This window comes from Gordionus sp. m RMFG-2023, chromosome 2 (assembly GCF_954871325.1).
Source record: "Gordionus sp. m RMFG-2023 chromosome 2, tfGorSpeb1-WG-v2, whole genome shotgun sequence".
In the NCBI taxonomy this organism is placed as follows: Eukaryota; Metazoa; Nematomorpha; class Gordioida; order Chordodea; family Parachordodidae; genus Gordionus; species Gordionus sp. m RMFG-2023.
In genome coordinates this window covers 47,444,900-47,505,847 of record NC_088776.1, presented here as the reverse complement: position 1 = coordinate 47,505,847, position 60,948 = coordinate 47,444,900, and the positions used below count along the sequence as shown (strand labels likewise).

Below are 60,948 nucleotides of genomic sequence, written 5' to 3'. Positions count from 1 at the left end.
GCTACAGCGAGAGCTTAGAATATAATTGCCAGTTTCCAACTGAAAAAGAATTCAAAAAGATGGAGCTTGGATCTTTTCGAGAGGCAACTATAAATGGTGTATAATTACATGCTACTAAATGGCATGATAATAGGTCTGTAATTATTCTAAGTACGTATATAGGTATTTACCCTGTTGGAGTTGAAATTCCGTGTCCAGCAGCAATAAATGTTTAAAATAAAAATAGGTGGTGTAGATTTATGTAATCACATAAGATCACCTAAATGGTACCACCGTATAGTATTCCATATGCTTGATATGATGATCATAAATTTTTGGCTAATGTAAAGACTAGATTTTGTAACTAAAGTCACCGGAAAAAGAGCAGACGCCATTATTAACATATAAAATTTCAATAGCAGAGATAGTTCTATATATGTAACAAAAATATGAACGCTAGCGTAAAAAAACGAATATCAATTGACACCAAATATAAAGAAAAATCTCGCAGAGGGCCGACATGTTTTATTCCGCAGAAATAAATACGAGAGGATCTAAGAGCACATTGGCCAAAATATAGTAAAAAGGCGCGATGCAAGAACCCTGGGTGCAAATTGGTTACGAAAGTGATTTGTACCAAATGTGGGTTATCATTGTTTTACATCAAAAAACGATAGTTTTAAATTATTTCATGAAAATTAATATAAATTTGTTTTATTATATTATTTATCAAATAACAAAATTATATGTCTTTATTTTGTATTAGATTTGAAATTGAAGAAATACAATACTTTTTACACGCATTGTGTATTTAAATACATATACTGAAATTTTTTTTATAGTTTAAAAATTATTTTTACTTTATTAAGGGCTCATTAATTGCAAAAATAAGTTTTTTTAAAAATTATATCATTTGATGTCGCCCAATAGAGGGTTAAATTAACTCGTTCATAAAATGTATTGATTATTCTATTGTGGTAGATTTTCGTATATATTTTAAAAGTTATTACAAATTATGGAGATCAATAAATGTAAAGATTTTATTAAACACTGGATAAAACATAGCAAATTTTAACAACAAGGAATCCAAACTAAATAAAAGTACACGTCTTATAATCTGTTTTTTGTTAATTTAAATTTTATAATTCCAACCGGTGCCTGGTTTAATCATAGCCAGTAAATATTAGCATAAGAATGTATCGTTCCGCACTTCACGGACATGGCTTTAGGAACTGATGTATTTAATATTATCCTAAATTTATCGGAAATTATATCAGAGGGACCCTGAGTGGCAAAAACACCTCTCCACGCTAACGGTAAAAATTACTGATGAAAATTAAAAGGGTTTGTTTTATTATACAATTTTAAATAAATGTTTATAAATTTTAAATCTTATAATACCAAAATTATTAATAATTACATTGTTATGTTAAGTAAATTGGAATAAAAAAAGGGAAAACTGATATCTATAATTAAATTAAAAATTTTAGTATTAATTTATCACCATTTCACTCCGCATTAATTTGCCATAAGGTTCGGATTATATCATTGTTATTTACCGATTATTATTTTTTGTATAACATATTTTTTTTTGAAAAAAACTTTTCTACTTGAAATAACTGAATACTATTTTTACCTTGAAACTAACCTGGTCTAATGCTAAAAATTAAAATCGAATAGTTTTTTATAATTAGAAAAATTATGCATTTGTTATTTACATTTATTAGAAATAATAGATAATTCAAAAAAGATGCCCAATGTCCAATTCCAAAATTTTATTTTACAAAATCCATTTTGGTCGCGTAATGTATAAATGCGAGAATCATTTTTTTTAAAAAATTTATCTGGCTTTCGGTGCACCCAATTAGTATAATCGAAATCTAAGCCTGCATAAAACATGTAGTTAGTATATACTCTTCGCAAAAAATATAATAGGACATCTCACAATTATATATCTTAGAGAGACAAAAATATACTACCATATGTTAACACTATATATTTACTTTTAAAATTAAATTTCAAATTATCTAATAAAATATAAAATCATATATAAAAAAAATGTTATTTAATATCTTTACAATGATGATATATATTTATATTATATTTTTTTAATATTATTTAATGGGTTATTGATTTATGAAGATCTTAAAGAGGTAAATTTAATATTGCCACTAATTATTCAACCTAGGCATTTTTGTTGGCGGAGAAAAATATGTGTGAGATTCTTTATGTTTATCGCTGTTCATAGTATTAAAATTAGGGATGTTAAGCAAATGATTCGTATTTTCTTTTTCCAAGTAACGTCTTATTTGGGGATTAGAATTAGTAGAAATATATGGAATACTAGACCCTAATATATTAGAATTCTGAACGCATGGTGGAAATAGCATTCTGGAAGTCATGTTTTGTCTACCGCGAATATTGGAAGGATAATGAATCATGCTACTTACATTTGTGTTGTTATTGGTATCAATGTTATTATAATAAGAGGGGGTAGTATTGCTATATATTTGTGGAATGGAATTTTGGTGCAAATATGGAAGCCGGTTGTTAAAATTGCCAGTTCTTATCACATTGTTGTTATTAAAACTCGATGTGTTTGGATTACTCAAATTTTTATAATTATGAAAAATATTGTTCGGGTTAACAGGTGTAGCCACCACTTTATTCTTGTATTCGACACAATTCTCTTTATGAAGAGGCCAGTTATTACGTTGGCAGTGGACACTACAATACCATACTCCGATACAGCAATAAGAGAAGGCTTGCTTAAAACAACTTACGCACTATAAATAAGCAAAAAAATTGTATTTAATAAATAATCGAGGTTTGCAAAATGCGGATTTTTAGGGGAGAGCGGGATAAAAGTCAAAATTATTTTAACGAATGAGTGGGTTTAACATTTTCTTATTTTAAAAATATTGCAAATTTTATAAGTAATATATTAAGTATCAAATTATTTGCAAACACGAGGGCTGAAAATAAAATATTAGGTAGGCGGGATTTTTTTTTAGCAAGATCATGAATGGACAAGCTGAATATTTAAAACAATGGGCGGAAGGGTTAGTGGGATAAAATCCGCAAATTGTATCTAAAAGTATTATGTTGAAACTAGTGAACAAAAATAAATCTTAAACTTTAAAAAAAACTATAATTAACATTACCCATTGTTTTTTCTTGTTTTCAATTATTTGATTTTGAAGAGCACTTATTTGTTCCGTAAAAATACTCTTGAGGTCATCTTTTTCTAATTCGAAGTGTAATTTTAAGCTAGTATGCCGATAATCTAAAAAATTGCCCAATTAAATGTTTTTATATATCTGCTAGTATGCCGATAATCTAAAAAATTGCCCAATTAAATGTTTTTATATATCTTCATTTTCTTAGTTCCTATTTCTAAATAGGGCTGCAAACGATCGGCTTTTATTTTCATTAACCCGACATTTTTTAAAACGATCCGACTTCGATATTTAAATAAGTTATAAATTGTATCCTTTACTTATTTTAAAGACGAAAGGAATAATAGAAAAGGGATTAACTTTATATATTATTTGAATATTTTTTTTTGAATCATATGTAGTTATCTTGCTAAAGACCTTCAAAATCAAAATGTTTCGGTAAGGTCCCACCTGCAGCCAATATTTTATCTAGGTCCGCCCTGACCCGGGTTCTTAAGAAAAGTTCATAGGAAAGAAATCTGATCATATACAATAATATCTATGTGGTATAAAAATAATGTGTACATAGGAATTTAAAAAAAAGGTTAAAAAGATAGTTATTAAAAATATAGCGACGAGCTAACCTATACAAAGTTAACTATGACTCAAATTTTTTTAACATTGAATAATTTAGTTAATAATGAAGAGGTATGATAAACTTAGTAAATTATAATACCAGATGCAATGAAAATTCTATCATAAAAGGTAAAAAAAAATAATATACAGTTATAAATTCAAAAGCTTACATAAGTTAAAATAAAATTAGTAAGTAGAAATAATATAGAAAGTAATTGGCTAAAACAGCAAGGGGCCGATCGGTAAAAGTAAGGATCCCACTTATTTAACAACACTATCCATAAGATTTTTTTTTTTAAAAAAAGTTCAAAATATGAAATAATAATCAAAAAATCCCTTGAAATTTCCACAAAATTTCTTAGAAAAAATCTTCAAAAGGCTGACTAAAAAAATTTATGGGCCGGGGAAGAAGCAGCTCATTCAAAAATTTTTGGGACGTAATTTCTGAAATAAAACTTAAACTTGACGAATTCAATATTATGATATTTTCCTTTAAAAAATATTATAAAGGTCAGATAACCGTAATAAAATCTTGGCGGGAAAATGGTATTTTGCTTTATATATGTATTAAAAAATAAAATCAATCCAGACTAATATGGTCATTGCATCTTAGATTTAGTTTTTAAAAAATAAGCTAAAGACCGAACTATGGCTCTCACTAATCGTACGTAGGATACGATCACAATAAAAAGTAATTTATTTAAAAAGCCATTGCTTTCGGGCATAAAGTTTTCCTAATTTTTATTTTAGGGATATGCAATTTTTTAATATATAGGGAAATCTTATGGGAGAGAAAAATTAATCCTAACTTATCCCATTCTCTTGTGTAAATGTTGATTCCACACTAAAGTGAAAAATAGGCTCTCAAAAGATTGGAAGAGAACTATTAATTCCTCTAGTTCTAATTGCATAATATTATAATTTTAATTTATAAATGTTTTGCTTTAGTTTTAAATTTTTCTTAAAAATAGTACTATAACCGGCAAAAATATAAATATTTAATTATAGTATATAGTATAATGGCTTTAATTTAAAAAAAGATTAAAAGTAAATAAAATAATTATGAATATTAAGATTAAATAAAAATTATATTATAAAAGATTTATTAAATTAATTTTTATATATATTAATCAATTCTTAATTTTTTTATTATTTAAAAAAAAAATCAATACGAGGTTCGAGTTCCGAATTTTAAAGGTTAGAGTATATTAAACTGGGTTCCAAGTTAACATATTTGCAAAAATTCAAACTACCATAATAAATTCCTATCGGATTGATTTTGTGAAAATATCAGCTGTACTCACTTCAAGACCAATATCGACATGGGTCTATATTATGCAGCCCTATTTTTAATCATTAATAATGTTAACTTGCAACTAATGTTACAAAATCGAATGGATTCTGATTCGTCGGTTTCAATATTTTGGGGGAGTCGGTGTTTAAATTAGACGATTTTGCAACACTTGAAATTATTGGGCTGAAAAGGGTAAAAAAGTAAAGAGCTAACTAAATTCTTTATTTGCATCTTCCAATTGCGTCTTATAGTGCGAATGAATGTTAATCATAATTTCCTTTAGCGCTTTTTTATCTAAATATTTTTTTTTATCCCTTTTTCCATTAACCTTTATCATATTCATTGGATCATCTTCAGATGTTGATGGTATTTGGATACAATTTGCATTAATAATTGGTTCTGCGGGAATGACAATATCAAAATGATTTTCATTATTCATAGGTGTGACAATTGGATTCTTATGGCCAATATTATCTCTTAAAAGGTTTAAGTTAGGGATGGGAATAATAGATTTATCATCAGTTGCAGCTAGAACATCCTTGATTTTTAAATTGGCTATGGGAGTAATAGGTGTATCGCCAGTTGCAAGAAGACCATCTTTGTCTTTTAAATTCATCTGCTCTTTTATATAACCTTTAATCCTCAACTCAATCTTTAAGCGCGAGAAATATTTTTAAAAGAATAAATAATTTAATATTATAAGTAATATAGGCTTACGGTTTTCAAGAGAGACTCGAGATTTAATTGATTAGAAGCGGCTTCGCTATCGCTATGTTCGCTTTGCTTATCCATACTATTTTTCAGGTTGGATGGTAAATTCTAAAAAAAAAATAGCAATACAAAAAATTTAATTCTAGAAATGTTGATAATACGATGATCTCGAAGGGCATTAAAATTACAATTACAAAATCATTGTAAATAAAGCAGTTATAAATGCTTAAAATTGTAATAATTACTTGATTAAATAATTCTCCAGGAATATCTATAGCATCAATTGAACATTCCACATCATTATTTATTAGGTTTTGTTTGTTATATTTGATCAGTTGATCATCACTTAAAATTTCTTTCTTGGCTATGCATTTTGGTTTCCTTCGTAAAAGGTTTAATTCGTCCAAACCTGAGGAGGGACTTTTAGTAAGAAACGAACTTATATTATCTATAATCACATCCAGTATTTGAATATCGCTACTGTCTTCGCCATAATCATTTACCGTGTTATCATTACCACTAGTTATCCCGCTATTATAGACTAAAGAACTAGGAACAGTATATTGTGCTTGATTTAAACTGCTATCTGTCGCTGTTAAGGTATCATTTTTAATTATGTCTTGAGTTAAAAAATTATATGATTGCACAGTGTTTATCACAACAATATCCTCAATATTACTAACACCATCCATTAATATTTGATTGGTATTAGTTTGATAAGTATTAGCTTCAGAAGTTGGCGACAAACAAATTGTATCAATTTTGTTGTGGTTATCATCTATACAATTGTTTTTATCTAATGGACTATTAAGCAAGGAACGATCTTTGAAAATTAATGAGCTATTATTAATATTTAAAAACTGCTTGCAATAATTCAAAGGAGAAAGAATTAACGATTTTTCATTACCAGACTCTTCAGATATATCTGATTTAAAAAGTGTAAAAGGAGAAATTAGGTATATGTTTATATATTTTGAACCGTTAAAATAAAATATTGTTATATTTATTAATTGCACAAATTTACTAACATTTAAATACTAGCAGAATAAAAATTAAAACGATTTCATTTCAAAACCAGATTTATAGATATAATTCATGTTTAAAATAATTTAATATTTTAAGTGTATATTAGTGACATAACAATCATATGGAGGCAGAAGCAATGCATGATTTTCCTTAGGCTGGGTAATTATTACGTACATATAGTAAGATATATTATCTGGTACATGCATTTAGACTTTAACCTTAAGATAGTTGACATTCACGAATTTCGAAAATTAATATTAAATGTATTGATAATTATATTTAACAAATTATTCGGGCTTTTTTATAAACAAATGGGCAAAAATCAAAAAAGGCAGTTTGGGAAGTAAATATTTAATTTTCAAGTTTTTTATTGATCCGGGTAGTGTTTAAAATAATTTGGCAAATTTTAAATCAGTCAATTAATTTTACAGTTTTTTTTTATTTGGGAGTTTAATTTTTTTACACTATTTATTATTTATTTTAGATGAGAATTTAGTTTAAAAAAAGAAGAAAGCAATGTACTTACTGCAAGAATTTATCTTCTTTATATGATAATGTAACATTCTCGAAATTCTTAGTGATGTAATAAGAAATTTTTTAATGAGACTAAAGACAAAAAAATATGGACTTAAAGGTGTAAGCGAATTGGAAGAATGGCTTACTGAAAAAGCATTAATACCAATCTGAAAATTTTGAAATAAATGATGATAAAGCTTTATTTAGATTTTTTATATCTACAAAAGGATCCTTCAATCTAGCCAGTCTTTCAACTATTTATTTAGATTTTTTATATCTACAAAAGGATCCTTCAATCTAGCCAGTCTTTCAACTAAGATTCATGCGGATGCCATCTATAAAATGTGGCGGGGTGATGCAGAACATTTCTTTCCATCATTTGAGTTGAAGTGTGTTATAATGAAAAACAGAAGATTATTAATTTGTTTTTAAATCTTTAATTGAGAGGGTTAAACAGATATCTGGACATTGTAAAATAGAAGTATTAATATCAGATGCTGCAAAGCCATTGACAATGGCTTTACTTTGGGGTTTGGCAACAAATCAATTGCCATGTATTGGGCTCATGTTTATAGAAATGTATTATGCCTAGTACCAAAATTACAAGCAAAAACGATGAAGAGGTCAACCTTCAAAGGCTAAAAAGCTTTTGTTGTACAATGTTTTAAATAAATATTTTGATGAAAAATTATTTTCAATAAAATATAACTGGATAAAATATTGAGTCCGCCGTTTTTAAAAGTGAGCCGTTTAACAACACTAATTAAAAGTAATTTAATATGTTCAATTGAAGATGTGGAAATATGGTGTTTTTTCGTTGAAAAAAATAAATGTATTTTTTGATTTTTCTAGGAAAATTGTCTTAATTTGTAATAAGCAGCCGAAGCTTTATAAAAAAGAGGCCTATAAATAATTTGAAATCAGGCTTGGATAACGGCGATTACGCTTATTAGGGCATATAAATTATTAAAAACGTAATATTAAGATTTAAATGTAATATTACCGTAAGATTTTAATGTACTTGTTTGAATTATGCCTTCATCTTCATTATCCTTTGATACCTTAAAAAAGTAGAGAAAACATTAGTAAACTATAATAATAAATTTCCTTAAATTTTGATTTGTCTTGTAAATAAATTCTATAAATGAGTAGCAACCGAGATTAGCATAAAAATATACCATAAATTTGAGTATTTTTTTTAATCAATCTATTAAAATTTTGCTTTCCAGCTATTTTAGACTGGTTTTTTCACAAATAAAAAAAACAAATTAAAATGTTTATAAATTCAATCGTCCGATAAAGATATTTACCTTTTCATTATTTTCTGTTGCTAGTGATTCTCCCAAAATATTTGAATCTACTGAATTTAAAACATTAGATACATCTATGTTATAAATATCATTGGCAAGTGGATCCTTGAAAACGTTACAATTTATAATTACTTTAGTGCTGTAGTCTTCTATGAACTTGGGGGATAACCTTTCAATCTCTTCCACATCGATTATTTCGGTTAAGATACCCTCTTGCTCAATATAGTCAACCTTTGTGACGGAATCTTCCTTAAGTAAATTAAGGGTTTTATCATTAATTTCTCGTAGCAAATCGTTCCCTTTATTCCTATCACTAGTTTTGAAATTTAAGCCAGGAATAGATAATATAGTGATATCAGATGAAATATTAGATTGCAAATCTCGACAAACTTGAATATCATGATTTTTCGAAACAGATTCAATAAATATATCAGTCCCTTCACTTTCTTGATAAATAGCCTCTATAATCTTAGCACCAGTATCGTCTTTTCTGAGTTCCCCACTTTTTAAATTCGTGATATTTAATGGCCCTTCGGATCTTGGGAACAAATCCCTTTCGGCCTCGATCTTATCATAATTATCATTCCCCTTCACCTCTGATGTAAGCTCTTGGGATCTCGACAAAAAATCTGTTTCATATTGGTACTCGGTTAAACATTCTTGAATATCCTTTATGATCGTTTCCCTTTTGTGCTCTAACGCCTTCATTATATCTTCTTCGCTAAATCTTTCGTCATTATAGGTGCCTTCTTCTATACGATTGAATACCGAACTATCATCAATTTCTAAATGTGACTTTACTAAATCGTCTTTAGCTTCTTTTATAGCTTTTCCAGATTTTGATTCCCTAATTATCGTTGCGTCTAAATCATCGTCCGATATATCTTCCAATATTTCATTTTCTTTGCTATCATTTAAATTAAGCATTAGATCATTTGTGCCAGCGTTATTAGTTTCTATCAAATCATAAGCATATGCGTCAAAATCATCAATATTCTGAAAATTTTCAATTGCGCCTTCAAACAAAGGGCTATCATTATTCGTAAGAACTTGATCCTCTTTCGGGACAGCTATTTCAACATTTTGAGAATGCAAGTTATCACGATCTTCGTTGTAAATAACGTGAGATAAATCTTTATATTGGCTCATTTGCAATGGACTTAGTTGGATAACCAATCTTTTATTCAACTCGATGTTTGACATATCAATTTTTGCAAAACTTCCGATATGATCATCATATGAATTTGGAGAAACTTGAGGCTCGTTTAATAAATGGTCATTTGAATTTAGTCCATCTTCCGTGTCATTTAATATAACGCAATTGCTAGACGATAATGAGTTGATTTCAGGTGCAATATGGTTGGCATCCAAATTGTTACTAGAAAGACTCGTCTTTACAGATTTTATATTTTGTATCATTTGATCGATGATATTTGACAAACTATGTGCACATGGTTTGGCTATGGCTATAGAATTTCCTACCTCCTCCGGAATATCTTTGACGATTGCGGGATTTTCACTTTTGGCGCCAACATTTTTATCGCTCTCATTCTGACATGTAATTCCATTATTTTTGACATCTTCCTCTAAATTTAAAGCGATTTGTAAATCCTTGTTTATACAAGAATGTTGTGTTTCCTGCTTCGAATTCACTATATCTTTTTCTTTGGCTATTAAAGTATTTCGAGGTATATCAGCGCATTTATCCTTCGGACGACTCTTAATTTTGGAATAATCAGAAGTGGAAGATAATTCGTGGGTAGATGATTGAAGTGAATCTACCTTATATACCTTACTTTTAACATGTGTGGATGAAGCCGATTCGACTTTCGCAATTTTGAAATGAGATGATTTATAAACATCGGTTTTCGCGTGTTTAATAGATAATTTTTTATTATATTTTTGGGAATTACTATTAGAGTAAGGTGAGTCCGATGACTTTCGTTTTTTGTTATTATGAATGACGTTAAGAGAAGTTTTAAACTGGTAATATAAAAACTTTAGCGTTTGATTAATGTCATATTTCGATCTATTATTATTGGATACATTTGGATTCTCAATTGAAAAGAGGGTATTATCCTCAGCATAAGGAAAACAAACTCCGAATTTTTTTTCTAAATTAGTTATATGTGTATCTAGTTCATTTAGAGCCTCGTCGTATTCCTTTCTTAAACGAGATGGTATACCAGTATTCATCGGGCCGCTTGGTGGGCGTCGGCTCAAAATAAAACATGATTGGAGTGGTAGCCATGATCTAAAAGAAAATGAAACATTTACACTTTAAGTTAATGAATCACTAATAGGAGTAAGATTTAAAATTAGTGATTTGCATCGGGTCTAATTTTTCAAGCCCGGCCCGAAATTTTTTTAAATAAGTTTTGTCAGCCCGGCCCGAATTTATTTAAATATATATGCAAAATAAAAGATATATTATGTAATATGGCGTCTATTTTTTAAATTTAATTAATATTTTTATTTTTCTAAAAAATTCAACATAAAATTGATAAATTTAGATATATTTAAAAAAAATTCCAAGGCTCGACTCGACCCAAATTTTTTTTAAAAATATTAGGCCCGACCCGGCCCAAACGGGCTGGGTCTACTTTTGCAGATCTCTATTTAGAATATACTATGAAAAAATAATTATTTGATCAAAAGAATTTAAATTTGTTAAGCTAAATAAATGCAAAAAGTCAAAATATTATTTCTTGGTATAGTATAAAAATATTACTTATCGTGTTTTCCAAAAAATCTAACATCCAGTTTAATGTTGTTGGCATTAGGAATACTGGATAAAATAAAATAATTCTTTTTGATGATTTTATATAAAATATGAAATATTGCTAATTTAAGAAACGAGCAAAACATAGCCTTATAAAATTAAAGAAAAAATTAATTAATATGTGTATAATTGATAACATTTATGTGAATATTTTATTAATTGTGTTCCCAAACCTTATTGAAATTTTTACAGATTCCCTTGATACCTATATCGCTGGTAACGGCTGATGTCTTTATTTTGACACTAATGCCCAATACTAAATTACAGTTATTTAATGTTTTTTTAAATATAATTCACCCTTATTAAATTTTTTACTACCTCATTATATAATATCATAATAATATAAATATTTTGATTGACCCCTACTGTAAAATAAACATAATTATGTAGTAAAAAATATCCTTGCTGACAATATGAGAAATTGCTTTTTTTAAATACAGAATCATCAATTTTAAATATATTAATTAATTATATAGTAAAATGAATATTTTAAAAAATGATTATTCAATTATCATTTGACAAAATTTAATATTTTTAACCAAATGAAATTTGAATCTCCGGCCTTATATCATTATTGAATCTTTTGTGTAAGTTTTTTTTCTTTTTCTTCCGTAAACATCAAACAACTATATATTTAAGAATATGCTAAAGAAAAGTGGTCACGGATTCATCTCTTTTATATAATCCTTAGTAATTGCGTTAATTATAATAATATATGACCTACCTAGAAGGAAGGGTATTGCTTTCGGTATTTGAATTTGTAGAGTCATTACTATTCGCTTGATGAATTCTAACCACTTTGCCTGGCCAGAATGGATAACCTAAAGAAAAATAGCAAATGTTTTGTTAATATAAAGTTTAATAGTAAAAATTATAATCACGAATTATGGACATTATTAGTGAAATTACAATAGGATACATTAAGTAAAAATTTCAATATTCGACTTTCCAAATTATTTTTGTCATTCGATGAGTTTTTATTTAAATAATTTTATTTTGAAATTCAAAAAATAAGATATTCTAAAAATGTTAAAATCTTTCTCTCTCTCTCTCTATTCTTTCTTTACAATACAATTAGTTGTCATTGTGTTAGCTTAAAATTATTGCCATTTCTCATAAAATATTTTTGAGAAATAAATATTATAATATAATAATAATTTAAAATAAATATAATTTTGGTGTAAATATAAAATAAACGATATTGAGATGATATTTATTTGTAAATGAATGTTTTAGAATTTCGAAAAATTTTGAAGTTAAGATTTGACCCATTAATTTAATATTATTTTTCAAATTTAAAATATATATAAACAAAAGTTTGTGAACTGCTGGATGTTCACTATGTAAGTAGTGCAGACATGCTTGTTTAAATGAGTTTCTTTTAAGCGCAATATTTATTTTTTGATTTGTAACAATCGCGTAGTTATTTTATTTCCAGATTTTATTTAATGTTTAGTAATTGGCTTAATTTTTAGACGCATTGTGTGCCGCGCTTTCTTCGGCTGGAGATTCTTTTATTTATAATTCGAAATTTAAATTATTTTTGATCTTGTCATGAATAAAAGGTCAAGAAATTGTAGATTTATGATAGTTACCTTTATTTTTTTTAAAAAACCGCTGTTTATTACTTTTATGAGAGGGAAGTAAAAATAAAGAAAAAGAAAATAATTCGAAACTTCTAAAAAAAAGCTAAGGAGAAATTTAGAAATTTCCTCAGCAGCACATCTTACAATTCTACAATGTCCTGACCTTTATACATGTCGTCAATACAATCAAAAATAATCGAAAACCGAAGTAAGCGCGACTCACAATGAGTTTCGAAATTAAGCCAATTACTAAAGAATTAATAAAATCTGAAAATAAAATAATTAAAGCGATTGTTATAAACAATAAAAAAAATTGTGCGTTTAAAACGCTGAGATACATTTAAGATCCAATCAAATTTTTCAAATTAAAATATCGCTTTCAGTAAATGATTTAAAATTGAGAGATTTCGCATCTCTTCCAATGCAACGAGCACAGAGTAAAATAACACAAAATAATAATGGGATAGATTTTTCAAAGAATATCGGTTAGTGGATATTTAATATCGGAACAGCCATATTTTTTAGTATTATTAAACTGCTCAATTTATAAAAAACGCATAACCCAATATTTTAGACAAACAATGTTACGCAAGCCTCGAGATAGCGTTTAGATGTCCAGACCTTTCTGTCATCAATGAGCAAAATCTTCAGGGTTTCGTAGTATATTTGGCTTGGGTTTGCCATTTTTACAAATAGAGCCGTTTTTAACAATACTATCTATTTATGTCAAAAGATTTATTTTACTTAAATATATAAAATAATTACATAATTTTTTAAAAATATTATATTCGAATAATTAGGAAATTTGATCCGTAAAAATTAGAGCAATTATTAAGTTAACAAATAAAGAATACATTTTTTTTAAAAAAAAAGAATACTCAACAAAACCTTTCATTTTCCCCCAAACGAGGGTATGAAGGGATCCGCAAACAGCACTAAACCATTCTGAGAAAGGAAGTGTATGAGCGTTGTAATAACATTCAGAGCAAGCTTCTATCTCACTCACCTCTTCCTTACACACTTTTTCTACAAGTTTAAGGGTGGAAAGCATATTATTGATTTCGGGGGTACTGCGACTTTCCTTTTCTAAGATATTAATAAAAATAGTTCTATATTTTATAATTTTTTTATTTATCCATTCGAAATATAAAAAATTTAATGCGGAGTGAGCAAATAAATTATAATGTAATATTTATTAAAATAAATAGATTAATCATATTTTACTTCCATAAAATATAGCAGTGTTATGGTATAAATATTTGATATCACTTATCAAACTTTGCGGTGAGCTATAGCTTCTGAGCTGTATATTCTATTTATTTTTTAAAGAAAATGAATTAAGAATAAAATATTTATGGTAAAAAGACTTGGTCCTAATCCACTTCTATAACTCTGAAAGGTTTGCACTGTTAAAATAAAAGTGAGCCTATCTCCTAACATTGGAAGTGTTTTAAATGAAGTGTTAAAAAAAAGTAGACTAAGCCTAAAAGGATATATATTTCAAAATTTCTCCCACATTAAAAATTTTCGCATTCATTTTAACATTTAAATGATATATAATAATTTTTAGAAACAGTATTTGTTCAATTTTTTATTTTATAAATTAATTTTAAAAAAATTATCAATAAAAAATCTAGTGTGATTTAGTAAATAAAGAGCGAACTCAGATGAAGAAATTTCAGAACCTTCCTTCTTTCTATTGGAAGTTGGTTTTTAAATTATTAAAAGACAACTTTTTTAAATAGAAGGATTATAAGTAACAATATACTCTAATAAAAATATCTTTTTAGAAGGAGGAGGTAAAGAATCATAGATCATACAGGGTTTGCTGTTGTTTTCGCATAAAAATTCTCATTACGAGAGCACAAAATACGTAAACAACCATTTTAATATTTTATTGTCATTTAATTTGAACATATAAAAAAAAATTAAAAAAGTCTATACACCTATTTTTATCGTTCTTTCGAACAATCAAAACGAACATTTATAAAACAAATAATTTTCTTATATTAAGCTTATCATTTATTTTTAAAAAATTCTAGATAAATTTATTTGCATAAAATAATCTTGTGCATCAATGGTATTGCATAAAAGTATATTATAAATAATCGAAATAATCTTAAAAAATTTATATATTGTTATTTTAATAATTAATGGGCGCCAATGGCTAAGCAAGGATTTATATATTCCTTTACATGAGAAAAATATCTTTCACAATCTTGAACTGATATCTATAGGTTTAGAAGAGGGATAAAATAAATCAAAATGTTAACTTTTTTTTATATGATGTTCAAAATGAATAACAAAATATAAAAAATGTTGTTTACATATTTTGTGCTCTCATAAAAGTTTCTGTGCGAAAACAATGGTAAACCCTGTATACTTAGGCTAACATTTCAATGATCTAAATGTAACGATGAAAAAAGTCTTTTAAATTATTTAATAAGCTTGATAAAATTTACGGCAGAACACAAAACTTTTAACAATGAAGGGGTCTTATTAGGAAATATCTTATGACATCCATTTTATAATTACTTATAAATAAACATTCTTTATATAGTAAAAAAAACAATTTATTACTAGTCACCTTTAAGTTTAAATTCTTATAATGTTGTTTCCTTCCCATATCCCTTTTTTTATTCTAATTATGAGAAATGTGTCAATTTAAAAACAACTTTTCCATTTAAATTTAAAAATGAACGTAAAACACAAATTAATTGAAATAATATAAAAAAGCATATTGATTTGGGTCCAAAAATAATAAAACTTAAATTTGAAGCTGTATATTTTATTTATTTGCATTATATTACAAATTATAAATTCTACTATATTCAAAAATAAAAATATTCTTATCATGAATTATATTCATTTCACGATATTCAACTTATCAATGCTAGATATATTAATCATTTTTTAAAAATAAATTTAATAATTACTGATTCGATATTATTAAAATTCATTGGTTTCACAACGTAGTCTGGATCCATGGGGAAATATTCGATATATTTGGAGCCTTTGCCTGTTAACTATTTCATAAGTTATAATGTAGAATTAGCATGATTTAATCAAATATATTTAAATGAGAATTTAAATTTAAATCAAAACTTTTTTTGAATAAAAATCACGATTCAAATCAATATCTTTTTTTGTTTGTAACCAATAAATAAATAAAAATATTTTATATATATTATTTCACTATATTTTGCATTGAATATAGGAACTTCAGTAAAACATCATTTTAATTAATATTATGGACAGTGATTAAGGTGATAAATCTCTATAAATATTTCAATTTGCTCTTTAATTTAAATAACTACTGATATTCAATTTATTTAATATTAAGAAAATTTATTAATGCAGTTTAAATAATAATATTAATTCTAGTTTATATAAAAATAAAATAATAGTTTTTGTACTGAAAACATTAAAATTGTTTCCAATAATGTATTTAAAATTAGTATAAATGGGATAATATGATATATTGATAATTCATATTATAAGTTCTTTTATGTATATCCAATATAGCGTTAGTTAACAATATTTTCGTCATAAATTTTAAATAAAAAGTAATAAAATGATATGTGCTCAATTAATAACTTCTTAGATGGGGAGAGGGGGGGGGGGTTTATAGGATAAGTAATATAAAATACTTTTATATTATAAAACTTAATTTAAATCAAAAAAATCGTAATTTAATCTGATTTTTTAAAATAAAAATATACTGATTTTTTATCAACTTTATTATAATGTGAATATTAAAGGTTATCAATTATGATAATTAGTTATAATCATAAAATAAAATCATTTATTTATCAAAAAATTCTAAATCATAAAAAGTATCTTTGGTTGAACTTGAAAAGGAAAATTTACTTTATTTAATTATAAAAAAAATATTATTCATACAAAGATACGTCGGGTCCGATTGAAGGCATAATAAAGTAATTTATTAAGTCTTTCTCGAGAGAATTTCTGTTGGACTTTTTGTCGATTTTCCGCGCCTCGTGTGCTGCTTTCCGCTTCAGCGATTTTCTTGATATATAATAAAATTACAATTTTAAACAAATAGATAAGTAGCATGTAATATAAATTGCTTTAAATTAATAATTAATCAAAACATTATTTTCAAGTTTGACAATTATTATAAAAATATATAACTTGACATTCGGGGCACGCGAATGTTATAACGCATAATTGCGCATCAAAATGGCAGCTAGATTCCAGCGATAATATGTCGGCGGTATTTAAACACCTACGATGAAAGGATCGTTGGCATATATGGCAGTTTAAATTATCTTGAAGAGGGTCATTTTCCATAATGGTAGTAGCATTGTACGATGATAACAACATGTGACAAATCCAACAAAAAGGGTCCCAGTATTCGACCTTCGATTATATATATATTTAAAAAAAATATAATTAATCTTTGAGAATGTGCACTCTCAAGGGTCACATAGAAATCCAATAGCTTATAAAACATGAATCCATCATTGCGTAAAAGTTAATAGAGGAGGCATTTAAGGGCCTGCCCCAAGCCCGTCCTCGTCTTAAAAAACATATTGGATTTTAATTTTGGTTAAAATACAACGTGGAAGAAAAAGATAAAATAGTGCGAAAACACGCTGACCTTCTACGAACAAGGGAATAACTAGTTGAAATCGAATCAATAATAATAAATACAATATAAAGTTAGGAGAAGATAAAATAGAAAAAATTGAACCAAGTCAAGAAGGCCAACGAGGGAAGGAAAACAAACAAAAAGATTAATATACGAACTTGAACTTGGGGAAATGAAATATGTTATATTTTATAAGGTTATTCAACATTATTTTAATAACATATATGTCAAGCAATATTATAACGTATTATATTATTTAGGTCAATGTAATTTATTACATTTATGATTATTATTAATTTTTAAAACATAAAAATTTTATTGGACAATAAGGTTTTTGAGATATTTCATTCTTTTATAAAATCAATTTTTATAAGAATTCAGGCAATGGAATATAATTCAAAATTATCCGATGAAAGAAAATCATTAAATAGAAAAGTTCAGCTGCACAGCCTATCACTTTGCAGAGTTATAATTAGCAATCTAGCAGAGTATAGAGAGAGTACAAGAAGATATAGAAGGAAGCTGGAATTTGGGACAGTGATAATTATATTGATCCCCTACCTGGTGGAATAGAATTCTTTAAAATCTACCCAATTAATGTTGTAGCTATAGGATAATTTGAATTTAAGGAGTAATTAATCATTTAAGTTTTATATAATTTCGCGGATATTTCTTCAATTTTACTATATTTTTCAGGAGTATTTTTCCAATTTTCCCTTCATATCTTACATAAAATTCAGGACAATTAATATTACGATTTCTTAAATCAAGTTTATATAATATTCTTGTAAACTAGAGATCTGCAACCCGGCCATTACTCATTCGGGTTAGTAACTAAAAATTAAAAAAATTTGTGCCGAATTTAATTTTTTAAAATATATTATCATTCAATTATGTTTGCTATAAAAATATTTTATTTGTAGAATTTTTTTACACAATTAAAAAATATCAAATTTTATAAATTCGGGTCGGGCCAATAAATAACTTTTTGATAAATAAAATTTTTCAGGGCTTGAAAAATTATTCCCGATGCAGATCACTATTGTAAACTATTTAAAATCACAATGTCAGAATTAAATTTTGCCTTATCAAATTTATAAGTTTCATTTCAATTTTCGAGATGGAATTAGAAGAACTTCAAATAATAGACCTAAATAAATAATGTCATGATATATCTTCGAATTGTCCTAGATTAACTATAAAAATGACGGGACGTAATGGTAACTCAATTTTTATGGATATATTGGGGCTACTTTTATATCTTCAAAAACATTAGATATTTATCAACTTGAATTTAGAAGATGTCGAGTCTTCGGTATCTTTTATAACCTTCACATCCATGAATGCATTAACAAATTTATAAAAATGGCTATAAATTTAAATAAAAAGATTATTGATTTATAGCTTAATAGTGGGCAGAAATTGAATGTTTCATCGCAGTGTTTCAAAACGCAAATAATGCATTTTAAATTGGACAGCATTTTTACTTTGTTTTAAATTTAGATGTTTCATATTAAAAAATAAAAATTAACCGTTCAATTTGAACATACTTGCGTTTACGGTTTTTAATTGCGTTTGGAAACACTTCGTTGAAACGTTCAATTTGTGCGCACTATAAGGCATGCATCATTTGAGTATAAAATGAAATGCCAAAAAAAAGAATAAGTCGAACAAGGAGAAAGTAGAACGACGAAGGCCTACTATCAGAACATCTATAGAAATAATGTCTGATTGTGTACATTTGATTATTTAACAATATCATTGTTTTATAATAATCTATAACAATAAAATTATACAGCAATACATTTTGCTCACTTCAACTAAAAATTAAAGATTAGATACAAACTGTTCCTACCTCTACTGTTAACTCTTTGACGTTCTAAAAAGGTACCATCATCGAGTTCGAGGAACAAATGGAATGATTAGATACATTTTAATTATTTTTTTGTACTTATTATTTTATCGAAATTATTATAAAAGTTTATAGTATTATCATATTTTTATTGAAATAAAAAATGGATATAAAATAGATTACATGTAAGAAATTCAAAAAAATTTTTAAAAAGACTTTTTACATAAAAAGATTTAAAATTTTAGATTAAATTTATACTTGAGCATTCTCAAAGAAGATCAAAAAAAATTTTCATTTTTCATCACAAATGATATATTTTCTTTTTATTATTTAAACAAGACGTTTAATCTTAATTAATTGCTTGTCCATATTTAATATAATTAAAATAAAATCTTACTTTGTTTACCCTTTTTATTGTATATTTTATAATGACACTCGTCATTGTATTTTGTAAAAGAAATGTGGCGAAAATTAAACTAAAATTATAGCTCTAGGGATTAAACACAACAAAACTTGTTTTGTAAAATGGTAAAAAAATTTGACAATTAATTAACACATGTGACGTGTTAATGGGTAAATATTATATTAAAATTATTTTATAAAATATATATTAAACCAAATAATATATTTTTTATTAATTAAATTAAATATTGCGGTCTATTCACATTCATTAATCATATTTATTACTTTGCAAAAAAGTTTTAAAATCTATTTAACCACATGCCATATTCCTTAAAAAATGATTTATAAATTATACTAAAGATAACCAAAATATTTGTAATTAAATTCATTTTAAAAAAATTTTAATGCATAAGATTTATACCTACGCAACTAACCTTTTCAAAGCAAATTATCAATGTATTTTAAAGTTGGCACGTAAAATGTCCGGTGTATAATTCTCAGTGCTTCTTGGAAATAATTGTCCCAGAATATTCCATTATAAAAAAAAATCATATTTAAAAATTCTTCGAAATTAATAAACAATTAACGTATAACGTATTTACTAAAAAAAGTATTATCCTTTACCCAGGATAGGTGGAGAAAATGGCTTATATATTATAGCTGCTTTCTAGTAGGTTATTGCTTATAAAAAATACTAGTGATTAGTTCTTATAAAATGACGACGACTAATAGTAATAGCCATTAAATTGTTTTGGCTAATATTTTTCTTCTATCTCAAGGAGTAATTTTGCCATCACTGATTTAATAATTGGATTTTAAAAAGGTATAAGGTTTCTTTCAATAATTTGATCACTGGCAAATTTTTTAAAAGTTGAATTTAATTTTTTCACAAAACGCGAAATACAAATTGGACATTTTTTAATGTAGTGTTTGGTTAATGTGATATATTCTATTTTTTCAGAAAAATTGGAATCTCTCATAGAAGTCTGCAATGAAGTGAAATTTTAGCCAACAGGCCCGCACTTTGTTTTAAAAAAAATTTACCACCCCCTCCCCACCTCTCCAAAAAGTTATCATTTGATTTGTGTAGTATTATACTAATAAAAAAATTTGGAAATTTGTCCTTATTTTTCTATTTTCAGTTTATTTTGTCTAATTGGGATAAAAAAATATATATGAAACGATCGTTTTCAAAACAGTTGCAAATTAGCAGTCTCAAAATACTCCGAATTTTGAGTAGTTGAAAAATGATATTTATTTGGTCCATCTTTGAAAACTGATGGCTAGAACAATTTCAAGTGTATACCCCGAGCCAGGTATAGAATCCTGCCTGTTATTTCTAATATTTACCTAATAACCAGTCTTGGATGAGCGTTTCACCTTCTCTATCATCATTCTTGCTTTAATAATTCGTTAAAACTATTTCCTAAAAAACATTGAATTGATTTTTTGGAGCATTAATTTTTTTATTAAATCTATATCATATAATAAAATGTAATAAAGCCAACCCTATTTTAAAAAATAACCATTTCGGACACTTCTAAAATTATTGGAAAAAACAAAATATTTAAGAAAAAAAAATGTTAAAAAAATATATAGCTAAATTTAAATAGGCATGTGAATAACAATAAATATTGGATTAAAACATGATTATTTAATATAATAAAAATGGATCAAGAGCGAAAATTGTATCGTCTTTGTGATTGCGCCAATTTTCGAATTTTATTCTGTGCTTGGTATTAAATCTAGATGAATATTAAGAATAAACCATTTAGCCTTATTTCTCATGTGGTCCTATATAGGTTTTTATTATCCTTAATGACGAAAAGGTTCTTTAATTTGTGCTTGTTGGTAATGTTGCCAAAATATTAATCCTAAAGTAGTTTTAATATATTTGGGAAAAACTTTATTCAAACCATGCAATGCTTCCATTCCGTTTCTCGGAATATATTCTAGTTGAATTAATCTTTCGTACAAAGATCTAAATTCAGAAATCAATTGGCCTTCGGATATATTAATATCCGCTGAATAAAATTCTGCCAAATGTTTAATTTTTTAAAATCAAAATTTAATATTTCCCCTGATGGATCTATAGGCAATAAAATTTGTAAATTTCTAAGCGCCATTTAGTGAACCATAAATCTTTTATGATTAGAGTCAAGAATGTGTCCATAAGTGATAATAATCCTTAATTGATTCAACATTTATAGGAATTATTCGTTTGTCTTGGTGCAAGTCGAGGCTCGCGGATGTCAATCCGCATTCATCTCTTTACATATACTTCATTTTGTTCATTAATTTCATTTGGAATTATTAACGATGTCTCAGATTGTAATAAGGAATAATCAGTTATTAGTTGGGAGTTATATAATTTTTATATAAAATAATATTGGCCTTTTTGGTAAGCTAAATTTTATTATATCCATCAGTATTTAAAAAAATATAAGAAATTATACCTTACATTTTAGAGGGATAAATTAATACACAAGGGAAAAATATTAATACTCTTATACATTTCATGAAAGCTTTTATATTCTTTCAAAACTAATTTATAATCTGAATTTTGTATGGGTTATTGGGGGTCGCTATATAGAGGGCGGGAGGCTTGGCAAGTCATGAGTAATTTTTGGCAAAAAACTTCCTAACGATTCAAGATGTTTGGATTCAAAAAGTTGAACATTTTCACTATTAAGAATATAAAAACCAGGGAGGCTTGGCAAGATATGAGTAATTTTTGGCAAAAAACTTCCCAACGATTAAAGATGTTTGTATTCAAAAGTTATCATTTTCACTATTAAGAAAATAAAAACCATTTCTCCATCTAAAAAGCTTGTGTATCGGGGAAGAAAAGAATAGTTGGAAAACATTAATTTCTAGTATAAAATTATCATTATTACATTTATATATTAGCTATATAAATTTTATAATAAACAACTTTTATGAGTCCTTAATTAATATTGAATAATCAATATTAATAAAAAATATAATTATCACATTATAAAATTTTGACCTAAGCATTAGGACATCTCGTCATGAAAAACATTAAAAAATATAATAAAAAGTGAAACCTCGTTGTCTGAGTTATGGTTAGGTTTTCTGATTTTCTTAGACCTATGTGGTGAGTCTGCGATACGAAGTTCGCGACGCACATCTGTTTCATAAGGAACGGCGTCATTACCGCGACACATTGTAATTCTGGACATGTCAATCTCTTCTAAACGAGTAATGTTGTTACCGGATGTATAGTTTCTATTGATTCTAGGATCCCTGGGTCTACCCACGTTATTATTAAGATTAGACATTGAGTTAACGTCCATTTGTTGGTTTTGGTAACTATTGTACCAATTATTTTGCGAATTCGAATATCCGCTCATCGCTGTAGGAACAAGGTTGTTATTATTCAAGAGACAATTGGTAGGTAAAATGTTATTATTATTATAATTTTGATAATAATTCATTTGATTAGGTGATGATCCCAAGATACCCCTGGAGTTGGCCGTCCACGTGGATTGTGGTAAACCGTAATAAGTTGAACGATAATCCATGATCAGGCCAAAAAATTTTTACCTCTAATTTAATAAGATGATTTTAAACAAAAAAAATAATCATTTGTTTTTCAATTACTCGAGGAGATTAAATAAATTAATTTTAGTAACAAAATAACATGTTTATTAATTGACAATATCCATGATAAAAATAACAAATAGAAGATTGCCTTGTAGTTTTTTTTAAAATTACATATTGTCGCAATTTTTTTTACCTAAATAATTCATTGCATAATTTCTTGAGGGGCGGATGTTATCAGTAAAAATATTCTTTATAAATAAAGTCCTTCAAAAATAAACTGGTAATACAGTATTTTATAATTTAAATAAGAATATATACTTTTATTTGTTAATAAGAAATTTATATTATTTTTTAAAAATTCAGATGGGCGAGCAGAACTGAAAATTTGTTCACTAACCGGAATTTGAGGGGTTTTATATGATTTAATAATAAATTTGATAAATGCGAAGAATTGATATAAAATGTGTATAATATAATTTGGTAATTGAAACAATTTATAATAAAAATAGCGAAAATTAAACTAAGGCAAATACATCGAATATTTAATGAAAAAAATCATCCATATGTATTATTTCAAAAGACGGACAAAAAGACACGAGATAAGCATTAGATCGGGTAATTTAGACCCGGTCCAGTGATTTTTGTCCAATTGATTTATAATTAACAATTTTAATAAATTTTACTTGAAATAATAGAATTTGGTAAAAGGAAATAAAGAATTGAAATTTTTTATTTTTTATAAAATGGTAGTTATACTAGGTTCGGGTATTCAAATTAGTATAGAAAAAAAATAATAATGACTAATGAAAATTGAATAAACAAAAAGTTGATTGACTTAAATGATGATTTACGAGCTAACAGAAAACATTATTTAAATTTTATTTAATGAGAAATTTAAGATGTTATCAAATTGAAATATTTTCGTTTATCACCAATTGATTTGTTATATTTTATAAGATAACATCAATAATTTTTGATTTTTTTAACCCTTCAATATTCTCAGGTGAAAAATATGACGTTAGTACTTGGGGTGGGATTTAATAGACCCCAATTTCATCAGACAGCACATGCAAAATAAACCATTAAAATATGGCACGAAACTATAGTCTTTAATGGATGGCAAAACATCAGAGTTGTTAAAGTAGTCTAACATTTTTGGTAGCTATAGCTAATAGCGGCTACTTTTTTTGTAATTATTATAATTTTTTATAATGCTACTTTTTTTGTAAGTAGCTAAGAGTAGCGGCTACTTCGCTACTTTTAAAAAATATAATGAAGGTAAGTGTAAACATGAAAATTTAAATATAATATCATAATTAATTATAATTTTTATTTAATTTTGAAATTAAAATATAACTTCAATTTATAATTTATATTTTCATTTGTATTATAAACCTAAATCACGTGTTAATAATATAAAATGTCATCGCCTATGGATATCCAAATCGTTGAAAGTGATTCAGACAATGATATTAATGAAATGGAAGACACCAGGGAAGAAAATGTTATTAATAGCTATAAAACAAATTTCCCATTCCCTAGATTTGAAAATTTTTTAAAATAAATATATAACCAAAACTGGTTTCATTTATTTTTTTAAAATGTAAAAAAAAATATTTCCTCAAATCAATCCAGTAGCTCAAGAAACACCTAAAGGTAAATTGTCATTTTTACATTCTAATAATATTTATTTTATAAGACTTGTTCATGAGTTTTAAGGAAATGGAGAAACATCTAAATAATTTACAAAGGCGACTCTACATCCAAAAAGACTAATTCAATTCAAACCAAATTAATTAATAATGCAAATGACAATATTTCTCAGAAATTGGCTGATAAAGTTATTGTTGATTTTATATTTTATACAGTTCAGTCAATGTCCTTAGTTGATAATCCATCATTTACCATGATATTATAACAATTTTATGCCGCCAGACACTAATGAATAAAATAGCAGATAACTTTAAAATGATGAAAGATGCTCTAATAGTAGAGTTATCAGAGATATCATATATATGTACCAAGGGAGATAGTTAAACATATAACAGAAGGTAAAAACTTATTTATATTTATAAATTGATCTGATTAAATATTTTTGAGCTTATTTGGAAATCATAGGCCATTGGCTAGACCCTAGAACTTTAAAAAGAAGATCTCTGGCATTAGCCCTCAAAATGATAATAGTATGCCAGACATACGATGTATAATCTATCTTATATTAAAAATATGTATATAAGATTAAATACGACCTTACCCTCAAGCGCCAATGTCGAGAGATTATTTAATAAGGCAAAACTTATACTTTCTGATCGTCGCCCTAGACTTGGGGATGATAATATTGAAATGATTTTATTATTAAAATGCAACAAATTACCATAAATATTTATTTTTATTACATAAATTTTTTTATAATCAAAACTAACTATATTTTAATATTTATAAATGTTGATTTTTATATATTTACTATACAATAACATTATAAGCAAAAAATAAAAATTTGTTTGTAAATTTAGCTACTTTTTTTGACAAATAGCGATAGCGGTAGCGCGCTACTTTAAAAGTAGCGTTGAACAACTCTGCAAAACATACTACACACTTAATCTAGAAATAGTTTCATCGCAAATATACTTGCTCTCGTAAATATCATTTTAAGTTAATAAAAATTTTACCCCTAAACATTCCCACCCCCTCTTTCTAAAAAATATATACAATATATGATTTTAAAGAAGAATTTGTAGAAAAAATTAGCAATAACGACAAAAAAAATTTTAATAAAAAAAAAGTGAGAACCTATAATTATTTTTATAAAAATCTAATATAGTCAAAGGCCTACAATAAGTGGACTTAAAGATCTCCAAAAAATTGATCTAATAGTTCTTTCCCTCCCCCCTTAATAAAATCCAGGATATTCAAATATTAATATAATCTAATTTTTAATTAATAATATCAATACCAAAACAGATGGGAAAAAAGTTACACGTATAATCAGGTAGAGTCTAAAGCTCCAAAAAACCCTTATAACTCATGAACTACTGAATAAAATCAAAATTAAATTTGAACACATATACTTTACCTAAAAATTTTATGTAATTAAATGACTGGGGTCTCATTGCCCCCCCCCCTTTGCAAAGATGGGTTAAACAATGCAAGATGTTTTTGAAATGAAAGAAATAAACCAAAACATTTGGTAAAATATTCATTTTTTTTCGGTTTTATATGTGGAAAGATAAAATAAATTAATTAGATTAACCCAATATAAATAAAGATAACACAAATAAAATATTTAATCAATTTCAATATAATAGCTCCTATAATGATAACTTTAGTGTTGTTAAACGGCTCGTTTTGAGCCGATTTTTTAAAACGGCTAACTCAATATTTCATTTAGAAAAATATTACGCAAGTCTGAATATTTTGCTCATAGAAGGAACAAAAGTTTAGACAATATTTTTCTGGCTAAAATATTGAGTTAGCCGTTTTGAAAAATCGGCTCAAAACGAGCCGTTTAACAACACTATTATAAAAAAATAATAATCCTAATATACAAATACATTAAAGACACCTAAATATGACAAAGTTTAAAACTAAATCGAGAAAAGCGCTTTTTTTAGTGTTTTGCAAAATAAAGTTTAATTTAGTACGCAATATATTTTTAAATTTCTAACCTTTTGCATTAAAATTATATTTTATATGCGTCTATAGGATTAAAATAAGTAAGTAAATTGTCCATTTCTATTTTCTTAGATATACTTATATTTTAATTTTTATTATATAAATTTTGCTTGCCCCTCGCTGACTTAGGTCTACCTCTACCTGCCCAAATTGATCTTTTTTATTATTATTTAACAATTTGTGATATCAAAAAAAAACTTTGATAGGTATTATTTTTGATAGCAATAACAGATGCAAGCAAGTTATTATTATCAAAAAAAATTCATTTTCTCCGAAAAGAAATAGGGCGTATGATTTATGATGTAGTCAAAAAATATCTAAAAATATTGGCAAAAAATAATTGGGTGGCCGTGGTAGTTTTTAGTTTTACAAATAATTACATTTATTTTAATTGATTTGTTCAAAGAGTTTAGCTCAATAAAAAATATTTTAATAGTATTCTAAATTGAATGTTGATTCACTCCTTTAGTAATTTATATTTTTTGGACTTGTATTACCTCAATTCTACCCATGAGTTGTTTGACTTTTTGTCGCCAGAATTGGACATCTTTAATAAGAATCCGAATAATAAGATATTCGTATTTGATTCCTAAATTAATTAGGCCTCAATTTGTGAATATTTGCCGGTGCCTTTGTGTATGATCTCTAATATATTTGTAGACTGCTCCGTTTCTATTCACTAGAAATCTTAAGAAAGAGGCGGATTCCTGTATGAATTTATTTTTAAAGCCTTCGACATTTTAATTCCTGGCAATAAGTATATCATCGTTATCCACGTTTGCTAAAAAATTTGCAAGAGCACATGCTAATTGAAAAGGTAGTTATAATATTTAAAATAAGTGAGGCAAGATGACTAAATCCTGCTAAAACTAAGCGACAATTTGCTATGGTCAATATCAGAGTTGGTAAAATATACTTTTCAAATGTATTTATAAATACTATTAAAAAATTATAAGGTATATTTTTTATAAATAAGCATGTAAAGTGTGTTTAATGCCAAAAATAAAATAAATTATTAAAATTCGAAATAGTTTAATAAACTAAATATTTTTTATTCAATTTGATATTTTATTTATATTATAAAATATATAATTAAATCCTCGTAGTTTCACCACTGAGGCATCCCCGTTTTAACATATTTTTAGTCATTATAAAAAGTCTTTCAACGACGCGTAAGGTAGGGTAGTTTATATGATTCATACCCTTATAGATAATCTATATATAGTAAAATCATCACAATCATTTTAAAATTATCAGCCAAAGTTTGATGAGTGCTAAAATGTTCTTATCCATATCCATCTGTGGTTGTTGAAAAAATATGAATATGGAACCAATCAAACATATTTGCTGATATTATTGTTTTTTTCGTCAGTATCACTAATAATCCAAAAATTCAGTTAATACCATATTTTCGTCCTCCATTGCATTGTGCTTGAATTGGAAAGAAATAAATTGACAGATATTTAATTAATTTAATTAAAAAATAATATAAAAAGTTAAATAAATGTAAAGATGTATCTATCAATATATGAAGATAAGAATGCACTTCGTTTTTATATCTTGATACTTTAATAACTCTTAGTCATAGAGATATTTTTAACTCGGATCTTGATATTTAAATCTTAATTCGGATAGGGTATCCGATAAGAAATTTTAAAGAATTGCCCGACTGATCCAATCCTCGTATTTTTTTATGGACGCGATTTCCATCTTTCCGAAATTTTATTTTCCCTTTTTCTTATTTTTTGGATTGTTAAAAAATAAAGATACTTAAACAAAAGTTAAAAAATTAGTGCTGAAGGAAGGTTAACGATATTGGTATTATTTTTACAAATTATATTGTCATTAGGAAAACAAGATAATTTAAAGTTTTCGGGACTAGGCTTGCCTATTTTTTTTTCAGTTTTTGACTGACTGATCAAATGCTACTATTTTTTTCAAAAGGCTGTATATTGGATCTTTGCAAGTATAGTCAAATGTAGGAATGATGTTGTTTCGCATAAATTGGAATTTTAAGATCTGCATGAATAAGAATGTCACTGATTGCTTTTCTTATGTTGATGATAGGTCTTAACAAGGAACCTGGGGTTGGATAGGTCAACGTATTCCTTTAGTTACTAATCTCTCGAGTTCTAATTTAATATGTAATCGTAAAGTGTTGGAATTCACCTAGCTGGAATGTATGTTAGTTGGGCGTTTTAATTGAATTCTCGCTTAAAAAATTGGATAACTTTTGCCCTGATATCGAAATTGATTTTTTATTTGCGTCCTGGACTGACCTATCATCGAATATCTCGTTGAAGGTTGAAATTGATTTTCTATTTGTGTCATTTATCAAATTAATAAGCTTTGCTTGGTTTATTTGCAAGTGGGGTAAAATTGGTAGATGGAAATTCAAACGAGGGAATGTAAAAATAAGTGCGTTGTTAGATTACGTCCATATTTGAGATAACATTCTGATCTTACCGCAATTGCAATTACACGTAGATATTGGTTTCTTTTAGACATTGAAAGGAGTTTCTGTAGTTCAAACTTAGTTGGATGATGGCGAGGTCAGACACATTTTTTGGCTCGGTTTTGATTTTGACCAATTTGTCAAATGCGATTCCTTAAATCTCCGAGCTTTAATGTTTTTCGCAATGTAACGAAAGTGATATCATGCTCTAGTTTGTAAAAAGTTGTGTAAAATAATTTACGCCTAATGTTCGATATTATAACTTTTTTAGATTAATGTAATTCCAAGTTTCATTATTGAGAATAAAGGTATGCAAACGGCATAATTTTTAGGCCCGGGGTGGAAATATAATCTTACAATTTTAATAAGGTTGTCAGACTCAGTTTTTAAATCCATGGCCTAAACCGAAATATATGCTGTTGAATACCAAAATAAACAACATTTATAGTATTGAATGATTAAATTAAAACTACTATACTTTATGGATTATCACTTCTATGAAATATCTAAATTTATCAAATATATACAAAAAAATTTTTTGCCAGGTCTGGCCCAAATAAAAAATCAGACGTTACCCTGAAAGGCTGGACCTTGCAGACTGACTAAGAATAAGAATATATATTGGTATTTTTCCGCAATTTAGATAATAAGGAGATAAGGTTTTAAAGAAGAAAAATTTATAAACAACACTAGATTAATTGGAATTCTTATAAACTTATTTTTTATATAAACAAAAATTCGTATAAATTTAAAGACCGATCATTATCCTTATTTATTCTCTGGGTACAGGTTAATTTCGAGGTGAGTTTTCCTAACAAAATTAATCATTTCTAATGATCCTCAAAATATTTATAGTAGTCAAAAGCAATTTTACATCAATTATATTACTATCAACTTAAGATAATTACAAGGCGATCAATGTTTAATATAATAATATTCATATTAATATATTGAAATAAAAGACCAGAATCGTCCACTGAATCATTTGTTAAACTTGAGGGTTAAAATTTCTATAAGAATTGCTTCTCGGGTAAATAATGCGAGATTTTTCTAAATGACTAGTCCTGTGGTCTAAGAGTAGTTTAAGAGTTTCAATGCATTTACTGGCTATGATAAATCGATGAAAATTTTAATTTTAAGTCTGCTATATTTTTGAACAACATGATGTAGTTTATAGTTAAATTGAATGTGTTTTGCCTTTTTAAAGTGTTATAATTTCAGGACATGGATTATAAGAAAACTTAAAATATTTTGATCTCAGAAGAGAGAGATAAAGATTTTTAGAATGCTCAGGATTTTTGATAAAATTTTATCTAAAAATATATTTTTATAAGTAAATTTGTGATTTTTATGCCTAAAAAATCTTTCATGAAATCATTTTTTTGATCTTTAAAAAAAATTCAATTTTGTTGATTTTGACAGGTGTTAGGAAAAAAATGAATATATTATATCTTTTTTCATTGCGGTCTCGGATATTGTTGTGGAGAAAATGGTAGTTGTGTTGTGTGTCATATTTTTATATACATATTTTTATATTAATATTGTGTAATGCCAATCAACGAAATAAATAAGGTTGATTAGATTATAATTAACGTTGAATAACACGTGATGAATAGATATATTTGTTTTTACCAATATAATTGTAACATCATTATAAAATTATCGTATTTTTTTTATATTTATTTTGTAATTGTTGAAAAAATTATTGCTTCTGATATTCGTAAAGCTATCAATAAAGATATTTTCAATTATTGTAAATTATAATTCCAAAGAGAATAGTTTTGTGTAGTGTAAATTAAGTATTTGAAGGGTTGAAAGGAAGGGATTTGTTTTAGTTAGTTTTATAAATTGCAGATTAAGTATTGGAGAGGTTGAAAGTAAGGGATTTTTATATTGTGTACAAAGATGTCTTTTTTTACAGAATCAGGGGCCTCAATAGATTTCAAATTATAAGTAGGTACCCCATAAGTATTTTTTTTGTGTATGGAAGGGGGGGGGGGTGGAAGGGAGGCTTAAAAATATTTGTGTTACGCCTCTGTCTATGTGCTAATAAATTTTATCACATCAAATGTTGATTTGATATAATAGATATTGTGTTATATTTGTAGTCGCTAAAACTGTTATTTTATTTTATCTATTTTTATACACTGATTTTTCTCGTATCAGATATCCATGGCCTTTAAATGTTTTTTTGATAATTTGTAATCTATTCTCTGAAGCTTGGACATTTTTTAATAAAATATCCTATTTTGATAACATCGTCTGTTGGTCAGCCTTTAGGAAATATAACAGTATATTTTGAATTGTATGTAATGGCGTAACTAGAAATTTTCTTTGGGGTGGATATACACCTATAAATGGCAGGAGTCTTCACCCTCAGACCCACTATTAACAAACCTTCGGCCCATTTTCTCGGTCTTCAGCCCATTTTCTTGGTCTTCAGCAGGTTTATCTTAAAAACCATATTTCTTTTTATTTTCCTCTATACATTAAATTTAATAATATCAAGTTATTCTAATTAAAATAACATAAAATTTGACATTTAATCATTTTTATTAATTTATAAAATTAAGGAAATTAAATTGTTAAATCAAATATATAGGTACTTTTATACAACGCTCTAATTTTTTCAAGCATAAATAAATTTTATTTAAATTGATAGTTATTTTTATTATTTAATGTTTATGTTTATATATTTGATCTAATCTTAAACTATATAATTTTAAAAAAAATATTAACAATAAAAATTATAGATTTTAAAAATTACTGCATATGGGTGGTTGGAAATAGTGATAATCAAAATTTGTAAAAAGAGTATGTGTCTGAAGACCATTTTAATGAATTAGAGTTAAACATATAAATGTAAAAAAAGGACAAAATGTTTATTAGGGTGGTAAAAACAACTATCTATCAATCATATTAAATATGAGGGATTTTGATTAGACTAACCTAAAATATTGCTTATAAATTAGGGATGGGAGTGGGGGTTCTACTCAAACCTATAGAAGCAAGGTAATAAACTTTTTTTTTATCATATTTATATAAGAGATGTTCATTTGGGGTTACAAAAAATATATTAATATTACAGAGGGCTTGGGATAGGCATCCTCATAGATACTTGTCAATTAGATCTGTAATTAATATTAAATTCATTTAAACAAATAAAACAATCTGATAGAAAATAGTATATAATTTGATATGTTTAAAAAAATCAAACACAAATCATTTTTGAATTGTGTCTATTGTCAATAACTATCTTAATATCAGATATAAAGAATTTTCCAAACATGAAATAGTTATCATTAACAGTTAAATAGTTAAAAGTAAAAATTTGTTTTAATGAAAAGTTAGAAATATAAAAAATTTAGTTAATTTTAGTCATTCTTGATTTTATACTTATAACATGAATAATTTGCATTAGTACTTATAAATTTTATAAAAATTATTGAATTATATTTTTTTAAATTGTTCCAATCATGCTATATTTACATTAAAATATAACTTTATTGAATTGGCTTAATAAAGGTAGCAATATATCAGTTACTAAGATATAAATAAATATTAATATCATAAATTCTTATTAAAGTAATATATACTTTTCAATAAAATATTGTAATTTATAGACTGCTTTACTATTTAGGGAATACCGTCTATAAATTTGAATGACATGAAAAGATGTAAAAAAAATAATGGATGTCAATAATAAGATGACATTCCATAAATTAAATTAAATTTAGTAATACCAGTGGCCAGAGATGGGCAAATCCTTAGAAAAAGGAATCTATATGCAGATACAAACTCGTTATAAAAATTTTATTGGCTACAAAATGAGTGTTTTTAAAACTCAAAAAGATATAAGATGCTTGTAACCTGAATCTATTTCTGCACAATGAACCAGTGGCGTCGCTAGGAGGAGGCGCGTAGGGGCTCGAGCCCCTTGAAGCAAAATTTTTTTTAATGACTTCTTAATATCCCCTTGAACTAAAAATAAATTTTTCTAATTGCTCCCTAAACAATTTCTTTTATAATTCTATTGAGTAATATATAGATTTAATTTTATTATTTAAAAATTAATAAGACTATCTAAATTTTTATTAAATGAATACTATTTTAACTATTAGATTAGATTAATACATATAAATTATATTTTCACTATGTCAACTTGCGATCAAATTCGAATCTTAATTGACTTTTATTATTTAAATTATTATATATCCCTAATTAAATTAATATAATCATTTATTAATTGAAAATTAACAAATTTAATTGTAATTAACCGAGTTTAACATCGCTAATCAACTATATTATTGATTTTTAAATTTAATTATCATGTCTCTTTCTAAAATTATGTTCAAGGTCCAAATCTAAATAAGTATGAGAGATTTATTTATAAAAAGTAAGTAGACATATAGTTTATAATCCTCTATTTTATATAATTATTTATAAAATATTATGTAAAATGCCACTTTTGCAGACGTATTTGACAGAATATATTACAGTTAATATTTTTTAAATTTTACTAATCAATGCTTTTGATAACAAATATAAGTAACAATTTGAATTCAACTATTTAACGCCATATATTTATTTAAAATTATTATAATTAACCATCTTATTATTCATCACCAGAATCATGTCTCCCCCCATCAGCGGGAGACTCTAGCAATTTTTTAGTTTACACGCAGACATCTCTCTTTCGCAAAACTACCGCAATTGGAAATCTCCCGCAAAAATCTACTTTAATTTTTTAATTTCTCCCGCGATTTTTTTAAATTTTTAACGTTTTTAATATATAAATAATAATTTTGAGAGACAGTAATTGATTATTTTTATATTTTTAAAATAAATTTTAAATATTTATTCGAAAAACATGTCTAGTTTGTAAATTTATTTCTATCCTGTTTTATTTTTATCCAATAATAAATCAACATCATTTCATTCATCAGTACAAAGGAATGTATCAACATCGATTGCAATACAAAAATATTCTCCAAAAATAATAAATAATACAGATGCAACTATAGTTGCGGAAATCGTATACACCTATCATGTAGTTCAACATTCACAGAGCTATATCATCACAATGTGGATCAAATCTTTTTCCCATGATATTTAGCGACTCCAATATAAGTGCAAACCTTACTTGTGGTAGAACAAAAATGAGCAGTGTTTTAGTATCTGAATCCTAGAGGTCAATTCTAGACCATTTGAAAGATGGGCATCCATATGCAATTCTGACAGATGCATCTAATAAGGGAAATATTAAAAAATTTCCCTTGATCTTTCGCTATTTCAACAAGAATAAGAACATTTCAAAAAAACTGTTAAATTTTTTTCCTCAGATAGGAAAAATCCTACGATGTAGTTAACCACATAATGTAAATATAGCTGATTTAGGGTTATTAATGAATTGCATGTCAGCTTTCTGCGCTGATAATGCCTCCGTAAATTTTGGCAAAAACCAACACAATAATGAATTAATACCAATTGACTGTATATGCCATATACTACATGATTCTTGCAAGAAGGCAATGAATGTACTATCTGTGGATGTTGAAATAATTATGATGAGATGTTTTAACGAATTTAATTCTTCAACTATAAGAGTTAATGAATTAAAAGAGTTGGTGGAGTGGTCTGACTTAAAATAGTGTGAGTTGTTTCGATATGTATATCAGGTGCATATCGTTAATATATGCCATCGATAGAATTTTTAAATTTTACAAACCCTTAAAAAAATAATTTTTAAATAAAGATATTAAAAGCTGTCCTTAAATTTTGAAAAAATTTTTCAAGTATGAAATAGCAGAAGCATATTTGAGATTAGTTTCACATGTAGGAAATCTACTTCATGAAGTTAATATTCAGTTGCAATCATAATATTCTTTATTAATAAAGATTCACAAAATTAAAGTAAAAAATTGATAATAAATTTTATGACGCTATTGCTAAAAATATTAAATGTTCAAATAATACTCTAATTATTACATTTTTAAATGAAGCAGATATTTTTATTAAGACAATTTTAGAATATTTACGATCAAAATTTGATTTTAATAACTCTATTTACAAATGTATAAATATTATGACCTTGGAACAAAAACCATCAATTGATGGTTTTTGTAATTTAATAAATATATTAGAGGAGATTGTAATTCTCTCTATTTTTTATGATTCGCCAGAATACTTAAAGTTAGATTGTCTAAAAGCAGAGGAGAAACGGGTAGAATTTTTCCGTAATAACAATATATCCCCATGCTTGGAAAAAAATTGCGAGTATGTCTTCTTTACCTCATTCTAATGCCCCATCCGAGCGCATTTTTAGCCTGATGAGGACTGTCTGGGAAAAGAATTGCTTTAACAACATTAGAGGCCACGGTAATGGTTAAACAAATTTATAATATGTCATGCCAGGAATTTTATAAATATCTCAATAACGACAACGGTAAACGTCCAGTTTCATTATTTAAATCTTAAATTAAATATAATTAACATTATATTTAATTTTCCATATTTTTTTATTTATACATTCGCATAAAATAAATATATTTTTTACATTGTAAATCAAAAATAGAGAGCATTGCATTATCCTCAAACAAGACATCAATGTCTATCGGTATTTTTAAAATATTTGAACATTTTAATATAGTTTTAGCAATGGCGCCATAAAATTTATTGTCAATTTTTAACTGTAAAGATTAACACATCTGCAGCATAATTTTGTGAATCTTTGTTAAGATTCTTCTGATTGCAACTGCACATTAACAGTATGTAGTAGATTTCCTACATGTGAAATCATTCCTAAATATACCTCTGCCATTCATTACTGAAAATTTTTTTTAAAATGTTAAGACAGCTTTTATAAACTTTATTTAAGAAATATTTAAAGGTTTATAAAATTTAAAAATTCTATAGATGGCGGGTATTAGGAACATATCGCATCCAACATTGTGCTGACTCAATTCTGTAAATACACTCTGGTTTTTTCCAAATTCACTGAGGCATTATCAGATCAAAAAGTTGACATGTAATTTATTGATAATCCCGAATCTGCTATATTTACCATTATATGGTTAGGTATGTCTTTGGATTTTTCACTATTTGAGGGGATAAAATTTAATAGTTTTCTGGAAACGTCCTTAATTTTGTTGAAATAGCGAAGAATTAATATTTCCCTTATTAGATACATCTGTTAGAATTGCATATGTATGCCCATCTTTCAAATCGTCAAGAATTGACCTCCTGAATTCAGGTTCTAAAACATTGATGATATCCTTGCTCATTTTTGTTCTACAAGTAAAGTTTTCATTTATCTTGGAGTAGTTAAATATTATGGGGAAAGATTCTACCTATATTGTAATGATAAGTAGCTCTGTGAATGTTGTACTACAAGATAAGTGATTACAATTGCCACAACTATAGTTTCATCTGTATTATTTCTTGTTTATGGAGAATATTTTTGTTTTGCAATGAATGTAGTTACACTCCCCTGCACTGATTATAATAATGTGATTGAACAATAATAAATAAAATAATTATCATTGAAATGAGTACAATATTACCTTATTATATATTTAAACGTGATACGTGATAATTAAGCGCCTATCCCTATAATGTTATACTCACACAAGATAGATTTCCAATTGCGGATGTTTTGCGGGACATTCGCATAAAATATATTTTTTACATTGTAAAATTAAAATCGTTTGTTTTTTTATAAAACTTTATCTTCTTTTTTATAAATTTATATATTTTAATAAATCAAGATGTTATTTTATTTTGAAAAATAGTTACCGAATTTGTATTTACATAAACTAATTATAAAAAATAATAGGCGGTTAATTAAGTCAATTCAAAATCCCGGCCTTTTTAGCAAATTTTTTATTTCTACCGCAATTTTCATATTTCTCCCTCAATTTTCATATTTATCCCGCAAAATACCAAATTTCTCCCGCAATTTGAAAATTTTGACCTGGCAACCCTGTTCATTACAAAATATTTGTAATAAATTAGATATCTTTTCTTCTCTTTATTTACGTGTTTTTAGGAAAGCTATTTTTTTCTTCTTAGAATAACAGTTTTGAGTTAATTTTAATACGAATATATTTAAGATATTTTTACAAACTACTATTATTTTAAAATATAATATACCAACCAATGATATATATCATTACCAACTTGAGATGGTGCGACAATAATATATAAAATTTTAATTGCTTTCATGATATCACTCTTCTTATTTTATAGTTACAAAATGTTTCATTTCTAATATGTCATCCTTGCCGTGTAAATTCAAGGCTTCAATATATTTGAATAATTTCTTCTAAAGATTTTTAGTGTTTTTGTTTCATCAATTTATCTAACATAATAAATTCTGATATGGGTTACCATCGTGAGTGTCATGGCTATAACTGTAAATTAACCAGCATCTATTATTTGTGTGGCTATGTAATTTAAGATTATTACTAGCTGTGAGCAAATGATTGCATATTTTAGATATGCATAATGATCAACTCTGTAGTCGTTTATATACCATTAAAAATGCAAAATAATCTTTTAGAAATTGGATATCTCACAATAATTTTCTCAAATACTTATCTAGCTTCTATCATGCCATCTAAAAGGTAGCTCTAACTATCATATAGTTTTAAGATTTGGATTGGTCATTTATATTCTCTTCTTCAAGAATTGTTAATTTGGTAAGGCCTATAAATTTTTTCTTATTAGTCCATTCTATAAAACATTGACTAAAATGGTAACAGAGACTTATATTAGTTTCATGACCTTTTTTCAATATAAATTGCTAAAGAATTATATAGCCTTATGTGGTTTTAAAAACCATTATCAATTAAGGCATATGTATGAATTAATTAACCTTTTTTATCACTTTTAATTCATTAGACGTAAATTTTTTTTATATCAACCATCGAAAATATTTTATACTGTAATAAATAGATTATGTATTAAAAATTTTATTTTTAGATATGTCTTGTATTGTTTTAATTATTTATATGTAAGTCTTTTTTGTATGCAAAATATAATAAATGACAAGATATGAAACTCAGAATAATTGTTTAGAGTTAACAAATTTTAAAAAAGTATTATAAAACCCGACCGAAGGCCGGGTAAAAGCGGTTCGAAGCCCCGCAAATTGGGAGTATGGTGGGCTTCGCACCCCATAAAATTTTTTTAGTCGAGCCCCCTGAGATTGCAAAGGCTAACGACGCCCCTGCATAAAACTGATAAGAAGGCTAATATAACATGGTTCAGAAATAATTTATATTCATCGTTTTATTACATAACTTGAAGAAATTGTTTGTTAAATATACTGCAGGGGGTGAGGGTCGTTGGAGAGGAATATGCAACAAAAATCTATAGAGTAATCGATTTTATAATTTTACTTCTATTTAGTGGCGCACACTCCACAGAAATAATTGGGTCTATAAAATAGATATTATTGACCAATTTAGAATTATTTGTAATAATATCTAAATATTGTGTAGGTTAATATTTACAGATGTCGTTAGATTCAGTCAAAAATTAAACTTTTAAAATTATTTTTAAAAAATTTAAAACTAGTAAGAAAATAACCAATTTATAATTTCTCAAGAAAGTATCATGAAGTCCCGTCAAATTGATGCCTTGAATATATTTTAATAAGATTACTTTTTTATTTAAAGATGCAGAATTTAGCGTGAAGCAAATAAAAAACTTTAAAGGATTCAAATTAAATGAATATAAAGTTATCAGGCTTGCAGAATATTAAAAAAGGTATTCAACTGTTTGCACAGAATCTAAATGACAGGATTTTTACTGGATGCAAACCCCCCTCAAAATGTATGCTTACCCCCTTAAAAAATTCACGATATGATTATATTCCTTTATAAATTTTAAAATAAAAAGAACTTAAATTATAGCTCTACTAACTAGTGTTGACGGTTTTTAAAACGGCTAACTCAATATTTCATCCAGAATAGTATTACAAGCCTGAAGATTTTGTTTGTAAAAGAATAAAGGTTTGGACATCTATTAGCGAAATCTCGAGGCTTAGGAATATTTTTCTGGCTAAAATATTGAGTTAGCGTTTTAAGAATCGGCTCAAAACGAGCCGTTTAACAACACTACTACCAACTAGGCCTATTCAAAAATAAATCAATTACGAATACGAATAATAAATTATTTGTTTTATCTGAATATGAATAATAAATTATTTGTTTTATCTGAATATGAATAATCAATTATTCGGTTCGAATAAAACGAATTATTCGAATAAAACGAATTATTCGTAATATTTAATAAATTGTTTAATAAATCTAACATTTGTCATTTCTATTTGTTGACCAGCCAATCTGACAGGTAATGTGTTTGTGTTTATAAAAATTCTAGCACAAATTTAAAAAATTTTTATTTGCCAAATTTTTTGAATCTCACGAAAAGTTTATTTTTTGAATCTCATAATAAATTATATTAAAAATTACACACACCAGAGACATATAAAAATATATTACATCTCTACAATAATTATTGTTAGCTGCCTAATTATGTTAGAGGAGAATGCTTCTGATGAAATTATGCTTGATGTTGAATATAAGAAAATTTCCTCTCAAAAGAGAGAAATCATATGGGAACAATATCAAATCCTTAAAGACTGTAAAAAGGCTGCTTGCAATCATTGCAAAAGTATTATAAAATGTAAAGGCAAAACAACATTTCCTCTTATTAATCAAATAGGTTTCATTCACACCTTAGTAAAAAAAATAATAAAATTGACATTTTTTTAAAGTCTACACCTAATTCTTCAAAAAAAAATTAATTTTAAGTATAATTTATTAAAATTATTTATAAATAATAATATATCTTTTAAAATTTTTAATTCAAATGATTTTAAAAATTTTATAAGTGATCTTGATTGTTCTGTAAAATCAATATGCTCCAATACTCTTAAATTGCACATGTATAGTACATTTGAAGAAAAAGAACAGTTGGTAAAGGAAATAATATCTAAAAATAAAAGTCAGATTTTTTTCTTATTCTAACTTGGTGGTTCCATCCTTGGGGGGATAATATATAGGAGGCCGGACTCGACCACGTGATTCCGTATTAATATATTAAATAATAAGGGTCTTATTACATTTTAATAAATTTTGGTCGGTATTTAGCAAATTAGATTGGTATTTAAAATATTTCCATACATTCACTTGGTAGTAAGCATCATTAACCTATAAATTAAGGGTATATTATTTTATTGGAAATAAAATCAGTATGAGATTTTAAGGGATATAGCAAAATCTGAATTTTATGTTTGCTATTGTTAAAAAAAACTTATAAATTTCATGGTTGTGAAAAAAAACACACTTATTAGACTTGATAAAAAAATTAAACATAATATTAATGATGATAACAACATTTGACAGCTAGTTGGTAATAAAAAATTAAAATATTATTTACATGTATCTTAATATATATTAAGATATTTTGTCATATTATAGATATCATAGAGAGTAAGGTTGTTATATTTAAGAAAAACAAATAAAATATGACAAGCTTCTTACTCATAGGGGTAGCCAAGATTTTCCTAAGAGGGGGGGGGACTAAAAAATTAGCGAGGGCTTCGCCCCCAGACCCCATTTTGGGCGGGACATTCGGCCCGCTTTTGCCTTGCCTTCGGCCGGGTTACCTTATATATTTAGTCATAAAATATTTTTACAAGATAGGAGGTTAATTTTAATAAAAAAAAATAAGCCTGGAACAAATGTGAAATGTATATTAGTTTATATAAAATATAATAAATTACTTGTATATACATTATTATAAAAGCATGGTAATAATTTATTCCAAACAAGTATAAGAAATTTATTTATAAAAGGTAAGTAGACATATAGTTGAAATTCCTCTATTATATAGAATTAGTTACAAAATACTAGGTAAAATTCAAATTTAGAGAATATATTACCGTTAATATTATAGCAAATTTTACTAATCAATGCTCTTGATAATAAATATAGCAACAATTTGCATTCAGTTATTTAACGCCATCTATTTATTTTAAATAAAAAATGATAATTAATTTTCATATTATTTATTTCACAATGTCTTTAAAAGATATTCTGATGTCCTTATCAATATTTTATAGTTTCCTGTAAAATATATAATTGGCTATATTGGTAAAAATTACTTGATTGCCATATGCTAATTGATATGCTTTAATTTTTTATATTTAATTTATTATTTAATTTTATCAATAGTTTTATAATTATATTTTACTTAAGATAAATAAATTAAAATTATTCAATATATAAAAAATTATATTTGATATTATTAGTAATTTTATGAATCTATTATTAATAATTATAATACATTTCACTTTTGTCTTAAGACTTATCTTTGGCTTATATTCCATTTCTTAAAAAGCATTTTTGGTTCACTTTTTTTACATATAAATGCTTTTTTCCAATAATGTATAAATTGTGATGAATAGTTTTATAAAAAAATATCAACTTTTACATTCTTTCTTTCAAATTATTGTTTAAGATATATGCATACATTTTTGTGGGTCAGGGAGTGGAGGGAGGACTAAGGGGCATATTTTTTATTAACTTAAAATGATATTCACAAAAAGTGATAAATTTCTAAAAGGGGAGGGGAATAATTTCACTTGCCCCCCCCCCAGGTTACGCCTATGTTCTTACTTAAATATTTAGATAATAAAAGAATACCTCAAAAAGTTAAAATAAAAAATCTAATTAATGTTTTAACTTAACATATAATTAAAATGTATAAGTATAAATTGAATTAAGATTATAAATGACATATAAGTTTATAATTTTTGAAAATGATATATTTAAATTTTTTTAAAGCAATCATTTTTCATAAACCATAAGACAAGTTATTTGTATTAAAGGCACATGTAAATTAAAGTCAATAATTAATGTATTTCAAAAATTCATTATTTTTTTAATTTTGAAAAATAGCAGCATTTGAAATAGATATATATTGTGTTATTTCAATATTAAAGCAATTACAACAAGATAACTTTTGATTATAAATAAACAAAAATGATAGAAAAACCTTAATTTATTATGCATTATTTTATGATAAATATATAATTAAATAATATTTAATTGCTTTGTTTAGTGTTGATGTGTCGTGTTTTTAACAATAATAAAAAAAAAAGAAAAACAAAAACAAAAATAAATAATAATATTAAAAAAAAAGGAATTTTAATTTTACCATAAAGTAACCTATGATTGTTTAATTTAATAGTTTGTGATATAATTTTATTAACACTGCGAGCGACTGTTAAGTGTTTAACACTATAAAATAAATTTTTTAAAATTTTATATAAAATTAATATCATATATATAAAGGACGAGAAATAGTTGAGAGGGTGGAGTACAAAATGTAATTTATATATTTTAACTCACGCCGAATATTAAAAAAATGATAAAATGTAATTCATGTATTTACTAAATTAAAAATACTTAATTCAAATAAACATATTTATATCGAGTAGCACTATACAACTATTATATCTATAACCAAAGTATGAATTCAATAAAAGATATTTATATACACCATACTTCGCACCAATTTAACATTTTTCATATAATATTAATGATTAAACTTTCTTGAGGTGAAAGAAATGCTCAAAAATATATAAGACCACCTCGTTACTGCTTTTAAAGTTAAATATATATCCTTTTCCAAGAAATTAGGCTCCAAGCTAGAATATTCTGAGAATATATTAAGTGTCTAAACGTATATAAAGGTATGACATCTAATGATAATAACCTTTTTTTTAATTGAATGAAATATATGTCGTATGTGGATTCGGAATATCTTGATTTTAAATCCTTTACTGAGGGCGATTTAAAGAATTCAAAATCCGATTTAAGAGGAAATGTATTCTAGCATGTGTAAAGTATTTACCCTATAAATTTCAGTCAATTTCAGCCATAGACATTTTAGTATTTTTTATTTATATGAAAAATCCATATAAAAATTAATATAAATTAGAAGTTGTTCTAAAGGTTGGCAAAATTGGTTGAAATTTATAGGGTAAATATTCTACACATACTAGAGTACATTTCCGGTTTCAAATGTTTTTATATCGCCCTCGGTAAAGGATTTAAAATCAGAGATTCCGAATCCCAATACGACATATATATAGTTAAACAATGAGGTAGGATTAAAGGTTAGAAAGATATGGGTTAAGGTTAATAAAGGTATAAGAGATATTAAAGGTATAAAATTTAATCTTTTATATAAATAACTTGAAAAGTCTGACAGATCTAGTAATTAAAAATAATTTCCTTGAGTTTAAAAATCACAATTAATTTACCCCTCTCAGTTGACTATATTTATTGTTTGACAAGTGTTAAATTTTTATACATTCACTAATAAAATATTATCCATGGGACTTTTTTAAATATTACTATAAAAGTTTCATAGTCGAATAAAAAAGAATAAACAAGACTTCATTGTGTAATATGACTTCTCCTGATATGATTATGGATATCATGTCAATTCGGCGCAGCGTCAATTTGGCGCAGCGTCAATTCGGCGCGTATCTATGACAGCTGCAATTTATTATAAATTTATTAGTATAAAAAAGAATGATTAAATAGAAGTCATTTTAAATGTTAGTCTTATTAATTATTTCTTTATATTTTTTTTACAAAAATCTCAATTTTATTTACTAAATGTGTAATCTCAATAAAGAAATTTATTAATATCAAAAAAAATTAACCAATATTTATACCGATTTCTTTGGTGGACAATTTATCACATTATATACATATTATTTTGACTAAGTTTCTAAAAATAGATCCAAATCGGTCGTCTAACATATTTGAATTTATAAAGAGAGGTCTACTTTTCTCTGAGATTTTGCTAATTCATCTTGAATCATTTTTATCTAGAATAATCTCCTTATAAATATTTAATAGGGCTAATCCAAAGATTTTTCACCGGTAGTATTTCTTAAATAGCGTTTTAACCTTTAGTTGAAAAAGACCCTTCATTATGTAGGTACTAACTGGTAATGTAGCTAAAATAAATAATGTTTTGATATCGGGAACCTAAGTGCAAATACACATGGAAAGGGTCTGCAAAGCATTTTTTGGTCTCAAAGAATATTATATTCTGTCATGATTACGAACAGTCATCACACAGTAACTTAACATATGAGCCTACTATATTGAGATTTTCTTAATATACTCTCGTGTTTCAAGCGTAATCAACAGTTTAGATTCAACCGGTAAAAGAAAATAAAATGCTTTTTAAAATAAAAATATCACTAAATCTTTCCTTTAATTTAAATAAAAATGTACCAATAAAATGAATAAAAATGTTTATTATATAAAAATCCTCAATCGTGCATCAATATTTGAGCAATTAGATTTTCTAGAAACTACTCTAGCTTTGAAAATTTTAAACCCAAACATATTAGCAATCTCCTTTACTTTCTCATATTTCATGAAATTTTTATCCACATTCTCTCTAATATTTGTTAATATTTTAACAATATCCTTCGCTCTATTCATAACATCCCTTAAATCCAAATCAATTTTTTGTAGCATTTTGTTAAAATCATATGTATAATTAAATAAAAAATATACACGATATTAAAAATTGTGGCTTAATAATAGCCTGCAAAAGATTTTCAGCATCTGCTGAATATTTTTCCTTGATATATAAAATTCCAATGCTGCAAATACCATCATATAGTTCAATAAAGAGTTTCACCGACTCTTATCTTTCAATGAATCTAATCGGACAAAATCTTTTTAGTTTCTTTTTTTAATTTTTTAAGTCAATGTCATGATAAGCCACTTATATTTTTTTATCCATGATAATTAGAATGTCAAATCTCTCATATTTAATGACACTGGAAATTTATAATTTTATTTTCAATTTGTATATTTACAATTTCAATATTTATAATATAAATAAAAATATTGCGCATTAATTCGTTGGGTAGATTTGGGCTTATTTTTAAAAACGGTCGATTATGATTTTAGCCAAAATAATATGTAAGATTATAGATAGAGATTCAAACCTTTCTTTTTCTTTATTTCTTTCATTCTTCTATGCGCAAATTCTCCAGGGTTACATAATATTGGCTACTAATCAACATACCTTATAATATGGTAAATTGGTCCACCAAAGAAATTGGCATAAATATTGGTTGTTAATTTTTTTTGATATTATAAATTTTTTATTGATATTACACATATAGTAAATAAATTTGAGATTTTTGTAAAAAAAAACAAGGAAATAATTAAAGGACTAACATTCAAAATGACTTATATTTAATCATCCTTTTTTTATACTAATAAATTTATAATAAATTGCAGATGTATTAGATACGTGCTGAATTGACGTTGCCCTGAATTAACGCCATGCCAAATTGACGCCGCGCTGAATTGACGCTGGGCTGAATTGTCGCCGCGTTGAATTGACGCCGCGCCGAATTGACGTGGAAACATAATTATGAAAATTTAACTTAAATTCAATATTTAAAAATATCAAATATTTTATTCAATTTAGGAGTATCGCCTCTGATGGCGATACCATATAATTAATTTTTAACTATAATCTTTTTCTCTTATTTTATTTTTTTAACATAAATTAAACATCATATTTACGAAAAAATAAAAGCGATCTTTTTAATATTTCTTTTTCAATTTAATAATAATCAAAATAGTTCTTTCGAAGTTAATATAGCTGTTTAAAAAAATTATTTACATTATGTGATACAATAAAAAGTATAAAATAAAAACACATAATATAAATTTGTGTTTGTGTTCTAAATTTCTCGTTTATATCAATAATAAAATAACCAGTGGCGTTCCTAGGGGAGGGCGCGGAGGGGCTTAACCCCTGAAAATCTTGAAGCCCCTGAAGCTAAAAATTTTTTTTTTAATGGCTCCTTAATATCTCTTGAGCTAAAAATAAAATTTTTTGATTTGCCCTGAACGATTTATTTTATAATTCTATTAAGTAATATATAGATTTAAAAATTAATAAGGCTATCTAAATTTTTATTAAATGACTATTATTTTAATTATTTGATTAGATTTATACATATAAATTATATTTTCACTATATCAGCTTGCAATCAAATTTTGTATTAAAAATAGAATATCAATATCACTCACTAAATATTAATTTAGCATTAACAGTTGTGGTAATAATTTATTCCAAACAAGTATAAGAAATTTATTTATAAAAAGTAAGTAGACATATAGTTGATATTCCTCTATTATATAGAATTAGATACAAAATACTAGATAAAATTACACTTTTTCACACATATTTGACAGTTAGTGAATATATTACAGTTAATATTTTAACAAATTTTACTAATCAATGCTCTTGATAATAAATGTAGCAACAATTTGCATTCAATTATTTAACGCCATCTATTTATTTTAAATAAAAAATGATATTAAAAATTAATTTTTATATTATTTGTCCCACAATGTTTTTAAAAGATATATAATTTGCTATATTGGTAAAAATTTGAATGTCATATGATAATTGATAAAATTAGATATACTGTAAATCTACTGAATATAATATTCCACTCTTTGTATTGTGCTTTAATTTTTTATTTAAATTATGATTTAATTTTATCAATAGTTTTATAATTATATTTTACTTTTATTAAGATTGAAAAGGTTGCAGAAATCAAAGGCAGAAAATAAATGTTATAGACGTATATTACGTAAATTTATTTATATTTAAATTAAAAAAATATAATGATCACATATTCAAAATAGTTTCCTATATATATTGACAATTTAATTTAATGTAATTTATAATAAATTGATCTTTTTTTAAAAGTTAAAAATAAAAAATTGAACATTAGTTTATTAAGTAAATTGATTTATAAAATATAAAATTTAATATTAGTTTATAAACAAATTGATTTAAAATATAAAAGTTGTTTTTATAAAATTTAAAGTTTAATATTAGTTTATAAACAAATTGATTTAAAATATAAAAGTTGTTTTTAACAAAAAGAAAGAAACTGATTTTTATTACATTTGAAATATTTTAAGTTACGCCATAAATGGCTTAAGGATGTAAAAAAAACAATTTTTTAAAGTTAATACTGTTTAACAAAGATAAATAATTTATATTACTCACTTTATAAAAAATTATATTTGATATATTATATTATTTAGTAATTTTATGGATCTATTATTAATAATTATAATACATTTCACTTTTGTCTTAAGACTTATCTTTAGCTTATATTCCATTTCTTAAAAATTTTTGGTTCACTTTATATATATATAAATGCTTTTTTCCAAAAATGTATAAATTATGATGAATAGTTTTATAAAAAAATATCAACTTTTATATTCTTTCTTTCAAATTATTGTTTAAGATATATGCATACATTTGTGAGGGTCAGGGAGTGGGGAGGAGGACTAAGGGGGATATTTTTTATTAGCCTAAAATGATATTCACGTAAAAGTGATAAATTTCTGGAGAGGGGGGGGGGATTTCCCCTTGACCCCCAATCCCCTGGCTACGCCTATGATTTAGATTATTATATAACCCTAATTAAATAAATATAATCATTTATTACTTGAAAATTCAAATTTAAAATTATAATTAGCCTAGTTCAAAATCACTAATCAACTCTATTATTCATTTTTAAATTTAATTACCATGCCTCTTCCTAAAAATATTTTCAATGTCCAAATAAGTATAAGAGATTTCTTTATAAAAAGTAAGTAGGCATATAGATAATCCTCTATATATATAATTGGTTATAAAATATTAAGTAAATGCCACTTTTACAGATATATTTGACATTTATATAATATATTACAGTAAATATTTTAATAAATTTTACTAATAAATGCTTTTGATAATAAATATAAGTAACAATTTGCATTTAATTCTTTAACGCCATTTTTTTTATTTTTAAATATTATAAAAATTAAACATCTTATTATTCATCCCACAATAGATGTAAAAAATTAGATATCTTTTCTTTTCTTACGTGTAAGAAAGGTATTTTTTTCTTCTTTAAAAAACATTTTTGAGTTAAATTTTTAATACGAATATATTTTGGATATTATTACATACAGTTATTTTAAAATATAATATACCTATTAGAGGTGGTGTCACAATAATATATAAAATCTTAATTATATGGCATCCTTGCCATGTAAATAACTCAAGGCTTCAATATATTTGCATTCTTCTAAAGATTTTTAGTGTTTTTGTTTATCAATTTATATACATTATAAATTTTTATATGAGTTAACATCGTGAGTGTCATGGCCATGACTGCAAATTAACCAGCATCTATTATTAGTTCAGCTATGTAATTTAAGATTATTGGTACAGCTGCTGAGAGCATATGTTGCATATTTTAGATAAGCAATAATGATCAACTGTGTAGTCGTTTATATATTATTAAAAAGGAAAATAATCTTTTAGAAATTTAATATTTCACAATAATTTTCTCGATTCTAGCTTCCATAATGTCCTCTAAGAAGAAGCTCTAAACACCATATAGTTTTATGATTTAGATTGGTCGTTTATATTATCTTCTTCAAGAATTGTTGATTTGGTTAGGCCCATAAATGTTTCCTTATTAGTCCATTCTATATTGTCTAAAATGGTAACAGAGAGTTATATTATTTTTTTGACCTTTTGCCAATGTAAGTTGCTAAGAATTATATTATATTATGTGGTTTTTTAAAACCAATCAATTGAGGCATATGTATGAATTAATTAACCTCTTTTACCACTTGTAATACTTTAGACGCAAAATTTTTTATAGCAGTAATCGAAAATATTTTATACTGTATGTATTAATAAATATTATTTTCAGAAATGTCTTGTATTGTTTTAATTATTTATATGCTAGTTTATTTTGAATGCATAATATAATAAATGACAAAATATAAAATTCAAAATAATTGTTCAGTTAGCAAATTTTAAAAAGTATAATTAATTTAAAACCCGGCCGAAGGCTGGGCAAAAGCGGGCTAAGCCCCCCACCCCCATAAATTTTTTTTTAGTTGAGCCCCCTTAGATTGTAAAGGCTAGCGACGCCCCTGAAAATAACACTATCTTTACTTTTGAAACTTTTTGGTGGTAGTCATAAAATTTAGTAAAATTTTGAATAATTGATAGTACTACTGTCATCTGATATATTTAACTTTACTTAATGATTTTTTTAATCAAAATATAACAAAATTGATAAATATAAGAGTCCGCTAAATAAATATGTGAGATTTTTCTTATAATTTTATTTATCAGTATATCAAAAGTACATAACAACTATATCACTATATCAAAGTCATTCATAATAAAATACATCATGAAAATATCAATATCAAAAAATCCTTCTTTTTAGAAAAATACTTGCTATATATATATCTATTTTATTAATCGAAAATAAATAATAATTAATCATTAAGTTACTCAAAACGAAAATAAAATGTTCTTTGGTTATGATTAAATTTATTTAAGTGATAAAATAATAAAAATGTAAATTATAACGATAAAATAAAACTATAATATACAACTAATTTTTTAAGTTAAGAAACAAAATCTTTTTTTTGTTTATGTATAACATAAATTGAAATAAAACGAAAACTTAAAATCAATATATCTATAAATAAACTAAATATATAATTTTGATTGATTTAATAGTAGTATTATTACAAAAATATAAACATCAGAATGTAATGCGGTATCTTATTTATTATTATTTCAGAAGCATATCTTCGATATAACAAATATATTTTTAGAAACGGGTATCAACAATATAAAATTAACATTTAAAAGATTATTAACAGTCTTTAATTAAAAATAACGTTATACTAAATAATTGATTTCCACAACCGATAATTTTAAGTTCAGAATCATATTAAACTAAATTCCTATTTAAAATACTATTTGTTAAGATTTTATATTAATATAAAGTTATAGGCGTAGCCAGGATTTTTCTAAGAAGGGGAGGAATTAACAAATTACTGGGGGCTTCGCTCCCAGACCCCATTTGTGGGGGGGGGGGGGGATTTGGCCGGCTTATACCGGGCCTTCGGCCGGGTTACCTTAGTCTATATATAGTCTTAAAATATTATTACAATATAGGAGGTTAATTTTAATAAAAAAAATAAGCCTGGAACAAATATGAAATATATTTTTATTAGTTTATATAAAATATAATAAATTACTTGTATATAGATTAATATACGGTAATAATTTATTCCAAACATGTATAAGAAATTTTTTATAAAAAGTAAGTAGATATGAATATCGCACCCATTACAATGTACTGCTGCTCCATATACTTCATCACTTTAAAACCCTTCGTCAATATTATATGTATTTAAATAAATTATTATCTAATATATACCTATTATAATTAATATATTTGAAATAGTTCCTATAAAATTTATTATAAATTTAACTAAAAAAATATTGACTACCTATAATGTAAAAAAAACTATAACACGCTATTAGTAAAATTAAAATTGGAATTATGCAACAATACATTATACTACTATCCCTCACAATAGGTTGTATGTAACCGCAAACGAATTTTATTCAAGGAAATGGGAAAAAAATTAATAATAATAATTCAAATCTTCTCCCCTTTTATAGGGGAGCTCATAATTATAAAAAATTAATTAAAATATTAATAATTAAAAATAGAAATCATACTAGTAAAATATATTAGAATCACAATGATTTTGCTAAAAAAATAAAATAAATTTTTTAAAAATAAAATTCACAGTGATTCTACTAAAATAAAATTAATATATTTGCTAAAAATATTAAATACCTTAGATTCATTTATTTTGAAAGCAAATATCACTGGAATTAATAAGGCATATGTAAAAGATGATGAATATAATAAATTTTTGTTCTAAAGGCCAAACCCATCCCGGAATCATGCTTTATGTCTCTTAGGGAATATTAAATTAAAGTTAAATTATATTCATATTTAGAAAATTATTTAATTAACAATAAATAAAAATTAAATTTTGTCTTCAATAAAATTGTAATCAAAAATTGATTTGTATTTGTTAGTTATTTTTATAAAGAAAAAAATTCGATTCATCAAATAAATTAATCAAAGCCCCCCCCCCCCCCTCTTCCTTTCTTCTTTCTTCCAAAAAAAGGCCATTTATTATTTATTTATTCTATGTATAATTATACAATACAAATCAATTATAAATTCAATCATTTATAGTAATGCATCGAATTCCATCTTCAATAAATTTTATGGTGTGTGAATAAAAATTTGAAAAATTATTTGTAAAATAACTGCTCAAAATAAGCGTAACAACTTCTATTCAGTTAATTGGTTTCGGATAATTTGGTCGGTATTGATTTTTTAAGTACTCCGAAAAATTTTTCGATGGGATTTAATTGTGAAGAATAGGGTGGTAGAAATATGATATTTGGATTATTTTCATTTATTAGCCTCGCTCAATGAATAGGAGCATTATCAATTATTAATAAAGAATTTGTTGGTAAAATTGTTGATAATTCATCGATGTATATTTTGAATTTTATGGCAATGAAAGCCACATCTATAATTATAAATTTTTTAAATCTTATTCCTATTGTGCATAGGATTGATATATATTTTCCCTTGAAGGGAGGTAACTTAACAGATGACCTTTTCCTAAGGGCGCCCACCATAGTGCCAAGTAATGTGGGTATTAAACCCTCTCCCGTCCGGGAAGACTCTTGTAACAATATTCTTTCGAATTTGAATTACATTTGGAGCTATTCTTCTATCGGGTTATTTCCCAACCCCTTTCCGGCAACCCTTTGATTTAATAGATTTCGATATAATCAACTCGCTCACTCTTAGATGTGGAGATAAGTGTTCTATTATATTTTTGATGATATGGCCGTTATTATTACCCAACAATTCAGCTATATTCGATTAAAGTTCTGTGTTACCTCGTTGTTTTATTATATAATCAGATAAAGGGTCATCGTAATATTCAGGGAAGCTTCCTGCTTGAAACGATAAACTGAACCAATTGATAAATTTAAATCATGTGCAATTGTCTTTGAGGCTGATCATCAATTGGTTTGATCAGCCATATTTTAACCAATTCAATTTATTTCCGCAAACGAATAGGATCAAAATTTGGTTGCTCATGAAGATTCGATTACTAACATCGGTTTGTAATGTCAGTGACATCTAAAGAAATTTGATGGGATAGGGTAAATTACTTGGTGTATATTTGTTACTTCAGATAACCTCCTGAGAGAATATGAAGTTCCATTAGGTGTATCTATATGTATATAAAGTTAGTAAATAATCAAATATTATATTAACAAACCTGAAAATGGAGACAGATTCAAAATATTAGCACTAGCAAAATTTGACATCTAAAAAAATATAAATATAATTTTTAATCGAAAAATTTTTTTTAATTCTAATGGGTCATAATTTTAATTACAATATTGTTTGAAGCGGAATTTGTTTCTGGTAGCTCTCTAAATTTAAAAAAATTTATTAAAAGTTTAAAATTAAAATTGTCGCAAATTTAAAAAAGAATTATTAGAAGTTTTAATGTAAGTTGTAAAAAATATTACCGGAAGTTTTTAAAAATAATAGTGTTTTTCTCAACATTATTTTTCAAGTTTTTAAAAGTTTTTTAAAAAGGGATGTGTTTTTCTCAACAAGTTTTTACAATAATTACGATAAGTAAAATAATTATATTTATATGGAAATGAGTAACAACAAAACATTCTGTACACTTATTCAAAATCTGTGTCCCCTCAGCTAATGTACTAAGCGCTTTAAAATACTTATAAACTAATTCGCAAGCTATTGGCCTCACATTTAACATAAATAAAACTGAATTATGTTTTTTAAACAATAAGCCACCAAATTTGGAAGGCTATAAAATCATTGGTCCCGATAGTTTAACCCTACTAGGGTCCCCATTAGCTAATGCCACCAAGTCAGAAGATTCCTTTTATAACATTTTTAAAAGCATTTCCAGCATGGAGCACATTCTATGCCATCTACAAGCTTGCCAAAGTTTTTTTTAAATACGCAATGCCTCTATATATACCAAAATTGTTGCACATTTTACGATCATGCAACGAATACATATAAAATATTCAGGATAAATTTATATTAGAAAAATTTTAAACATAAACTCTATTCAATTAGTTACTTGCCCAGTTACTTCTAAATTAGGAGGTTTAAACTTTTTGCCATTCAATCTTTTATCCTTATCACCCTTTTTATAATCCAGATTAACAAACAATTCTATGATTTCAGATTATATGCCCTACCGATCGTTTATTAGATGATGCAATTAACAAATGGTAGGCTAATATAACCATTAACAGTCATATACCATCAATCATCACGCACAAAATTTTTAACACCTTTAATTTCGAGATACCAAACCGATATATAAGTATCAGTCAATCCACTTTTAAATTGCATTTAACTCCTTCAATCACCTGACAAACTTGGTGGACATGAATAGTTAGAATCACTCCCTAGTCGTAATTTTGGTAATCTGTTATCTGATGAACAACTGAGAGTAACATTGGTTTACTTTCAGGTTGTGACATCATAGAGCACATGCTTGCATCTAATGCAACCCGTCGATTCAAATGGTAGGCACGACCTTAATTGTATATTTTGGGCGACACTAACGTCATACAACAATAAACCATATTAATCGAGGTTTAAGAGCCGTTCACATTCCGAACCATATTTAACCCACAAATTTATCTTCAGTAGAGACAACCATAAATTGGCCCAGGAAAATCCCTAATATGGGACTACACACGCGTCTCTTCATTCCCCTAAAACTTAAATATCAATCCACTAGACAGGAACTAAAAAGATTAACAAATATAAAAATTTTAACAACTTCATATTCACTCCAAGTGACTTCCACAAATGGGCATTTTTCGCCATAAACATATAAGTTTTTAAAAATCTAGGCAATAAAATAAGGCTTTTTACAAACTAAGCCAGGAAATTTTTATTTATGCGCCAAAAAATTCAAATAGAAATTTTTAGACATAATTATGTTTACTTTTTGCCAACTCAATTATAAAATTGCATTTTTAATTATATAGTTTTAAAAAAAATTAATATTATTTTTTAAATTTTTATAGTGTTTTATATTATTTTAATTTGATCTTATATTGAAATAAAAAGATATAAATTTAAAAAAATAATTTCTAAGATCACATCTATTATATATGTAAATATAAGTATTTAACACTCCATTGATATCTACAAAACATAGCAAGTTAATAATCAAATAAATTAAACTTTTAGTTTTTAGAACCATCAATGATTTTATTATTTCATATTTTACATCAAGACAAAGACTATAAAAATTATTCTTCAACAAAGACAATAATATTTTTTTTCCCAAGGAAAAACAATATCCTTCTCTTAAAATCCCCTTTTGATTGACATTTTGTATATAAAATTATATATATATGTATAAATACATATAACATGAAAGTTAACTGACATTTCATATATATAAATTATATATATATGTATAAATATATAACTTAACCGTACAAAATCACAACAACATCCAATCTTGTTGTGAGTAATTACAAAAATAGACATTTGATGCTTTTTATATTTTATGTTTTTTAAACATAGCTAATGTAAATTTTATCCCACTGGTAGTGTTGTTAAAGTTACTTTTGAAACATAACTAGTTACAGTTACTAGTTACATTGGCAAAAATATAACTAGTTGTTAAAAATGTAACTAGTTATTAGTTACAGTTATTTTCCAAAAGTAACTAGTTACATTATAAGTTACTTTATACATTATTAATATAACGCATTTATTTACTAAACGAATTTATAAAAAACTTATGATATACAAATTATAATTATTTGTTTAAAAAAATATACAATTTATTTATATAAAAAAATAAGTAAACCGAAAAAAATATCGGAAAATAAATATTTATATTTATATCGAATCAAAATATCCTATATATTTGCATTGAAAAAAAACATATTTATTTTTCATAAAAATTTGAGTTTAATAAATGTTTATTTAGATTTTAAAATTTTTATCAAGGAGACACGCTCGTTTCTCTTGAAAGATGAGCTTCCCTAGACTGAATAAACGCTCTACAGGAGCACTTGATGTAATAACAACATTATATTTAATAAAGAGTATTTTTAAATTTCGAAAATCGTCATATAAAGATAATGTGATGTTATTAGATCTAAGAAAATTTTCAATAAATTAATCATTATCAATAATATTTTAACGCTTTAAATCAAAAAATCCAACTACATCTAATGATGTTTATTGCGAACATGAGCCATTTGTGTTAGATTCACCGCGAGGTATTAAGGTATTTATTAAATTTAAAATTTCCATCTTTTTTGATCTATTCTTTTCTTGCCTTATCCAAGGCCAAAATCAGTTTTAAATAATGAATAGCAGCAATTATGTTATCATTATCATAAAGATCATGAAACCTATATCATTGTATTATTAATTTATAAATAATTATTTAATTTAAGTTACCTTTTTTTAATACTAGCTAATATAGCATCTTTTAAAGGTTGACAATATTTTAATTCTTGAACACCTTCCAGACAGATAAGTGTGTTATTTTTGGGTTATAATAACCTAGACACATATATTTTTCACCTTCTAGTATATCAATAGCTTTAGCTACTGGTTGCATAATCTATTTAATTGTAAATTATTTATAAGACATTAATTTAAATTTACACTGCAATATTCTTTAATAAAATCACGATCTTGTGATGTAAATCTACACAATTCTAATTCATCACATAATAAATCGAAATCCAAAGGCATTTCATTTATAAGTAATAATATTTTAGATAAAGATGTATAAAGAGAACCCCATCTTGTTACAATGGGATATGGCCGCTGAGAATGTAATCCTTTTTAATTTGCTGAGCTGATGGCCCAGATTTGTTTTGTGTATTCCACAAACGTTGACAATTAGATATAGCAATTTTATACACTTTCTTATAATCCTCATTGTTTAAAAGTATTTTATTGGCATCTTGTGTTGCCACTAAGTTTAATGCGTGACAGGAACATCTTCGATGCCTGGGAAGGTAGTCGAAGTCATTTATATTATAATTGGTTAGCCCAGAGGAAGACATTATATCTTCTATTAAAATGTAATCAATATCTGAATCATTATCTTCCTTCATTAAAGAAGATGGGCAGCTAAATATTCTAAGAAAAATAAAATATAAAGTAAATTAGTTAGGTATACCGAAACACGCTAAATTTGTAGCATTATCTGTTATTGTACAGATATTTTTATTTTGAATATGGTATTCCTTAAAATAGCAGTTAATGCTTTGTTGATGACGTCATATGTATGCCTACCTTCTACTCTTTATCAGGCTAAAATAGCTTAACGCCTCTCCAATTTAGCAATATCAATCCAATGTACTGTTAAACCAATATAGGAGCTATTTTTATATAACAAAAGATAACCAAATATATCATGTGCTTTAGCAAAAAATAAATATAATATTTACCGATTAAATGCTGTCCAACAGTCAGCTGTTGTACAAACAAAATTGGGCTCTAATAATTTTTCTATCAAAATATCCTTCATTTTAACAAAATAATTAGATATTCTTAAGGTTAAAGTTTGTCTGCATATAATCTTCAGATTAGGTTGCAGAGTGTTTATTAGCTTAATTAGATTTGATATTGCTAGATAGTTTGTTCTATTTAAATTAATAAGATTTATTAGGTTATATTTTGGTCCAGAAAACGCATCCTCATTTCAACATACTTTTGTTCCATATAAAGATACTAGTATTAAAAAATTGTGTCATGAAATTAATTTACTTAAGACATATCCTTCTACATTTAATATTATTATGTACCACATCGCTTTCATTATCATAATCAACTAATCCGATTGAAAAATTATTTTAGTGGATGTTGCATGGTATTTTTGAAATCTTCCAATATTAAAAAATAGGTTTATTACCGAAGGAAATGAAAATCTATTAATTCACATTTCAATTTTAAAAAATAAATTTAATTAAAAATAAATTTATCGCAACATATTAAAAATAAAATGAATTATTTGAATATATTATTCAGATTTACACATACATATTTTTAAAAGTTAGTTACTTTTGGCAGTTACATTGGTAAAAATACAACTAGTTACAGTTACTAGTTACAATTTTTAAAATATAACTAGTTATAGTTATTTTTTAGCAAAAGTGTAACTAGTTACAGGTAACTAGTCAAGCCATTATGATGGCTATTCATCAAGCTAATTGCATTGCTATTCATGGTTCCATATAGCAATGCAAGTATACCAATCTCTTAATTGTTTATTTTTAAATTTAATTTTTATTCAATTTTTTTTTAAATTTTTTTTATATATGCCCTATATTTTTATAATCTGTAATTGTTTTTATTATCATTATTCAACATTGAATTAAAAAATATATAATAAAATTAGCATTTTTTAAATTTTTTTTAGTGGTAATACTATAATTAAGGGAAGATCCCACAAAAAAATTTTCAGCAGCTTTAGGAAAATTAGCATAAATTTTTTTAGAAATAAATTTTATTCGGAATTTTATATTTATTATCAACATTTTTTTTAAATCTCAAATTTTAATATGTTCTGAGATATAGCTAATCAAAATTTGGGGTAAAATAGACCCCATATTTGTAGTTAAGGGAGTTTTTTCTATCTAGTGAAGGATTAAATATTAAAAAATAAATATTTGATAGCTTTTAAGTTTTACTTTAAAAAAAATTCCCCATATATTTCTCAGAAAAAATTTCCCCTAAAAGTATTAAAAATTTTATAGAAAATTAACAAAATAAAAAAATTCTCTGGATAATATTTCCCAATTGTTAGAAAAAATCAATTAATCAATATAAAAAAGTGGTTTTGGTTTGTGTCAATTTTTAAAATATTATCTATTCCCTAAGCATTTAATGTGTAACGTATCCTTTATCCGCAAAGTTGGTAAATGCTGCTTTTAAAAATGCGCTACCTCTAATGTTATTTTTAAAAGTTGTGCGCTACCGCCAACGTTATCTCCCAAAAAATTCGGCTATCACTGCTACTATATTTTTTTTAAAATTATAGCACATTATTAGCTACATTACAAAAAAAATTTGTTAAATTTAAAAATATATTATGAATAGAACAATGAAAATTTTATAAATAAGTTTCAGAATTTTGACCAAAATATCCATTAAACCTTTTGAATATTTTTTTTTATAAAATTGGCCCTCCCTGTCAAAACTCTGCGTGCGCCACTGTTTTCACTGATTATATACCATGTTTTTACCTTCCTTGAAAAAAAGATAGATAAAAATACCCCCGACAAAAAGATACCTGCCTAAAAGACACCTTATAAAAATACTCCAATTTTAATTAAATTTTTTAAATGCTTAGATAGAGAATGATAAACTGTTAACGGGCCTCCACTCATTCGGAATTCCTTTCTATATATAAAAAGTTGGCAAACAAATTACAGGTCTGCGACATTTTATATAATATAATGCACTTATTATAAATGCTTAATTATTTTCTTTAAAAAAAATTAATATTTTCCTCTCGAATTCTCGCAAAAAAATCCCATTTTTATACATTTTAGAGTGCCACTCTACCTATCATTTTTAGAGTAATAGCATGACCCCGTCTCAAATTTTAGGACTATACTAACGCGCATAATTCATCAAAATTAAAATCCTAAATGCTCTCAATTTATTTCAGTGTTGTCCAGATTGGAAAATGTTTCCATTTGTTTTATTATTAGACTTGAAAAATATTGTTATGTAAATTTAAATATTCTTCAATTTTTAAAAGAACAATTTTACAAATTAAAAAAGTATGGAAATGTTTTGAATTAAATCAACATTGTAGTAATTTAAAAAAAATATATTACTGATTTAAAAACTTGAATAAAAAGACATAAGGCAACTTGAAAATGTTAATTAATAATATCAAATTCTATTAGGTTTAATTAATCGTTTGTTGTATGTAGCCCTTTTTTGAAGGGAAAAAAAGATAAAATTAAAATGTAAAAAAATAAAAATATGTTGTTGTTAACTAATAAATCTTTACAAAGAATTTTTTTTAAATTGTGATTTAATCATCGCTTTTGCATTTGCATCGACAAAATAATCAAATCTTATTATTTATTTATAATATATTTTTATAATTTAAAATAAAATATTTGATATTTTAAGATTTTTATTTATTATAATTTATTTAAATTCATAGTTTATTATGTAAGTATTTTAATTTCTTGGAAAATTATTCTTTATCAATCAATATTTTCTCAAATAATAGTATGGACCAAAAAATTCCACAAAAATTTGAAGTGAATAGGAAGATTTTATTTAAATTTTAATCTTACAATAAATTTGCATAATAAATTTTATATTCTGAAACATAAAATTTTAGTTAAAGGGACTGAACTGAAATATTATCTTATGGTTAGGTTAATTCTTGTATATATATATAAGGTAAAAGTCATATTGTTATTTATTTCTTGTGACCGAGGCGATAGCTATATGTCAATTAATTATCGAATAAATTATATATATTACTTGAACCTAAATTAAATTACCCCCATACTAAATTTAGAATAATTTTTTTAGCTGAATTTTACAAAAATTTTTATTTAACATTGAAAAATATTATTAAATTGATTTAACCAGAAAGATTTGTGCTTATGAATGAATCCATGTCCTCCCACCACTAATTTTGGATAAGAAAATTTGAATATATTTTATATAATTGCATATCATTCGTCACGTGTTTAATAAAATATAAAAGAGAATGATACGGAAAGGGTACAATAAAAAGTAAAATGGAAAATACCGCAGTCATCGTTATTTTTAAATAATATTTATGACTTCTATTTTCAATCGTTATAAAAATAAAAAAATTTTTCAAAGATTTCTTGAGATATATTTAAGTTAAATTTTTTTTGAAAATGCTCAAGCCCGATTTTTGATCAAATTTTAACCTACTTTGGGCAAAAAGGATTTTTTTTCAAATTCTGATGCAATGAAAATCGGAGAACAAGATTCTTTAATAGAGCGTTGCAGATTCAATTTTTTACCAGACCCGTAAAATAATTGCATACAAATTCTCCAGTCCCTAAATAGTGTTGAACGGCTAGATTTAGCCAATTTTAAATTAAAATTTTAGCCAAAATAATATTATGCTATGAGTAATCTCCAGGTTTGCATATCGCTTTTGGCTAAAATATTGGGGTAGTCGTTTTTATAAATTAAGCCATTTAACAGCATTAGCTTCTAAGTTTTAAAAAAATTTGGACCCGGTAAAAATACTTTACAGAA

General features: G+C 25.6%; 1 protein-coding gene across 3 annotated transcripts; it reads right to left on the bottom strand.

Annotated features, from left to right (window-relative positions):
• Positions 1–2,084: 2,084 nt before the first annotated feature.
• On the bottom strand, positions 2,085–33,249 carry LOC135923662 (uncharacterized). 3 transcript variants are annotated; one of them, XM_065458533.1, is made up of 16 exons: positions 33,195–33,249; positions 22,936–23,436; positions 17,154–17,381; positions 16,902–17,027; positions 15,935–16,024; positions 14,223–14,310; positions 13,887–14,084; positions 12,137–12,233; positions 11,362–11,418; positions 8,631–10,884; positions 8,324–8,381; positions 6,024–6,703; positions 5,785–5,886; positions 5,281–5,719; positions 3,144–3,265; positions 2,085–2,765 (listed from the first exon to the last, which is right to left on the bottom strand). In XM_065458533.1, the coding sequence occupies exons 2-16, from the start codon at positions 23,410–23,412 to the stop codon at positions 2,151–2,153; spliced, it is 5,631 nt and encodes a 1,876-aa protein (XP_065314605.1). In that variant the 5' UTR covers positions 23,413–23,436; positions 33,195–33,249; the 3' UTR covers positions 2,085–2,150. The 3 variants fall into 3 exon arrangements, 2 of the variants coding, with proteins under 2 accessions (XP_065314605.1, XP_065314604.1); XM_065458532.1 differs by having other exon boundaries at positions 33,158–33,228; XR_010571258.1 differs by lacking the exon at positions 5,281–5,719 and having other exon boundaries at positions 2,625–2,765; positions 33,158–33,228.
• Positions 33,250–60,948: the final 27,699 nt, after the last annotated feature.

Coding starts and splice junctions, on each gene's coding strand:
- LOC135923662 (XM_065458533.1), bottom strand. CDS start 23,412: ATGGATTATCGTTCAACTTATTACGGTTTACCACAATCCACGTGGACG. Junction 12,234..13,886: donor CGTTTGGGGGAAAATGAAAG/GTTTTGTTGAGT, acceptor ATTTTTCTTTAG/GTTATCCATTCTGGCCAGGC. Junction 3,266..5,280: donor AGATGCAAATAAAGAATTTA/GTTAGCTCTTTA, acceptor GCAATTTTTTAG/ATTATCGGCATACTAGCTTA.